Below are 72,089 nucleotides of genomic sequence, written 5' to 3' on the forward strand. Positions count from 1 at the left end.
TATTGAGTTATTCCGTCGGCTTACTTATTTGTGTTTGAAAACCTTAAAGAGTCTTTGTGCCCCAGCCGAATCACTTCCCCAAGTATTGACATTATGTTAGTGCCAAAAATTTATGCTATAGATGTCCGCTGCGGCGACCCGCTAACATTGTCACTATTGCCAGAGATAGTGATCCTTAGGTGGTGAGTGACCGAGTCGTAGCTTTTACTTAGAAACTTTGATTTTGATTCACTTTAGTAGTCAGGCAGCTACACACGAGGTTTAGTGCTTGGTAGAGTTTAGAAGTCGAGAAATGGCTAGATCTATTCTCGACAGGTAAGAGGATTGTGAGTGAGATAGCCAAAAGCATTTCATTCTATGATTTTCTCAGTACTTTCAGAGTGCTATATCGTTTTCAGTTTTGACTTCAATTTGTATTGTTTTGTTTGTTTTCCTTTCATGGTTCAATTATGTACTTAGGAGTAGGGTAAGTAGAAACTATCACCATCAAATTTGGGTTGAAAGATCAGGGGAAAATTTATCAAAAACCATATTTTGGTTGAAATGACCATAAAACTGTGAAATACTAAAAAATTGACGGTTAGAACTTCAAAACTGATCAAAACTAAAAAGAAGTGCAAAAAAGCCATAACCAAACCACACACAGTAAATTTGGAAAGTTCCATGCTGGATTGGTGCAAGAAGTGAATGAAGATATCCTAAAGACCGCGTTTCGTATAACATTTGGCCTTTATGAATATCTAGTCATGCCTTTTGTCTTGACTAATGCACTAGCCACGTTCAATCTTTTAATGGATAAAATCTTTAGACCCTATTCCAAATTCACTGGAGTGTTCTTTGATGATATCATCATCTACTCCAAGTCCTTGGAGGAACACAAGCAACATCTCCTGGTGATTTTTCAAGCATTTAGGGAGAACAAGCTTTTTATCAATCAAAAGAAAAGCAAATTTTTCCTTCAAGAGATTAAATACTTAGGTCATATTATCTCTCAAGATGGTATCCGTATGGATCCATCAAAGTTATAGGTAATAAAAGCATGGCCTAATCCAAGGAAATTACATGAGCTAAGAAGCTTTATTGGTATATGTACATTCACCTTGCAGGATGGTTATCTTCTTCATGGCAATAGGCTATGTGTTACCCACTCCCTTTGTGTGAGAAAGTCATGTATAAATCCGATGCTCCTCCCTATGTGGGGCATAGAGACAGTAAACCTACTCTTTGAGGAGTAGAGACATACTTTTATTGGCCTACCATGAAAGTGGACATACAAGAGTATGTTTCAAAATGTGTGGTATGCCAAGAGACTAAGTATGATAGAGGGAAGTAACCTGGATTATCCCATTTCCAATCCCTAATTCACCATGGGAGAGTATATCCATGGCTTTTATCTTTGGATTACCCAAGTCTATCCATGGGAATATAGGAATATGGATATTAGTCGACAGGTTTGGCAAGCAAGTACACTTTATTCCTGTCAAAAAGACTATTAAGGCACACCAAATGGCAACTCTCTTCACATCCCAGATTTTCAAACACCATGGATTGCCAACATCCATCGTGTCAGATAGAGATCCTAAAATGACCAGTAATTTCTGGAAAAGTCTCTTGGAAAATCTAGGTACAAGATTGAATTTCTCTTCGCCCACAAACGGATAGCCAAAGTGAGATAGCCAATCTTAAGATACTTGATCTACTAAAGACTTATGTTACAGAAGTAGATCAACACTCACAATGGAAAAGTACTTACCTCTTATAGAGTATGCATACAATAATAATGTCCATACTTCTACAGGAAAAGCACTTGCTGAAATCATAGAGGGAATCATAGGCGAGGACGACTATGGTTTCAAGAGAGAGGTAGTGATATAAAATCTAATATCTAACCAACCTAGATGATTTTCTCATAAATTGATCATTTAATGTGGGATAATAAACAGAAACAAGGGTTAGAATACAGACATGTGCTTACGGATCTATCTCAACATGGGGCCAATGGTAAAGGGGTCCAAATGAGAGATGGTATGTCAAAGAGCAAGGCTAGCTAATGGATTTCAAAGACCTTAGAGTTAGATTCACTAAAGACCTCCAATAGTTCATGTGAAAAGCCTTGTACCTTAGGTAAGCTAGGGCTGTGCTTGAGGTGGAAACCTGGCCCAAGTTGAGGTGCTTGTCGTGCTTGCTGACTAAGGTGCTTAAGGTGCTTGAGGTGCTTAATGACTAACGTGCTAAGGTGCTCCACGACTAAGGTGCTTGAGGGGATAAGGTGTTACACAAATTCAATGCATATCCCTACACAAGGGGAGGTGAGCCCTCATTGTAGGGGCTAGAGAGAGAACACGCACACCCTCACACAAGGCAAGCTTGGTACAAAGAAATAAAATAGGACACTTGTCAAGCTTCTCTTCATGTTTCCCTCATCATGTGCCTAAAGCCTATTGGTTGGCCTCCCAAGGGGTCCAATGATAATTTAGTTAATTTAATCAATTGTCTATGCATTTATCAAGTCCTCTCTCTCAAAGGGAAAAGGGGGACACTTGTCCCAAGGCTACCCTTGTTGCTTGATATGCACTAAGCCTGTGATTGGCCAAGCTTGAGGAGGTCCAATCATGTGCAAGATAGTTCTAGAAGAGGGGGTCAACCAAAGCAAGGAGGGGCTAGCTTGGAGGATATACTCTCCCACACATACACACATACTCTCTCTCTCTCTCTCTCTCTCTCTCTCTCTCTCTCTCATTGTGTGAAGTGTAAAGTGCAAGAGCTCCATCTCCTTCTCCAAGCTAGTAGAGAGCCTACACCAACACTATTGGCTATGGAATGCAAAATCCAACCAAGAGTCATGCTTCAATGCTTAAGCTTGCAATCGTCTCCTTTTTCATTACTATATCCTATTATGCATGCTAGCAAGAAGAGTGATGATAAGTGAGGAACTATTTCTTTTTCCTATGAATGATTCTTCTTCCTCTTCCCTATCCTCATCCCCCGCTAGCTCTCTCCACCTTTGAAGGTGTTTGAGGCCTTCGGACTGAGGCTGGGGATGGTTAATGATTTTCACAAAGTCTATGTTATGCTCATGATGCATGAAACTTTCCATCTTCATTGCATCACCTAGGTCACAAGGAACACAAAGATTGTATTGTACCAAGTCTCTCTTGATGGGAGAATATATAATATAAAAGCCTATTGGAGGGGGGCCCGGCTCCACATAAATCCGGTCCTCAAATGTTGTCAAGTTCTTTAAACTCTCTCTCTTGCAAAAGTATTGTTCATGCCAAGCTAATTAAGTATTATGGTTAAGTGGCTATCATCAAAAAAGGATAGTTGATCAAGACATTGTAAAGACCGCATTTTGCACCACATTTGGTCTTTATGAATACATTGTCATGCCTTTTGGCTTGACCAATGCACCAGCCACATTCAACTGCTTGATGGAGAAGCTGTTCAGGCCTCATCGAACCTTCACTGGAGTGTTCTTTGATGATATTATCATCTACTCTAATTCATTAGACGAACACAAGCAACACCTCCAGGTAATATTTCAAGTTTTAAGAGAGAATAAACTTTATGTTAATCGAAAGAAAAGTGAATTTTTCTTGCAAGAGATTCGGTATTTAGGTTACATTATCTCTCAAGATGGTATCCAAATGGATCCATCAAAGTTAGAGGTAATAAAAGGATGGCCTAAACCAAAGAATCTTCATGAATTAAGGAGCTTTATAGTTATGTGTGCATACTATAGACGCTTCATAGAAAAGTTCTCACAAATTGCGGGACCATTACATGACCTAACAAAGAAAAGCATTAGGTATACATGGTCTGCTAAGGAGAAAAATGCTTTCGAAAAGCTTAAAGAAAAGCTTATCTCTCAACCTGTGGTTACACTACCGGATCTCTCAAAACCATTTGAGGTCCAATGTGATGCTTGTGGTGATTGCCTTGGAGCTGTTTTGCTTCAAGAAGGGCATGCCATAGGCTATGAAAGTCGAAGGCTCGACCCTGTTGAGCAAGCTCTAGGCATATACAAAAAGGAACTCCTTGCAGTTCTACATGCCTTAGACTCATGGAAGCACTATTTATTGGGGACTCCTTTCATTCTGCGAATGGATCACCAAAGTCTTAAGTAATTCATTAATAGGTGGGCTCCTAGCCCCTTGCCCTAGACAGATCCCCTGTCCACACTGCCTAGCCCGGCCCTTGGCCATAGTCCTTGCCTAGTTCTTAGGGTACAGGACCCGTGTCCTGACATTACTTCCCTCTTAAGGAAGAGTTTTCGTCCTCGAAAACACAAGTAGTAACATCTTCTTAAGAATACTAGTGTTCTCTTTATTGACGTCCCATAAGTGAGCCAGTTGTCTGTATGACCGATAATTGGTGCAATGAGGAGGTTCAATGAAACCAAGATGAATATCTTGATTTTCAACATTGTTGTCCATTTGCAACCGCTTGAGTCTAAATGGTAACTCCATTTATAACTCACTTGAGTGTTGTAAAGGAGTAACCACAACTAAGAGTCACTTGTTGTGAGGATGAATCGTCATCAAGATCCTTGAATTCACTTGTTGTGAGGATGAATCGTCATCAAGATCCTTGAATTCACCCTCCTTGTAGACCTCACAATTGTCTACAAGGTAAAGAGATTCCTTAGTTAACTCATTTAACGTTGTGCTCCTCTTCATATGTAAGTCCTTCTGGAGATCTGCGTTTCTCAGTCCTTGAATAAATATAAGCATAAGTCTAGAATGGGTTGGTAGTTCTTACACATGGAAGAACTTCACATATCTCTTTAGTGGTAGGGCTGCCTTTCGCATAGATTCCCCTTTCTTTTGTTTGAACTTATGGATTTGTGAGACTGTATTATGAGCTATCCCTCTTTGTGAGAATTCCTCAATAAACTCGTCAAAAACCTCCTCCATAGACTCAAAATCTCTACGCTCCACAGAATCAAACCAAGTGGCTGCATCCTCTTCTAGGGTAAGTCCAAACCCTGCAAATTGAGTAGAAAAATCCAAAACTTTTTCAGCTCTAATTACATGCACGAAGGATGCTACATGATCCCTAGGATCTCTATTTCCCGAGTATTTCTTGTTTACCCATTTTTGCACCTGAGAAGGTCTAATTCTACGATGGTCTACAAATCTCATCATTGGTTCTCCTCGTCCTCCTCGATATGCCTCTTTTGGCCTTTGGTAGTGGGAGGGTTCCTCTCCCAAAGGTGCTCCTAAGCCATAATTTCCAATGGCTCTTGCAAGAGGTGGTTCATCTCTCCGAACTCGTTCTCTTTGTTCTTGTTCTATGGGTTGTCTTCCGGGCTCTGCCGACTCTTGAGTTTTTGGCTTACTCTCGCCTTGGTAATGTGAATGGAGTGGTGGTTCTTGTAAATCTCTTAGCCCTCATCCGGTTGGATAATAACATTTGTTTAGGTCTTGTTTTGATGTTGCATTTTGTTGAATCCATGCCTACAATGATGGTTGGGTTGCCTGCTAGTTCTGATAGTTGAAAGTCTGCTGCTGCCGATTAGAATGTGATGTTGCATCGTACTCTTCTGAAAATGGATTTGTAGACTTGCTAGGGTATAGGTGGACCTTGGTACTTCTTCGGGGGCATATGTTGATATTTCTGAAACTCTTGACTTATCTACCTCCTCTGGTAGAATTCGTTTGTATTCTTGCCGGTACCTGTCAACAAAAATGATATCCTTCCCAATAGCAATTTCATACGAGAACAAGTAAAGAAGCTTGTCATCACTTAATTCATTTGGGTAGGGTTCTTTGCATCGAAAATAAGAGACTACTCCCTCACTCTCATGCTTGTAAATTCCCACATTCTCATTATAGGTAGAGACTCTGGTTGTTTTTTTGTCATACATAAAAAGAGCTCTAGGTCGATCAATTTTAGGAGGCGGTTCTTCAGTTTCTGAGACCATTTTTCCTTTTGCCACATTATCTCCATACCTGTTGTAATCCTCACGGTTCCTAACTATCAGATAGTGGTTCCCCCTTTCATCTCGGGATTTATCTCCATCATCATAGACTTGAATTATCACGATCCATGATTCTTGTGATCAGGGCTAGAAAAATACAGTTTTCCTAACCGAAGAAAATAAGGGCAAGCTTGAAATTCTCCCAGTTTTTAGGTCAAAATTTAAAGCTTTTGCCGGTAATTACACTAAAATTTGTGAAAACTTCCCAGTTTTCTTGAAGGCAAGCTCAAAATCTAACTGAGATTTTAGGATTTTTGTCGGTTAAAATACATTGGATCCCGATCTTTTTCTAACACTGCTTGTGACATTTTTGGCAGAAAATGATACCACTTGGTTCAGAGTGATTCCAAGATCCTGCTGTATACTTTTGGTGGAAAAATTGACACCAAAACTCAACCAAATCAAGGAAATTGGGCAAACAACACAAAGAACCTTGGAAATAGACTAAAATTGTGGATTTTTGACTTTTTGATATCCAATTTAAAAAAGAAGTGAAAATTTGACTTATACATGATCTAGATATACAGTTGACAACATTTCATGATGACTAAATGTTGTGGAACATGGATCACGATCCATGACCCCCTGAAACATTTGACACTTAGATTTGTCCAGTGAAAAGCTATTTCTATTTGAAAACATTTTGGTGAAGACCATCATAGAAAAAAAACAACAAAAGGCTGACCAAAAGACCAAAAAAAGGCAGTAAGTCAAAAAATGCAAGCAGAGACAAATCTTGACTTTTGTCAAGAAAAAACAATTCAAATCCAAAAAGAAGTAGATAGGTAGGCCACATAGACCTCAAGTAACAAACCGACCAAGTTTTGAGTCCAGATATGGAGGAACATAGATCACAATTCATGACACCCTGAGAGCTTTTGGACTTCACAGATTTATAAAAGTGGACAAAACGAACATTTTTCCAAAACAAGGGTAGTAAAAAATACTCAAAGGAGGTTCAAAACTAGCTGCAGACAATCAAGGCCAAAATCAACAAAACAGATTGATCAGGGGACTTTTGAAAAAGCTAAAGGTCACCAAATCATCTAGAGTTTAGCTAGGAACCATCAAGAGGCTTGGGGAAGGGTGTGAAGTTTCAAAGAAAATTTGTCTTGAGGTACATAGATTGTGATCCATGACCTCCTAATGTAGAAACTATCTAGAATGATACCAGACTAGCCCAAGTCATGATGGTGAGCGCAATGGTCTTTTTAAAATTTAGTTTGGAGCTGTATTGTGCAACTTACAAGAAAAGTAAGAATTGTGACGAAAGCGCGACCAAGTTTGAGTTTTGCAGATTTTGACCCACCCAGCGGGGATGTAAAGCTATAGCCACCAAGAATATTGTGTAGGATAAGCAAATGAGATTTGTGTAGACCTGTCTTCATCCAAAGGACTAAATGCACCACAAAAGGTCAAAGATCAAGGTTTTGTCAGCTTTGTTTTCTTGATGTATTTGCAATCAAGCAAATTGTATCAAAACAAAAGTCCTAATAATAGAGACCAAACAAGCCATATTTCCACTGAGGGTAGAATCAATCAAGGGACCATACCCATCTTAGAGCTAATCTTGGAAGAGAGTCTTTAAGGGAAGAAACCAAAATGGGAGTAGGACCATCTGATCCTGCACCAACCTGGAAACTGTTGCACTTACAATATCAGTTTGAGAATGAGCAATGAGCTCAAGTATATAAAGACTATATGGATCGATACTATGTGAAAATTGAAGAGAGACCTATTGCGCTTAAGTTGATAGTGCCAGTAGATTACAGTGGAGGTCGATACTTTGATGAAGAGAAAAACATATTTATAGTTGTGCTAAATTCTTTCATTGTGGAAAAATGAGGGTTGAAAGGCACCAAAGAGAAAGTTGATGCGAAACCTAAAGAAAAACCGCCAACTTTGGACAATCCAAGTGCCAAGTTGAGGCGATAAACATGGCTATACATGTCAGCACTAATAACATACATGTGGGATCAGCCATAAGGCATTTGAGCCATACACACTCAACCGTAGTTGTGAAGACTGCCTTGTACTCAGCCTCACAACTGGAAGTGGACACAATAGGTTGCTCCTTGCTCAACCATGATATGCATGAGCTGCCAAGCATGAAACAAAAACCACTTGTGGCCATTTGTGTGTCAAAACAACCAGCCCAATCTGAGTTCAAAAAAGCATGTAATTCTGGTGGCAATTATTCCCTCTTGGGATAAAACAAGCCAAGATACAAAGTGCCACTCAAGTAGAAAAATTCTTAAACCATGGGCTATGGATTGATTTGCTGACCTGTGAGACTGCAAACTGAATATCTGGCCTCGTGTTGCATACATAAATGAGGCATCCAACAACAGTTTGATAAAGAGTGACATCTGCAGGATCACCAGCATCATGAAGACTCAATTTCAAACCTATTTCCATGGGAGTGGCAATAGGTTTGCAATCCTCAAGTCCAAACTTACATAGCAACGTCTCTATGTAACTTTTTTGACACAAGAAAATACCTCCATCACACTGCTTTTATTGTATACCCAAGTAATGATGCAACAACCCCAAATCTTCCATCTTGAAAGTAGCATTCAAATCAGCCTTAAATTCAACAATATGCCTCTCATTTGGTCGAGTGATCAACAAATTATCCATGTAAAGAACCACAATGAGAAGTACATCACCTCACACTTTACATAAAATGTGCTTTTTGTTGGACTGTTACAAAAGCCTCGTTTCACCAAATGAGTGTCAACCTTCTCATATTAAACATGAGGATATTGCTTCAACACACACAAAGATTTCTTACATATTCACACTTTATCCTCTTGTCCTTTCTTCACAAAACCGCAAGGCTGCGTTACATAAACTTCCTCTTGAATATTTCACCATTCAAGAAAGCAGTAACAATGCTAGATTGATGTACATTCCAACCCAAATGAGTTGCCAATGCATATAAAAAATGGACAGTAGCCATAACACAAGTGGGAGAAAAAGTTTCTTCATAATTTATGCCTTTCTGTTGTGCATAATCCTTTGCAACAAGTTGAGCCTTATAGCGATCAATATCACTATCCGGCTTGCGTTTCAACTTGTAAACCCACTTTGTACCAATGGCCTTTCTGCTAGGAGAAAAATCACATAAAGTCCATGTGTCATTTTCTGTAAGTGCATCATATTTAGATTGCATGGCAGCCATCCAATTTTTTGAATTCTATGCGTCATCAAAAGATAGAGGTTCCTCAACATCATGTAATCTAGACATAGCCAAAGCATAACAATCTGATGCATAAGATGCATGGTGAGAACGTGCATGAGTACAACTAGACGAAGGTGCATCCAATTTATTGTTACGCAAATTATGCACCAACAATTTAGGCATACCTCTAGCATGCTCATTGTCAGACCTTTCCTCATCAAGTACATCATGTACATCTACATCGCTAATAGGATGATCTGTAACATTTTCAGAAATCCCCATAGGCTTTACATTTGCCTCATTGGAGTTTACATTTGAATTTCCACCACTGAAAAGAGGCAACAAAGTGTCATAAATGTCCTATGAGCTGAAATTATTGTCTCTAGTACATGACAACAAGGGTTGAACAGAATCTTCCACAAACACAACATCCTGTGAGACCAAGATACACTTTGTTTGCGGATGAGACAACCTATAACCTTTGCTTTCAGCACTATAAGTGACAAAAATACATTTAACAACCCTATCATCCAATTTGATGCGTTGTGTTTGTGGCACCAAAGCATATGCCAAACAACCAAAAACACGCATGTGCTCAATAGAAGGCTTTCTATCATGCCATAATTCATCTGGAGTAATAGACTGCAAAGCTTTTGTAGGACACCTGTTAAGTACATAAGTGGCACACTTGATGGCCTCAAGCCAAAATGAATGCGGTAAACTTGACTTTTGACCATACATCGTGCCATTTTTGTAGTAATCTATTTTTTTTCTCAGCAACACCATTTTTTTGAGGCATATAAGGCAGTGTACATTGGTGTTTATCCCATGACTAGCCAGAAATGAATTAAAGACATATACTCCCCCCCTCAATCGGAATGGAGGGTGTCCATAGTACATTTTGAGACATTTTTATCCATAGCCTAAAATTATTTGAAGCACATAAATACTTTGGACTTCTCTTCAAGAAAAAATACCCATGCATGCCTGGAGTAATCATCAATGAAAAGTCACGAAGTAAAGGTAATTGCCCAAGGATGGAGTTTGCATGGGTCCACAAACATCACTATGCACAAGCTGCAAGCTGCATGTGGCCCTAACTAAACCATCCTTTGGAAACTTTGAACGTTGCATCTTACCCAAAATATATCCTTCACAAACATGTTTGGCAGGTGCTTGAAGAGGCGGCAAAGAAGCAACCATATCAGATTTTTACAAACGCATTAATTTGGCAAAATTCAAATTTTCAAAACGTGCATGCCAAAGTTTTTCATGTGAAATGGCCTTGAAATCCACAACTTCATTTGCAAAATTTTGACCACACTTTGTCATACAAAGTGATCTTATATAGCCCATGACATAAATTGCCAAAGGCAACGATTTCATCACCAAAACTGAGATCATGTATAGTACATCTTTCATCCACAAAATTGACTACAAGTCCAAGTCTAGGAAGTTCAAATACAAACAAAATATTCTTCTTGATACCATGTACATAAAGTGCATCAACAAGTGTGAAAGAACTATCATTTGCAGCTTTAAGCACAATCTTTCCAACTTAAGTAACCAAATTCCCATGAGGGATAGACTTAAGAGAGGTGAACAAATCATGATGTGAGGTAATGTGCTTTGTAGCATCACTGTCAAAATACCACACATGTGAATCTGCAGCAATTGACATGCATGCATCATGAACAATAGGATTATATGTACACTTTGCACCAGAAGCCCATTTTGCATCAACATTAGCATCAGAGTCTCCTTTCACAGAAGACTCAACAAAAGATGCATTTGTAGTGGAACCAACATTTGCAGTGGAACCACCCTCATTTTTCTTAGCCTCTTTGGCCTACACTTAAGACACTGCTTGATCCAGCTTCTTCTTTTTACCCTTATCACCAGAATTTGTAGATGAATTTCTGCCAACAGAACCATTAGGAACATGTGATTTTCTACTCGCAGAAGAACCATAAAAAGCGGTTGCATTGTTGTTACCACCTTTCCTTTGAGTAGCAACAAAGGCCTATTCAACTGCCCACCGCCTAGTCCTGTTTTTTCTAGAAAGAAACTCTTGCCCATAATGCATCAAACCTGACAAATTTAGGATTTACTTGGGTCATAAGCCTCCAAGCACTAGCAAAAGTCTGTAAGAATTTGGCAAGGCATCAAGAACAGTCTGCACAAGGGAATTGTCTGAAATGACTTCACCTACAAAAATAAGTTGCTCATTGATATCCTTGACACCAGCAAGGAAAGTGTCCGTATCATCTTCCTCGTGCATAATCTTTGACTCCAGCTCTTTACGCAGCAATGCAATTTTAGCCTCATTGCAGCTTGCATAAAGACCAACCAGAATATCCCGAGCCTATTTTGTAGATTTTTCTAAATGAATGCGAGGAGTAATAGTGCCCTTCACAGACAACACAATCAATGCATGAGCTTGTGCATCTTTTACATCCAAACGAGCTTGTTCTGCCATATGACACTAACAACAACAATCCTTGCAGCAAGACCTGCAACATCCTCAACATCCCATGTATCCTCAGAACCAGGATGTACATCAATCCCCTACACAATGTTCCAAACGCCCTTCAACACAAGAACATGTTGCATCATATAAGGCCACATAGGGTAATTTTCCCCATCCAATCTTTCCTAAAAAACAAACATCTTGAACACATCTCTGTTGTTGTCAGACATGGTAAATGTTGCACCTAATGTGAAAACTACTTGAAAAGAGGAGAAGGAAAGCGGGAGCAACCCGTGCTATATAGCACAACCCGTAAAATACCGTAAGGGACATGTTATGCAGAAACGGCACCGATAGATTTTTTGCACAAAATGACAAAATAGCATGTGCAGTACTACCTATAGTGGAAATGGCGGTCGAAATGAGCCCAAATCAAAATTCTGACCTGACCAAGCTCTTGAAGCCCTCCCAAAAAATTTGTCGACAACGTTCACCAAAGCTCACAAAAATTGAAGAAAGTGAGAAGGCATATGCTGGAGTTGCTGGCAACTAAGCCCGAGAGGATGCATCATGCAACTTGCGCTGATACCAATTGTTGGAATTAGGGTTGCAAGAAAACACACACAGCTTGGGGAAGACAAAGGAAGCTCAAGGCACACAATAGAGAGTGTATTACTTAGTTTGCAATGGGAAGATATATAGTCCTTGAATGATGGACGTATGTATAATACACGGGGGGAAAAACCTCCTAGTGAGGGAACAAATGCATCGACGGTCCTAAGTGTGTTCACACACACCACTACCACATATATATGGTAACAACATATCATGTGGAGGACTCAATCAGTCAACCTCATTTTTTTGCACCTAAACCAATGGGATCCTTGGATTCCTGGGTTCCTATGTTAACACATTGAGATAGTGCCATTGCAGACACTATCTTCAGTACAAAAATTCTAGATATTAGAGCAACAACTTGGGACATAAGACCTAATGAAAGGAAAACCAAACAAATCCCCTCCAGAGCATCGGTCAATGGATATGAAATGAGAGATGCTATGGGTGTAGAACCTAGAGTCATGAGGATGGTCGCAAAAAATCAAAGGATGTGACCTTCTTAAGTGGCCAAATGCATACCAAAGAAGTACAATGGATTAGGAGATCCTTACGTGCATGTTTCCATCTTTTAGCAAGTCTTAAGAGAAGAACAAGTAGCAAATTTTCATACACAGTACAAGGAATTTGGGTTAACTCAGAAGGGACTGCGTTAACTTGGTTTCAATCACTCAACAATGGGAATTTCATTAACATTGATAAACTCTTACAAGATTTTACTGAGGAATTATCCAAAAGAGGAATCAAGCACAATATGGTTCTCATATCTATGCATTCACGAAAAAGAAAAATGAAAAAGTGAAGGAAGATTCCCTTCGCTTGAAGCAGTACATCGAAAGATTTCTAGTGCGGGAGCTACCATAGGATGATCACTTATCGGTTCTCTTTATTGCGGACTTGAAAAACGGAACTCTCAAAAAGGACTTGCAACTGAAAGCTTGCACCACATTGAACAAGCCACCAAGGAAGCTTTGTACTTGGTTGATAATTGCAAGACTTATTTGGCTAGGTAATGGAAGATATGGAGACAAATCCTAATAGTTCATCTACTACCCCCAATGGAAAAGCAGAGTGATCCTACTGTAATCATGTCAAATGTGGAACAATTAGTTGAAGAATTGTTCTACAAGATGAATCAGACCTACATGACAAATCCTAATCTAAGACCGCAGCAACCACAAGTAACTAATGCTCCACAAATGATGAAATGGTGTGCCATAGAACAAAAATACACAAACCATGATACAAGCAAGTGTTTCAATAACCATAACTATAGGAGAGAAAGGGTGTATGTACCTCTAGCAATGCAACAATTACCACCACCTCCAAGGTACCAAATGGGACATAACAACGCGATATAGGGAGGGGACAAACTACAACCCGTATTGGGGCAACAACCACCATTACCACAGGACAACCGGGCCATTTTTTTGTTATGCTCAACCTATAGAGACATTTGTAACGCAACCCGTTATGCCACCAATTGTTTACTATAAAAGCCAGTCAAAAGTCAAATGGCAGAGACAGAGAGAGTAGCTTACGCTCCACAAGAAAGTCCATATTGGGCTAGTGTCGACGAAGCTTTTAATCCTTTGTATGTTGATCAGACAACTAAAAACCAGTTCACAATGGATGAAAACACACTCATGTTCAGAGAAAACCAAGAACTACAAGCCTAGGGATTATTCGCCTAGAGCAGGCCAATTGATGAGAGCACAAGCCGCATCCAAACTCAAGGGCCTGTGCTATGAATGCAGAGGTGACCATTGGGTGAGGGGATGTCCTTTTAAAGGTCAACGTACTAAAATGTTTGGATTTTTTGAGGGGTGTGGAAGAGACCACTTTATTCAAAATTGTGCAAAAAACCCTGATAATCTTGGGAAAGCAACTATAATTGTCATTAAGATATTACCATGCACAAGCGGATCAAAGATGGAGCCAACGGTTCCTGTCAAAGTGGTACCTAGAGCTCAAGCTCAAGAAGCTGTGAAAAATCAATGATCACAAAGGACCTAGAAATTCCAAACCAAACCGAATTTGATAACAAATCAGTTAGAACTCAAAGAAAATCTTGGAAAGCCAAACATAAAAAAATGAAAGCAAAGAGGTTGCAGGAGAAAACTATTTTGGAAGTTGAAATGAACCAAGCCAAGAAACGGCTAAAACAAGTGTAAGAAAGTAAGAAAAATGCAAAGGGAGTGGAAGGATCAAACACTCACTCACCTAGTTTGGTCTTGGTAGAGAAAGTGAACGAGCACCTAGATGCAATACTGCAAGCGTATACAACGAGGCTCCATAACAACCAAACTTAGGAGCAAAGTCTGTTGCCCTATCCACATCCAGAAGATGAATCCAAGAGAATGAGGTATACAAGATACTTCTAGAAACCGCTCAAGCCATACTGCAATCAAAAACACCAAAAATTTCTAAACCAATAACACAGGAACTGAGAAAAGAAAACACCAGAAAAGATAAGAAAACCAACACTTGTAAAGACAACAAAATTTAGGGATTTTGTAATTGAGGTGGAAAAGATCACTTATATGAAAATTGCACTCAGAATCTGGACAATAAAATGAAACCTTTGCAAACAGACAAAGAAGAGCCACTACCTACTGTAACTATCACAAATACAATAGACGAGGGTAAATCACTAGTGATGCAATCAATTTCAAAGGTAGACAAACCATGGCCACAATCGTTATGAGAAACGATCCAGGAAAAAAAAGATGGGAGTTCCACTTTGATATTAGCACTAATTTCTGAGATAAATGTGGATTATGAATTCTATTAAGGAGATATTCAGTCATTGTATGGAGATGCAAAAACTGAGGTTTTGGTAGAGAGCAAACCAGCATCCATAAGAACGTTATCGTCCTTTGTAGGGGAATATGAGACTAAATATGTGGTTAAGGTTGTGCCATCCAAATGGAATTTGATTCCCCAAATGATGGATGCAAAGAGCTTGCACAACCTGTTATCTTCTCCTATCATGTGCACTATCACCCTCAGAAAACTGTTGAAAATCAAACCATATATGTGGGGGAAAATGAGCAGAAACTTGGAGAAGTTAGGAGTAAAAGTCTAGCCGATGGATGAAGCTATGGAAGCATACAAGAAAGAAAACCACCTTGGGAACCCAAAACCGGAACCTATACCTCTAAACAAGGTAGGTGATTATTGTGAAGGTGAATTTCTACGAATCTGGAAAAGATACAAGTGATTGTTGCTCTTCCACGACCAACAAAAGCTACAGAGGTACAAGCATTCATGGGCCATTGTGAATATTATCGCGTGTTCATTTACTTGTATGCAATTATTGCTAAACCTCTCAAGGTACTTATCACTAAGTTTGAGTGGAACGAAGAGTGCGAGAAAGCATTTTAGCAATTGAACCAGAGACTATTCTGCTCCAGTATTGAAAGCTCTTGACTGGAACAACATCTTTCATGTCCATATAGATGAATCAGCTTATGCTATTGGCTGTATCTTGGCTCAATCTGAGAAAAACAACATGGATTTTTTGATCTGTTACTCCAGTCGATAGCTAAACAACACGGAACACAATTACATCACCACGAAGAGAGAGAGGCTTGGGGATCATCTACTCCATAAAAAAAGTTTAGACATTACCTACTTGCAACACATTTGTGTTCTTTGTGGACCAGCAGGCATTGCTATACCTAGTAAACAAACCTTGCAATATTGGTCCCATTGTTAGATTGTTCCTAATATTGCTTGAGTTTGACTTCACAGTGGTGGTCAAAAAGGAAACCACACATGAGAGAGCAGACCATTTATCGCGAATGTTACATATCAAAGCTTCAATAAAGGTTGACAATAATTTGTCATACTTTTACCTTTTCAACATATAGATGGTACTATGGTGGAGCAAACAGATCATATCATTGCTAACCATAGATTCATTGTAGATAGAGAGACATCCAATGATCATTGAGAAATCTCACGATCTAGTGCTGATTGCAGGACGCCTATATAAATGAGGAAGAGATTGCATACTCAAATTATGCATCAAGCCATGCAAAAAAGAGTTGTATCTGCAACAAGCTCATGTGAAAATCATGGACATACATAATTCTAAAACAAAAACATATCAAAGAGTGATGCTACTTGGGGTGTATTGGCCAAACATGCAAAAACGTTTACATGACTATGTTTGCTCATAAAAACCAATTGAGCCTCCTATATTGTTTAGAATAGCAATGGCACCAAAATGGACAAAGTACATGCTAGAATAATTAGAACAAGGAGTTATACCAAAAAACTTAAGCAGAGCCAATGTATGCTTAATACAACACAAATCCAAAAACTATGCTATAATTAGAAACCAACTTTATCAAAGAGGGATGGATGAAAACTTACAAATTTGTGCTATAGAAAGTGAATACCTACCCATACTTGAGCAAGCTCACGTTGGTCCAACAGGAGGAAACGTTTTGGCAGACAAAGCCGTGAAAACTATACTCTTAGTAGGGATTTTGTGGCCTACTCTATTTAGGGATACAAAACATTATGTGAAACACTGTGATGCTTGCCAATGTACTAAAGTACCGGCGCCGTGAGATGACATGCCGCTAAGATCAATGATGTGAGCATGCGCTTTTGTGAAGTGGGGTTTAGACTTTGTCGGGAATATCTCTTCACCATCCTATAGAACGCATGCTCAATATATTATAGTGCCAACAGACTCTCTAACAAAGTGGGTTAAGGCTAAGGCTACCCAAAAAATGATGCTTGGACCTCATCACAATTCTTATATGAGAACATTTTTACGCGTTATGGCACCTCGATCACTCACTATTTCTTATGTGATGCTCGGACCACATCACAAGTATTACATCAAAATAGTGAGTGATCATTCATTCTAAATCAACACCATATCACCCTCAAGCCAATGGACATGCTGAGAGCATCAACAAAGTTTTGTGCACAATTTTCTAACAAAAATTTTCGAGTGAATCTAGAACGGATTGGGAACTAAAACTACATTCAAACATTTGGGCACATTGGGTAGCATTTAAAACACCACAAAATACAACTCCTTTCAACTTAGTTTTTGGAATAAATGCTATACTACCAGTAGAGTCTTAATTCCTATACTACATGTAGCTCACAACCTAGACTGGAATGGACATGATTTGTCTGATAGATTGAACCAATTGATGCAATTATATGAAACCAAACTTGAAGTAGCTATAGCTATGTATGCGCACAAGTGACAGTTGAAACAATTCCAGGACCAACATGTGAAAAACAAGGAATTTTAGAAGGGTGACTATGTATTAGTCTATACCATGAAAAAACATTCCAAGAAACTTAAAATCAAGGTAACAGTCTCTTTGTGATCAATGGTATATCGCCAAGTGGATCTATCCAACTCGCAACATTAGAGAGAGGTGTAATGTCTAATTGGATAAATGGCTGCAAAATGAAAAATTATAACCAACCTCTCACAACGGACATGGTAGAAAGGACACATTTAGCAAAGGAGCACAAAAAAAAAAGCTCAAGAAGTCAAAGACCAAGCACAGAAGGAAGAAAAATTACGTATTTTGAAGATGAAGAATAAACGGGCCCACCATCTCCTATCTATGTAGTTCAAGCTGAACAAACTTGGATTGGTGGAATGGATGTTAGAGTCAATGTACGGCTAGCGGATCGCACAACCAAAAGAGAATTGGTGGATACCAGAGCACGTGTAAATTCTATGCAATGTTTGACATACCTCAAACTATCAGATTCAATGATTAAGACAACCAAGATTGAACTCAAAGATGTAAACAAAGAAATCGTGGTTAGTTTGGGACAAGCCAATGTCTCAATTAACATTGATGGAAACCACTACCCACATAAGTTTCATATCATGGTTGATACAGATCTCAACAAAAAAATCATCTTGAGAGTTTCATGGATGCGCACTTACAGGGTTGTTCCAGATTGGAAGGATGACACACTTCATTATTATCTATGTGATCAATCTTATGTTACACCACTTGCGCAAACTAACCACATATGGATACACAAAAGGATTTAAGTGACTCTAAGACAACAACGAAAATGCTTGATTCAACAGCCCCACTACATGTCAGTAAACTCCAAAGCAATATACACAAAATTTGGATCAAGAAATTAGTGATGGCATCAAAACCAAGACAAATCTGGATTCCAAAAACAATGTTACCTAAACAAACCTTCAATTCAACACACAACACATACCACACTGACAAAACCGATAAAGCTTCAAATTACCAACAAAAGCGCTTCAAGGAATCAAAAGTTTACAAATGGCTTCCAAAAGACAACACCCATAAAATGAACAAGCCAAATAATCTCACATGGGTATGGAGACCAAAAACAACCAAGAAACAAATCATGTCGTAGACTCCAAACCACAAACTCAAGTGGATTTAGAAAGAAAAAACTAATAAAATAGTAGTGAGCATGCCCATTCAAACACAACCAAACCAACCAACTATTTTAGAACAGGCGGCTTTTCTTCAATTACTTTTGTTTCGGACGACGGACAAAAAAGGCAACCTCAACAGAAAAAGCCACTGAAGAACCCACATCTTGCACAACATGGTGTTACCCAATGCATCTATTCTTTAACCATAATAGGGCCAAGTTACACGACCATGTATAGACACGATGTTTTTGACCATGCACATTGCACAAACCTTCCTTCGGGACGACTCAGGATGGGAAGGGGGGAATAACAACAACACTTACAGTAGCTGATGCAGCACATTGCAAGATCATATACTGCAAAATATTGAGAGATCATACAATGTATAAAGTTTGTCTGATGTTTTAAATTTTCATTTTTTTGACAGTTTTTGGCAAATTTCTACTCTTATCTGGCAAGTATTGAGCCATATCAGCAAATTTTGTCGAACCAGATATTTAGAGCAAGAGTATGTACATATGAGTGTGAGAAATGATTTTGACAAAAATTTTGGCCAAATAATAATACTTTTGTATTTAAAAATTTTATTTTAACATAAAATGATCAAATTTAATAATCGGAGCCAAAAAATTTAGAATCAAGTTCTAAAAACAAACACCGAATACTCAAAGCAAGAGCTTCAAGCATGACAAATATAAAGTGATTTGGAACAAGTCCAATTTTGGGTCCACTTTAAACATACCAAATTTGCAAATTTGAGAACAAGTGATGACCATATATCCAAACGATGAGGTCAGAGTCACAGATGATATGTCATGGCAAGTGTGGCCAATGGAGGTAAGTATACAAGATGCACATTGGGGAAAATAGACTGCATTTTTAGTTAGCACTTTGAGAGAATGATAGAGAGAGAGCATCTGTGACCTAGAGTACGTGCTACATTCCTCCCTGCTACACCCACCTCGAGACTCCACACACCACCATATTTCACATGTATGATCCTTATCAGTGCAGGAACAACTTAGTATAGTCAAAACTATACAAAATCTACCACAACAACTGTTTCAATCAAATCAAAAGCAAGAATCACCCAAACTGGCAAAGGGTCTTTGGGGGGGCTAACACTATGAAAATATCCAAGTGTTTACCGAGCTGTTTTATCACGCTTTGTAGAGAGAAGGTGTAAATTCAATGAGAGAAACAAGAGAGAGGAGGGCACGGGGGTTTTTTTTGTGTTTAAAGTATTATTGCGACTTTATCTGATGTTATTACCGCTATTATTACCGTTGTTATTACCGCGCTCATTACCCTCGTTATATCTGCTGCCCAAATTTAGCACCAAAACTTTCAAATTCTGGATGAACTCCCCCCCCCCACCCCCCCGCGTCCCCCCCTTTCAAATTTTGGTGTTTCCCTCCTCTCAATAAAAATTAAAGAGTATTGTATATAATTTTCAAATATAAAAAAGAAGAGAAATAAAGAGAGAGAGAGAGAGAGAGAGAGAGAGAGAGAGAGAGAAAGAGAACGAGGGGGGAGAAGGAGGCGGGGGATATAAGGCCCGGTTCAGATGCTACAGTGGAAATACTTCCCACAGGGGCGTCTAAGTTGCGTGGCAAAAGCCTATTTGTTGCAGTAGATATCACCTTTCTCCGGGCCCACCATTTTTCTTCCGGCACTCCCCCCCCCCCCCCCCCTTCGGAAGAGCTACTGGCCTCTCTCCACCTCTCTCTGTTTTTTTTCTCTTCTTCCTCCAACATCGTTTAGACAAGGCGACGGAAGACCTGCATAAAGCCTTTCTTTGTCCAGCCTTGTCTGAACCCAGCCTAAGATTACCCTTGTTTACAACTAAAATAACCATTGTCAATTGATTAACATAATTGAGCATATTCTAAAATCTAAAGAGAGGAAGAGGAGGGAGAGAGAGGTGAATGTATTACACGATCAAAAAACTTCATAACTGCAAAATGTTTATGAATCATCTTCCAAAAGATCTCTACATGAAGCATCATCCAATTCTAAGCCCATGGCTCCTAAATCAATAAAGAGAGAAACGGAATTGTCGTTTGTGGATGCATTGCCAGCTTCATCATCTTCGAGTTCATCATCCTCCATCTCATCATCTCTCATCATCATGACAATCATCCTCGCTAAGACTTGCTGCCGCCGGACTTGATTCATCGATCTCTCTCTCTCCTCTGTTTCCACCTCATCCAAAGTCGGATGTGGAAGAGGGCCGAAGATAGTCTCCACTTCATTAGTGGAAAAAATGGTTCTCCCCCAAGGTGTTATGGGAATTACGAACCAAAGTTTTGGTTGGTGGATTGTTGGGATATAGATGACCTATAAAATAGAAGCTCAAAGTGAGTAACATTGGTATAACTAACGTTACAAAAAGTAAATAAGAATAAAAAAGGTACATGTCACTCACCTGCTCACAATTGCGCGGTAAAACTAAATTGTGATACCTCCCTGTGTGATGCACACTAGAGTTCACCATGTAGAGGCCATTCTCATGTCGTCTAGACACATTTTCAAACCACTTGCACTCGAAGATGAAGCTATGAAAGGTTCTAAAATTGACCTTTAGTATCCTTTCAATAGTTCCACAGTACCTGGATTCATCAACATCTGTGTCAAAGTTACCCATGATGGCACAATCCATGGTGGTTCTACGCTCGTCAATGTGGCGCATACGAAAGCGACGACCCTTTGACTACATAGAGTTAAAGGAAAGGCACTACAAAATAGAAAAATATATTAATTTATCAAATATATATTAAAAATAATTTCAAGAAATAGTGAGACAATATGGTTTAGGTATATGAGTACTCTACTTTTGGTATACAGCCTCGTGCATACTCCCATTCTTTGTTGGTGATGTCTTCTCCGCGCGCTTTTGCCTCGGTCATTCTCTTATGAATCCACTCTGCACGAATGAGATCTGGGAAACATGCAAGGTGTCTAGGAACTGGGGGTGCCCTCCTTCCTCCATATGCTTGTTTTCATGCTTCCCTCTCTTGCAAACGCCTGGACTTTTCCACTATCCACAAGTCCACCCACTTTGGTCATAATCTTTGCATTGAGAATGCAAAAGTTATCGACCACTCGGGATAGATTCATATCCATGTTAAGTAGTTTCCCCTTTCACTTGTCAAGTGTGAAGTCATCCTTGAATCTTCCTCGTTTGACCACATGCGAGGCATTGAAGGATTCTCTTGTGCCAAATACTCTGATATGTAAACAAATGCCGCTTGAACAATCCACACTTCGGCCATACATGCCTCTGGTTGAGACCGTAGCCGCACAAAATCTTTGAGAGTCTTTAAAAACCTCTCTAAGAAGAACATCCATCGTGCGTGCACTACAAAGCTATCTCCTCCACTGTTTGGCGGCTAAGTCAACAGTGGCCAAAGGGACCACTCAAAGATGCTATTTACTATTTTTAGTAAATGCTAACGATGCCAGATGATGCGGATGCGAAGTAAAGATGAAGATGAAGCAAATACAAGCAACAAATGCAGAGAAGAGTTGGAATTGATGACTATCTATGGAGTTACGGTCAAAATTGACGATCACTTAAGTTTTAGGATTTTCTGTGAAATGACCGCAAATGCGGGTTGTAATTATGTTTTGGGCTCATCAAGAGTTCCAAGTTATAAACATTGAGCTATATTTAGATCCTAGGCAGTGCAGATAGCAGATTAAGTGAGTTTGGCCATTTGGGTGCCCGACCACTTCTAAAAAGCCTAGTGAGTATATAACTCAAAACACACAATGTGAAAGGATATTCTTACTCACTAATTGAGATAAGCTTTGTGAAGAAGGTGATGGCTATGGAGTTCTTGAGCTCTCTACGCGCGTACATGGACGATTCGGTTTCATGCCATAGCTAAACTCTAACCTCTTCTCTCTCATTTGCTCATGGTGTAATCAATGACTTGATTAATCAAAGATTAGTGGCTGATTTGTCGATTAATATCTCTCTTTTTTCATGTTTCCCTCTTGTTTAAGCATGCTACTAAGTGTGTGTAGGCTTGTGTAGAGTGTTGGTTCCCGGTGTGGTCATTCTATGCTATTCTATGCTCATTGTGTGCTTGATTAGAGTTGGATTAGTGATTGATTAGAGAGTAGTGCGTGATTAATCTTGTGTGTGAGAGATTAGGCCGAATGGTAGAGTAAGTAGTGTGCTCACTCCTCGTAGCAACATCATACCCGCTTCGTAGCTTTCTTTGTGTGTAGGTTTCACCTTCTAATCCTCCATTTGGCACGCACAAGCCACTTGTGTGTTTCCATGCCCTAGCCGGATCCTACTCCTATGATTGACATTATGTTGATGTCCTCCCTATGCTAGGATGATGTCCCAACATTGGCGCCGCTACCGGGGATCGATTGCCTAAGCTAGAGGTGCCATTGGTGTGATTAGGAGACACTAATTTCCCTAATTTTCCTTTAATTTTTTTAGTTTTTAGATTAGGTGTGTTGATTAATTGAGTGGTTTTTAGTGTGATTAGTGCTTGAGTTAGCATTGATTATGCTTAGAACATCACAAAAAAATCCACACACATCATTAGTTTCTTGATTTTGATCACTAATTTTGACCATCAAATTCACTAATTTTCATTAATTTTCCCTAACTTTGATGCTAATTTCCCGTTGATTGATAAGTGTTTTTTGTGCTACACACAAGTAGAAAGTGAGTTGGGTGTATGGAAAACATGCCTATGTGATCCACACACTCATGTCCTACTCCATTTGTGCGCAAATTGTAGCCGAAATCACCCATTAATCACTAATTTTCACTAATTATTTGGGCATTTTGCAAAGTGATGATTTGAATTGGTTATTTGGTGCATGTCCATGATGATTATGTGTTTACATTCATGCTAAATGATGCTACACATTGATTTTTGTGTTGGTTGTGTGTAGGTGATTTTACGGGATCGACACACACACACACACACACACACACACACACACACACACACACACACACACACACACACACACACACACACACTAGTGTGTTGGGCACTAATCAAGTGCTTAATCGCTGAGTTTTTGGCTAAGTAAGGTGCTGATTTTGATGCTAATTTTCTGATTTTATGTGCAAGTTTGGTTCATGAACCATGTGCATTCATAAAATGCAAAACTAGGTGCGGTTTATGCCTGCTTGTGTGTAGGCGGAAGTGCCTAATTTGGGGCAATTTGGGGTTGTTTTGGTGTTCTATTTGCTTATGAGAAGCATGTGAGTGCTTATGGTCATCAATGAGTTATGGTTATGGTTTTTAATTCCGTTGTGACGCCGAAATGCTGTCAAAATTCGATCAAATTTGGTTATGGATGCTTATATGCATGATTTGATGCAAAAAGCGTGTTAATGATTGATTAATTTTTAGATTTGGATGATCCATTTGATGTCGATTGATGCAAATGTGCTATTTTGAGTGTGATTAATCATTGTACAAGAGATGGTAAATTTTGTATTAATTTAAGCGCAGTTGCAAGACGATTTGTGTGCAAAACGGCTTAATTTGTGCTTAAAGAATGATATTTTGTGCGATTGTGATAAGCAAGTGATTAATTTCTACGCTTCGATTGCTTGATTGCAAACATTTAGGTCGGTGGACTGATCTGGAATCTTTTGGTAATTTTTGGCAATCTTTTGCTAAGTTTTACTTAAAATTGCTAATTATACCCAAAAAATTAATAAATCGCCTAATTTGGGTAGCTTGTGGAGTGCCGGGGCAATTTTTTTTTGTTTTTTGAGTATTTTTGTTTTAAATTTCAACTTTGTTTTTTGCTTTTTTAGGTTTTTGTTTGATAGTTTTGTTTTTCTTTTTAAATTTGTGTGTTTATTTGATTTTTGTTTGTAATTATTTTGACGATTTGTAATTATAGGTATTTTTGTGTGATTTTTTTAAATTTTGTGTTTTTATTTTTTATTTTGTGATTTTTTTTGTGTTTGTATGGTGATTTTTGTATTTAATTTTAGTTTATTTTGTTAATTTTTGTATATATTTTACTATATTGGAGTGTGGTTTTCTCAATTTTTGTTTATATATATATATATATATTTTGGTATTTTGTGTATTTATTATATTTATTTGTGTTTTTTATTATTTTGTGTGTTTTTTTGATACCACCTTCCCCGCCGATCGTTGTGCCTCCCCGATCGCTTTGCTTCCTTCCCCGCCGATCGTTGTCCCTTCCCCCTCATCCGCGCTGCTGGTTCCGCCGATCGCGCTGCACACTCTCACGCTGGCTCTGGCACGCATTTAAATATACACACACACAAACACACAACACACACACACTCACACTCTACTGCTACGCGCCGAAACACAAACACCAAACACACACACTCTCTCTCCCGCTGGCGTCGCCTTCAAACGCGCGCACACACACACCAAGGCTTGGGACCCGCGCCTTGATGGCTATTCACAGTTGGTAGCACATGACACACCTGAGTTTTAGCAGCCAAGTGTAGGCGAGTGGGTTCGGCGTTGCCAAGTGCCGCCCTATGGTGACTTACCTGTCCGCCTTGTCGCGAGATACCCGCCATCTCTAGGGCTGCATCATGACACGCGCCCACGGAGTCCACACACACACACACACACACACACACCCGTTCACCCTACTGGCGTGCGCTACTCGACAACACACCCACACACGCTCGCACCCTCTGCCCAGCTACCCACATGCCTCAACACTCAGAGCGGGACCTGCTCAGCCTTGTCGCCTTGACCTCGCCTGACCCACTTGAGGCCACCTAAGCCCACGTCGCCCGCCTTCCCCGTTGCTCCCCTCACACGCTGCCAAACTCACTTTTTCACCTAATGTCGGCTCAGATTCGGTGAGGTCCACCACCTTATTCACACCCACTACATACGACAGCTAGACCTACACCTACACCTAGTGATGACATGGTAAGAACATCTGGGCAAAAGCAGCTGCAGTGAGTGGTAGTGGACATAAGGAAGTCGAAGATTGAGCACTGCCAGGCAGAAATTACCATGCACGTCATCAAAAGAGCAAACCTTGAAGCCAATTGCATCTTAAAAGTGCAAATAGTTGAAGGATTGATCGAATGATCACATAGGCAATTGAAGATAAATAATTGAGTGTTCCAGGGAAAAGAATGACAGTGTGGCCTTAAAGGCCTGAAAACAAAGGTGACTGCAATTTGCACTCACAATTGGGTTTAGATTCTTTAAAAATTCTGAGAACTGGGCATTGTCCTAAACACACAATTAAACGAGAATTGACGAACAATTTAGCACGATGCAAAATAGTGTAAATCAGTGCCGAACGCATACATCTTTAGTAGACTGCACTATTTGCAAGTCGTCATATCTGAATTTGGTTGAGCACCATAATTCATGGTAAAAACTGGACTTAAAACTGTATTAAGTTGCTGACATATACACTTTGGAAGTCGGATGACCTATGGTCACCTGCGTGGTGGTTTAATTTAAATTAAACGCCATAAAAGTGTGCGATCAACAGGCAAACTGAGATAGTTTTAGTTCAGGTGAAAAGTGCTTTGCTAATCCACAGTTTTGGAGATTAAGAGCACATTTCATCGCTCAATCAACTGAAATCAAGGTATCACCAAGGCTTGTAGTCGTTGCAGTACAGTGGTAAGTAACTTGCCAACTGGTGCTACAGCTATACAGGTAAATCAGACCATCGCAGCTGACAATCAGAGCAGAGATCACAGCTAAGCCTAGCAGAGAACTTTGAATTAGGAAAACCATTGGTCACCCGTGGGAGAGGCTAGAAAAAGGATACAAGTGCTCAACAGGTCAGTGATGACAGGGATAAAAGCAAAATGGAGCAGCAGATGCAACAGCCACAGTCAATGGCAATATTGGCAAATCAAAGCAGTTATGATGCAGCTTCAAGCTCATTAATAACAGTCAAATCAGTTGGCGTCAGGTTAGAGTTAATAGGTCATTTCAAGGACTTTCCATGCTACATGGATGATGCAAATAATCGCTATCTAAAGTCTAAGAAAAATGCTCTGAAAAGCCCAACCATACAAGTTGTGGAAGTAGAAGAAGCTACCAGCATGGCTAATTCGCAAAAGAACCTAATGAAAGATTGTTTAGGATTGGTGTACATGAAGCTCAAACCAGGTATTGAGTTGGACATAATAAAATTGCACAGGCAAGATCTTCCAGAGGTTAGCAGTTTTCAAGTCACTGTGCACTTGATAAAGTCAAATTACAAGGACAAAAACTGTAGCAGTCTCTATAGAGATATGGAGGGTAGATGGTATAAAGCAGAAACACCTCAACAAGCGCAACGGAAGAGCCATATCAATGCTTCATAGCTCATGAAGATGGTTCAAAGTTGGGTTACAAATACATGTCGACAAGTGGTAATACTTACCGCTTGATAATGAGCTTACCTTTAGCTTCCAATGCAGATATAGTGGTAGCTCAGAATAGATAAATCACTCAAGAGACGGGGCCTACTATAATCAATCTGCAAAAAAATGAAGACACAGTCAGCAGGAAGGAATTCCTTGAAAACATGTGTAAACGACAGTTGCCTTCAACCACTTTAGAAGTCAACAAGCAACCTGAACCAATAGCCCTTCATTGGATCCATGAAACGTTAGGGAAAGATCCAATTTATTTAGATTCTGATGGTGGACAAAGATGGGTTCAAGTCACGGGGGTAAGGACATTTAGCGAGTCAGTTCCTAGGACACTATGGGCAACCTGCATCGGAGACAAGAGCTATGATATAGATGGAAGATGCTATGAATTAGATCTTATTGCAGATAAATTCTCGGAAAGAGCTGTAGCTTTCATCTTGTCACCTTCAACTCCACAAGGCCAAATTGAGCGACGGACACATGATGAAATGATATCTAACCAAGTAAATATTGGTCACACTGCCACTATTGCACAAATTCAATCACTAGAAGATAGGGAAGTGCACTTTAAAAGCTCTAGGCTTCCACTGACACATGATCAAATTTTGAATTTGTATGAGCACAATTCAACTCCTTTCATTACACAGATGAGTGCCACAACACAACTTCACAGGTACAGAACACTACACATGCACCACAAAATGCACCAACACAAACACACGTACAATCAATGGAAGAATCAGCTATTGAGTTAGCACGACTTCACAAAGACCTGGCTCAATCAGCTGAGCTAGATGACAAAGCTAGAATATGAGACTAAATATGTGGTTAAGGTTGTGCCATCCAAAGGGAGTTTGATTCCACAAATGATGGATGCAAAGAGCTTGCACAACCTGTTATCTTCTCCTATCATGTGCACTATCACCCTCAGAAAACTGTTGAAAATCAAACCATATATGTGGGGGAAAATGAGCAGAAACTTGGAGAAGCTAGGAGTAAAAGTCTAGCCGGTGGATGAAGCTATGGAAGCATACAAGAAAGAGAACCACCTTGGGAACCCAAAACCGGAACCTATATCACTAAACAAGGTAGGTGATTATTGTGAAGGTGAAGACGGAAACACCAGCTTACCTCTAGAATACAAGGGAGTAACCACCGTTGCAATACTTGATAGTGGGGCGTGAAAAGCCATTGCTACAAAATAAATCTGGGAAAAATCAGAAAGACCAGCTCGCACATGAAATTGCAATTAGCCGACGGGTATGTGGAAAGACCCTTGGGAATGTTAGAATAAGTAATCATATCCTCCTATAGGATAGAATACGAACACACCTTTGCAGTGGTTGATTTTGAAAAAGACAACAACTTTGAAATTATCTTGGGACGACCATTTATGCGTCAACTCAAAATGATTCAAGGTTAGGGTTACAACCATCTCTACTTATGGTGCAAGGGAGTTGTCACCAAAGTGAATACCAAGGATCATAGTTATAGTGACATCAACCAAGCCCCGATTGAAGAGTTTATTGTAACTATGAACGACGAAACATAAGTACCTGCTTGGCTAGTGAAGGATGCTCACATTTGAATGTGTGGAGCATCAGAATGCGAGAGTCTAGAGAAGGAGGAGTGCATCTTATAATGGACCATAGAAGATGAGTGATATATAAAGGAACCCTTCCCGGAGGAATTATTTGAACCCTTTGGATGGGATCAAATACTGGCGACTCTTGATGTCTTGCGTACACAAAATAACAAACACCACCTTGTACAACAAGGACAACTATGATATAAGACCCTTCCTAATGATTTTGGATGTCCAAGAAATTGAAGACACTTTGAAGACTACAGAAACAGAATGGGTAAGCGATTGTAAATGGATAGTGGAAGAGGTTTCCATACGAGAAAATTTCACATGATGAGGTAGATGAATACCATGACTCAAGGAGCAAGGAATTATAAAATGATGCAGAAGAAAAATTCTCAAGTAATTTGAAACATGAAATTGCCAAAAAGAGGGATGAACCAATTCTCTACGAGTTTCCTAACCAAAAATAGCAAAGACAACAGAGAATATATCAAAGAAAAACTAAACAAGAAACAAAAGAACAAAATTGAGAAAAACATGCCAAAGTTGGTAAATAGAATGCAATATTTTATGCTCATGGGAGTGGATGATTGTGTCCGGGACAAAATAACAAGGAAGCCAATGAAATCGACAAGATCTTGGGCAAGGTAAAAAAAACAGAGCAAGAAACAACTAAAAATGAAAACCAAAAAATCACCAAGGATGTCCAAAACGGAGCGCAAGAGTGAATACCAAAAATTATAACGGACATTAAAAGAGGTTTGGACCATGGAAATGGAGAGTAAGGGAGAATTTGACTCATACAAGTTGATGCACCCTCTCATTACAAAAAGTACATCATTTAAGATCAACACATTGTGGTGGAACAATCTATGCAAGAGCTGAGGGAGCCACGAATGTCGTATGATGGACTTGAAAATGCAAAAAAGGTAGATTTGGTAGAACAATCTATGCAAGATTTGGTAGCACGACTTCACAAAGACCTGGCTCAATCAGCTGAGGTAGATGACAAAGCTAGAATATGCACATCTGGCATAAGAAAGATACCTCTTACAGATAGGGAACACTCTCGTATGGGTGGAGTCTAGTCTCCACCTAACTTACTGCCATCAGAACAACACTATCAACTGCAAACAGCAAAGGAGAATCACAATACTCTCTTACAATTCAACGGAAAACAAAAGCCACATACAGGCTCGAGTCGACAACATAGTTCTAAGACTATACAGTTGCCACAGATAAAGGATCACATGTTGATAAAAGACATAGAATTAAAGTTGGTCATTGAAGCAGGAGCTGAAATGACCATCTACCAGGATTATAATGGAAGCTATTACAAGCTTCTTGAAGATGCCACATTTGAAAAAGATAAAGGTAAACAGTAAAATCCAACGTCAGTGTTGGTTTTTAAGTATCTACATGTCATGCTGATGACATACTTGATCAAAGATACTATGGGCAACGAATACCAACAATATTATGGATAGATACCTTGACCAGGTATAGAACAAATAGGAATAGATGGCCATTGCTACAGATGTGGCATTGATCTTCTAATACCCAATTGCCCAGTAAAACTGCACTTAGATATGATGAAGCAGCAAAAACAAGACAACATCAGATTGCAAGCAACTGAATCATTAAAGCAGACGTCTCCAAATAGAAAGTCGCCAAAAAGAAAGCATATCTTGTCAAAAGATACAAGAGACAAACTAATGACTAAAATATTGGAGGTCAAAGGCGTCAATGATATTTCAATTGAAAATCAAGCTGCCAAAAAAGATGAGCTACAACAGATGGTCTCAAATAGCTTGCAAATTTTCAAGCCTGAAGTCGAAAGATCCGACAAGGATGCAGCGGACGATTCAATGTCAGAGGAAGTGGATGAAGAAATCATATGTGATCAACAACCAGAGCAGGTACGGGTAGTCAAGGACTTGCCATTGAAGAATGCAACAAGCAAGAATGTGGAATCAAAGATTCTACATAATAATGCTAATAGCACAGATAGTTCATCACTAAGGGATGTACCTCAAAATTCAACAAAGCTAGAGATCAAGTCTCCAAGCCAAGAAACAGACATCTCAATGTGTTCAAAGGCCGACTTGAATCAAAAGGCAGAGGCGGTCATAAAGTCTTGTCTCACATTAGGAGAGTGGCAGCCATTGCATCAAATGCCCTTCTCAAGAGTAGTGGAAGCTTGTAAAGTGAATTTAATTTTACTTTTTTAGCTACATTAACTGTGAGGAGCACCCATCATTACTCTTCTCTCACATAGCATAATCTTACCCATGCATAAATCTGTGCAAGCATATCGAATGTCCCACAATTGGACATTTGCATTAGGCACTCTTTATTGTTCCACCCATGCACTCACCTTGCAGGTACACGCGGCAACAAAACAACTCCAGACTCAAGGCAGATCATCAACGTTTTCAGGGGACAGAAAGCTTACACAATTCACTTTCACATTATTTATATAAGCCCACTCAATTCAGTCACTAAACACCCATCACTGTATAATCCCATAATAAGAACACATACCTTTGGGCACTTTTTCCCATGAAGTTTTTTCCCATTGGTAATCCAGGGTTTCCAGACCCTAATGTAATATACATAGCCATTTATTTTACTTTTTCCCATAATAACTCAAGCCAATTGCTTCCACTTGAACCCACATGCCTATTCTCATATTACACCAACAAGTCAACCAAGCAGCTTACAGCTTTTCAAAACAACATTCACCACCAATTTCAAATATCTCCAGTGCCAGCCAACCAGGTAGCGCATGGGGACGTGCACTGAAATCGGAAGGGGGGAGTGTTTGGCGGCTAAGTCAACAATGGCCAAATGGACCAGTCAAAGATGCTATTTACTATTCTTAGTAAATGCTAACGAAGCCAAATGATGTGGATGCAAAGTAAAGATGAAGATGAAGCAAATACAAGCAACAAATGCAGAGAAGAGTTGGAATTGATGACTATCTATGGAGTTACGGTCACAATTGACGGTCACTTAAGTTTTAGGATTTTCTGTGAATGACCGCAAATGTGGGTTGTAACTATGTTTTGGGGATCATCAAGAGTTCCAAGTTGTAAACATTGAGCTATATTTAGATCCTAGGCAGTGCAGATAGCAGATTAAGTGAGTTTGGCCATTTGGATGCCCGGCCACTTCTAAAAATCCTAGTGAGTATATAACTCAAAACACACAATGTGAAAGGGGATTCTTACTCACTTGAGATAAGCTTTGTGAAGAAGGTGATGGCTATGGAGTTCTTGAGCTCTCCACGCGCGTACATGGACGATTCGGTTTCATGCCATAGCTAAACTCTAACCTCTTCTCTCTCATTTGCTCATGGTGTAATCAATGACTTGATTAATCAAAGATTAGTGGCTGATTTTTCGATTAATATCTCTCTTTTTTCATGTTTCCCTCTTGTTTAAGCATGCTACTAAGCGTGTGTAGGCTTGTGTAGAGTGTTGGTGCCCGGTGTGGTCATTCTATGATATTCTATGCTCATTGTGTGCTTGATTAGAGTTGGATTAGTGATTGATTAGAGAGTAGTGCGTGATTAAGCTTGTGTGTGAGAGATTAGGCCGAATGGTAGAGTAAGTAGTATGCTCACTCCTCGTAGGAACATCATACCCACTCCGTAGCTTTCTTTGTGTGTAGGTTTCACCTTCTAATCCTCCATTTGGCACACACAAGCCACTTGTGTGTTTCCATGCCCTAGCCGGATCCTACTCCTCGGATTGACATTATGTTGATGTCCTTCCTATGCTAGGATGACGTCCCAACATCCACCACGTGAACCAAGAGGTGAATTTGACTAAGAAGGACCGATCAAGGAAATGCATCTATAATGGCACACACAGTTTCTATTGCAAGTGTTTGAGCAGCAGGTATAACATCTATTTTGATTTCCTTGGAGCTCACAAATCTGCAAAAAATCACACAAGGATACACTAAGTGCTAGTTGAAATTATTGTGTACATAAAAAAGGTATAGTCGAGTGGAGTCTTGTGGTGTACCTTACTAGCTCTCCTAATTTGAAAATAGCATCCCTGACTCTCTTGTCCCGACATATACACATACTCACCGGTAGAATGAACTACAATGTAAATCAGGAAAAGGGAAAGTGAGTGATAGTCATACACACAAACTATAGATAGAATAGGGAGTATGAAGATTACCTCAAGCATCTTGTGCCAATCATGGGACTTCAACCCATACAATTGAATGCTTCCACCCTTCTTCGCTTTTGTGAAAGCTCCCTTTAGCGAGCTGACGTATCCTGTTGGTGTGCAAGTAGAGGCAATGGTACCCTTCACCTTGTCTAGTTCTTCGTTTGCTAGCATCCATGGTGCTTTAGGAAGCAAATATTTCCATTTGGGACACGCCGTGGAGTGGCAGAGGCGGGGAGACGTTTTAAAAGCCTCAAATCCTCCCTCGCACCCAAAGAGTCCTTCTTGCCAATAATGTGGTCCCGTAGTGTTTGGGCAACATTCTTAAATATGTGCATGGGATCCAAGAGGTGTTGGATTTTCAAGTCCTTCCAATATGGAAGCCTTAAAAATATGGAATACTGTGACATACCTTTTGGTGGAGGACACGGAGCCGTATTATTCTTGTGGTGTTCCTCCCAAATGGCAATCTGCCATTGTGAGCTTTAGAGGAGCCTTCCCATTTGTTGGAGCCTTGTGCTTGATATGACCTTGGGGTAAGAAATGATGGTTGTTTGGATAAATTACCTTGTGCAAGGAATCTAGCCTCTCCGTCACCAACGATGGTCCACAAGTAGGACATGCATTGTGGCCCAATGTGGACAACCCTGCATACATATCATACAATTAGAGAGATGAGTGAACTAAAGTGAGCTAAGGGAGCTAAAGGGACAGAGGGAGTGAGGGAAATAGAGATAGAGGAGAGGGGGTTACCAGAAATCTCTCCAAGCTTAGGATAGTCGTGCATAGTCCACATAAGGATTCCCCTCACTTGAGCCTCTCTCCCCCCCTTTGCAAGTGAGACATCTACAGCAGGAATGCCTCTCCATAACTCCTCCAACTCCTCGATGAGGGGCTCGATCTAAATGTCAATATTTGACAATTTGTACTTCCCTGGCACAAACAAGGAAAGAAGTATATTGCCCTTCTTGGTTGTCTCCCATGGTGGAATATTGTAGTTGACGATCACCACAGGCCAAGTGCTCCATGAAGTAGACTTAGTGCCAAAGGGGTTGACACCATCACTTGCTAACCCAAGCCTCAAGTGTCGAGGCTCCAACCCAAACTCTGGCCATTGAGTTTTGATGTGCCTCCATGCAGGTGAATTGGCAGGGACACGCATCATTCCATCATTTGAGTGATGGTTTGCGTGCCACACGAGAATGTCCACGGTAGACCTGCTTTTAAACATGTGTTGGATGCGAGGAATTAACGAAAAATGTCTTAATACCTTGCAGGGTAGGTGTGCCCCGCTCACACCTATCTTGATCGTGCCTCCCCGCACACGGGACATGAGGTAGCATGTGCATGCTCATTGCAATATAGCATGCAATCATTGACGCATGCATGGATGCACTCATACTCCATTCCAAGTGCAGTGACATACGATCTAGCTCATCGAAAATTTGGAGGCATGTGGTGATCAGTTGGCAACATTTTGTCCATCAAACTACAACAAACATGCATATCAGTATAATTCCTAGAAGACGACACCATAAAGAGAGAGGGAGAGAGTATATAAAAGCCACATTCCATACTTACAGAAGTAGTGCATCGACACTTGCATTACTCCAACCGAATTCTTCTTGCAAGTTGAGTACTTCCAATGATGCTCGGAGCACCGAGTACTGTGCACTATCATAAAGAGGTGTTCGGGCACTCGTCATCAATCTATCCTCTGTTTCGGCAGCCCGTTTAGTGCAGGGCTGACAATCCTCTTCGCACACGTCACGCTCATGAGCTAGTAACTCATCAAACATGCCGAACATGTACTCATCCTCTACGTCAAAGTGTGATGAAGACGCCGTAGGAGATGCCGACGTAGAGCCAACGGCAGGATCACCATGTGGTGCACCCAAATCGCCCTGTCGCTCTTGCCTCTGCCGTTCGGCCTTGCGCGCCGGTGCACCACCACCGAACACAGACCAATGGGGCACCTCCTCAAGCGACGGGTGAGTCGTGCTATCATCTCTCCGAGCGCTTTTCTAAGGATGCCAAAGCCCTTTGTTCTCCACGTGCTCCAAAGCAATGCGCCTGAAGCAAGGAATTGCCCTTTTTCACTTGGCACGGACAAGGTTGTTTTTCCTTGAGCCAATAATCTCGCTCTGGGCCTCCAGGAGGACCACGATTATCCTAGTCGATGTCCTGCACACGCGAAAGGTTGTTTATTTAGTCATGTGTCCTAAAAAATAAATAATTAGGAAAACACTTAATTCCATTAGAAAAATTACATATAATTAAAGTCAAAGGGAATAAATGACAATGAGTGTTGAAATTATTTTTTAACTAAAAGAGATTTTAAAAATTCAATTAATAAACATTTAAAAGTACTACAAAATAAAGTATCCATGAAAAATTAAAAATCTTCATCAAAAAACTCAAAAGGCTAAAAAATGAAATAATGTTTAGCTAAGGGTAGGGCGGGTTGTTTGTACCCCCCCCCCCCCCCCCCCCCCCCCCCTCCCCCCTACAACTTTGGATTTGCATGTATCCATTTGAAATGACTGGCCGCGGTAATATGGGCGGTAATCAGTGCGGTAATATCCGCGGTAATAACTGGCGCCTAAAAAAGGAAAGAAGATAGAGTATGCCGTGTTTTTGCAGCATACCCTGTGTTCTTGCTCTCCGCCATCGCTCCCAAGATTCCCCCCCTCCCCTCCCCCACTCCCCATCTCTCTCTCCTTCAATAAGCCTCCCCCCTCCCCCCCCTCCCCCACCTCTCCCTTCCCCCTCTCTCCTTCTCCAAGCTTCTCAAGTTTCATCAAAGAGGGTTTCGTCCAAGTTTCAGCAAGGGGGTATTCCGCCATCTTCTTTGGACGCTCAACCTATTCAAAGAGCTCAAACCGCGCTACAAAGAAGAGGTAAACACAAAAGCACATCCTCCCTCTTCCCCTTTTGTTTTCTACTACACACACACATACACACACACACACATAAAAAAAAAATTAGAGAAAATAGAGAATCCATTATAACATACCTCGTTCATTAGGAAACGGTTGTTTCGCACGACTTGTTTGAAATGGTTGTTTTGCTAAGCACGTTTGAAAATGGTTGCTTTGCTATGCACGTTTGGAAATGATTGATTTGTCACGCACGTTTTGGAAATGATTGTTTGGATAGTGTTAGATGAAATAGAGAGAGAGAAAGAGATAAATGAAGAAAGAAAGAGAGAGAGAGAGAGAGAAAGAGAGAGGTTTAAAGAGAGGGAAAGAAATAGATAAAGAGAGTGAGAGAGGGAGAGAAATGTTAGATAAATAGAGAGGGAAAGAGGGGAGAAAGTGAGAGATCGAGGTAAAGAAAGAGAGAGAGAGAGAGAGAGAGAGAGAGAGAGAGAGAGAGGGAAAGAGGGAGAGAAAGAGAGAGATAGAGGGAATAGAGATAGGGAAAGAGAGAGAGTAGATAGAGAGGAATAGAGATAGAGAGAAAGAGAGGGAGAGAGAGAGAGAGAGAGGGAGAGAGGGAGAGAAAGAGAGAGATAGAGAGAAAGAGGTAGAGAAAGAGAGGGAGAGAAAGAAAGAGATGGAGAGAGGGAGAGAAAGAGAGAGATAGAGGGAAATAGAGGGAGAAAGAGAGGTAGAGAAAGAAAGAGAGGGAAAAAGGGACAGGAAGAGAGAGAAAGCGAAGGGCAGCCCATCCCCAAGCTTGGAGGGTGTAGGTAGAAGACAATGGGTTCCACTTGTAAAACATGTTGATCTATGTTTTTCAATAACGGGATGAAGCGGCTGCCTCAGTTTGTGAGGCCATTCTAGGACATGGTGGATGTCCCTAGGGTTGCTCTTGTGGACGTACACAATGCCCGAAAAAGTGGTGCCCAAGTCCAAAGCCACCATGACCTTAGCCGATACCTCCATGCCTCGACAGAAGATGTCGTCCATGTTTGGCTTCTCATCTCTGAGAGTGCTTGCTTTACATGGAGGCGTAGACATGACTCTACCATGGAGAGAGAGAGATAGAGTGAGAGAAATAGAATTACTTATTGCATTACATTAGAATTGTAATGTTACGATCAATTGATCACTTAGATGTTGAATTTAGGTGCAGCCAACACAAAACGATGGCTACATTTACAACCTTAACATATATGTGTGTGTACATATATATCTATTTATGCATGTATATAGGCACTAAGTAGGGGAGCATAGCATCCAAAGGTTAGACGCTTCCTCTTGGGTATAGACCTTTTTTAATCGTGGTGTTGTGGTCATTGATCCACTCATGCATGGATTACCGCAATTTACCTTTGGTTTTACCACCGTTGAGCTTGCGATGATATCTAAAGAGGTGCGGTTGACCTTTGGCACTACTAGCCTCTACTTAGGTCTACTAGTATGTGTATGTATCTACGTGTTTGTGTGCTAATATATATATCCTCTGGGAGATAATTGTAATGTTACGATCAATTGATCACTTAGACGTTGAATTTAGGTACAGCCAACACAAAACGATGGCTACATTTACAACCTTAACATGTATATGTGTGAACATATATATCTGTTTATGCATGTATGTAGGCACTAAGTATAGGAGCATAGCATCCGAAGGTTAAACGCTTCCTCTTGGGTATAGTCCTTTTTTACTCGTGGCTTTGCGGTCATTGATCCACTCATGCATGGATTACCACAACGTACCTTTGGTTTTACCACGATTGAGACTGCGATGATATCTAAAGAGGAGCAATTGACCTTTGGCACTACTAGCCTCTACTTAGGTCTACTAGTATGTATATGTATCTACGTGTTTGTGTGGTAATATACTTGTGTACGTATATTTAGATGAGTGAGTAGGGTGGAAAGCTTAATCTTATATTGCTCTTTGTAATGTAGATGTCAGACGACAGACCAACTGGTGAGGAGCAGCCAGCTGGCTCTTCTTTTGGTTGGTTCACATCTTAGGTGGGCTCCCACCCGGGGTGGACATCGCCTCCATTGGAACCAAGTCTTGAGTTAGTGAGAACAAGCAAAGAAATAAATAATATTTCTATGTAATTAACCATAAACCATGAGTGTCATAGATTTTTTAAAAAAAATTTGCAGGCATGGCCATCCTACACCTACCCTTCTCAGATTCCTGCATCGGTCGTAGATCCAGACTTACAGCGGGCTATCTCTTTACAAGAGGAGTACCTCCGTTCAACGAAGGATTTGTTTGGCCGCTACACTCCACAGCAGCTTGTGACCTACGGCATTTCTTCGCAGACTACACCATGGGGGAGTCAGGGAGGGACTCCTTACCTACAGAGCCTCACACCGACGGTACGTCCCTCTACTCTCCCTTCCTATCGTCCTACTCCTATTCCATCGCAAGGTCCTACTCCCCTTGCATCGTAGGGTGCTACTCCCCTTGCATCGCAGGGTCCTACTCCCATGGCATTACAGGGTCCTATGCCACTCCATTCCACTCCGGCTTCGCCAGAACATCATCCATGGACTTCCTCTGGAAGCGCGCATCAACGCTCGTCTCAGGGAAACGAGCGTCATGAGAGACAAAGCGGCGGTGGATCTTGTGGTTTTGCATGTTTTGGTAGTGGTGGGGGAACAGAGCCCCCACTTTCAGAGCATGCCGCCCCTGACGCAGAGGACAAGGATATTGATGCACCCGTGCCAGACACGCATGGGTTCTACTACAGGGTTAAATATGGCGGGGAGGTTGATTTCGGTGCAGCACAAGGTAGGGCATTTTGATGCCATTTACAAATTCTTATACATTCAACGTATAAGAATTGCTTTATAAAGTTCAGAGACCAACTGCCCGATCATGCACGATACATTGAGGATGCTCTGTTAGCTAGATTTCCAAACGCCCCCAATCAACGTTTTTCACAACAATGGTTGGAGGGCTACATAAAGACATTTCTAAAAAACAACTAGTCCAATGTGCAGTGCACAACAGCCAACCAGGTCAGAGATCTAGATAGGAGTTACCGCGGTGGCAACATGGCAGACGCGGAGTGGGAGTGGGAAACTCAAGAGAAGAGCGATCAAGTTGCAACGGGCTCATCATATAGACAACAACGCGAGGTCCGCGCAAGCCAAACTCCCACACACTATGGCTCAGGAGGCAAGGGAGCTTGGAAGGATAAATATGTAAGATTATTTGAATTATAACGTCCATCGTTGATTATAAAGATTGTAGTTAATAATTTGGTATTGTTATTGCTAACTTAGGAAAATGTCACTCTCTCTCGACCAACCAGAGAGATGGTCAAGTATCGAGAGAAACATACAGAATTTGATACTTGGAGATGGTTGTTTGAAAACAACCACACCTCTCGCGAGCAACTCGACGCAGCGGTTGGACCACTAGAAGCGGTAAGTTTAAACAAGTAATTTTGTATCAATTGTTTTGAGCTGTGGATAATTTTTTAATTTGGTTTGGGTGTATGTAGAGTCAAAGTGATCCAACATACGTGCCTCTGGACGACGACAAGGATTAGATAGAAAAATGTTTTGTCAAAACTTTCTTAAAGTTCCAATGTGGCACAATGTATATACAACTATTTATTTTTTATTGTAACTTTTTCAAATAGTTGATCTTCTACATTTTTAATTGTCAAGGTAAATTAAATTCAATTTCAGTTCTTTGGTATTTTTTATACTCTTCCAAAAAACAATTGATGTCTTATTGTTTTATGCAAGTCAAAAATAAAGGTTCTCATTTGGGCCACCCAAATTTGGGTGGTCCAAATGAGCACCTTTATTTTTTAATTGGCGTCCAGCAGTAATATATGTGGTAATAACAGCGGCAATGGTCACGGTATTAGCAACGGGTATATTGCCGCGACTATTACCGCGCTTATTGTTGCTGATAAACCACTACCGTGTTCATAGCTTTGGTTATTGCTGCCCACACAAATTTTTCTCTCCTTTTTCCTTTGTTTTTCCGTGACAATGTTAGCGGTTATAGACAACTCCTCTTATAGTGTAACCAAGGCCAAATCCAAAAAGAATTATATCAGGCTAACCCTCTCGATGGGAAAAATAAAACCATGTTAATGCAACTTGGATATTGGGTGAACCATGGATCATGATCCATGACCCCCATCATCCATTTGCAAAGAAAAAATGGGTAAGAGTATGCTAAAAAATCACCAACAAACTCATGCAATCACAAATCAAAACATTGCAAAAAATGGATCGTGATCCATGTCCCCATATCACCTGAAAAAAGAAAATTGTTAGCACAACTGGATCTAGGTGCATTGGAGGAGATGTCACTCAAGTTTGGAATAGAATGAACAATGCAATCAGTAAATACCAAGAGAAACAAAAATATCAGTCTGCATATGGTCAATTCCACCTATAGATGGGAAAAATGATTCAAACCCCAAAAAAAGTTCATCAACAGCTCAAGAAATGCATCTGAAAGTAACTATACAAGTTTTGTCCAGAAAGGTGGTTGAACATGGTTTGCGATTCATCACCCCCAAATGGAGTTTGGCCATAATTCTGGTTGAAAAATGTTGCAATGGTTCTAAGTATGAAATGTGTCATTTTTTTATTGTTTTATCATCTGAACGGACTTTATAAGTGAGTGAAGTCAACTCAGAGAGAGTGCAAAAGATAGGAGCTTGAATAAATCAAAACACTAAAGGGAACTTGGTAACTTGTTTGACCAAACATGAACCATTTGGCTGCACCTTGGTGAGTCCATCTTCTTTATTGCTTTAAAAAAAGTGCTTAACAATGGACTCCAACTTGTTGGAAATCCTAGAGTGTCCAAAGCAGCTCCAAATTAGACACAACTCATTAAGTAGATGGCGTTGGGGTACATCTTCAACTCGAGTTATCCACCCAATAACCCTTATGGAAAAGTTGAACAAATTAGACCATCACTTGAGAACTTGGGGAAACAAGAGAAAAAATTTTCCAAGTTTGAAAGAACTTCATCAATGTGTTAGGATAGACTATAGGAACAAGTGCCCAACATTTCACCCCATAATGTTGTTGAACATGGATTGCAATCCATGACCCCTTGATCATTGACCAAGCACAAACTACATCACCTAATCCAAAACATCAAGGATAATATGACCCCCAAGTCTCTAGACATTTGAACTTAAAAACCCTTGCTAAAGAAGCTGAGTAAATAGTTGAGAGAGAAGATGTCGAGCAGACAACAGCATTGCCAAAGCAAACAATCAATAAAGTGTTGCCAACAACGCCTACAACCCAAAATACGGAGGAAGCTCAAGGTCAAGAGATTAAACAAACTCCAATTGCACCTGAAGGACAACATGATAAGGGTACAATAGCGGAAGCAAAAAACACGACAGAAGTTGGCACCTTGGACCAACCTCAAGGGACACAAGAAAAGTCCAGGTCACCCCGCTCACATGCAATAGTAGATCAATTGATAAAGTATTTTGACATTGATGCAAATTTGAAACAAATCAAGCTATTATTTCAATGTCCAAGAGCAATGTACAACCTACGCGACCTGGAGGTAGAGGATACCAAAAGAGAGGCAACTAAAGCAATTAAAAACAATTAGAAACTGTGACAAATATTGATGAATTACAAACAGTGCAATCACAAATTTAGTTGAAACTACAACGAGCACAAGAAAATGTTGCATATTACTACAGGGAAGCTCAAGCTTTTGATGAGGTAAATACAAATTTACAAGTAGAGCAACAAAACTTAGAGGAAGATCTAGTCAAAGAAAAGAAAAACGATGCCAAACTTGGAGGATCGTATGCGGTTGTGAGGAAAACACTTACACAGCTCCTAGCCATGCAAGAGACACTAGCACTAGCAAGTACTTCAACAACACCACCCTTGTTGACACAAGAGCTAAAGGATCTAAAGGCCACCCAAGCTCAAGAGCAATATGACAGACACATCATGACAACAAGGCATAAGGCCATTCAAAAAGCAAAAGACGATGAAATTTCATAGCTCCAAGAACAGCTCGCAAAGGCCAAGAAGGAGTTGGATGCTCAAAGCACCGCACATAAGGTGGCACTACAACAATGCGATATGGCTATTAATGCCCTGAAAACCCATCTAGCTATAATCAAAGTTTCTTAGGCGACAGGCCAGGAACATATTAGAATCAATCTTCCACCTCTCAACATGCCTAGCACTAGTATAGAGGGGGCCTTACTAGACTTTGAAGATACAGAGGGCAAAAGAAGCTCACGAAACTGCCAGAGAAGAAATTCAAAGGTGGATCTCCGAAGTGCATGATCCTTCACAAAAGCTCACTTTTGATGATTACACCTGATGAAGTGGTAAAGAACCATGGGCATGATATGATTGCATTACCACTAATGAGACAAGAGGCTCTCTTGTGGAAAAGGAAAATGCTGCCCAGCATCGAACCCAACCACAAAGGAATTACAAGAATGTCCTTGTAACTGCTATACAAGTTCAAACCTCCTTGTAACCAACCAGTGTGGAGAAAGAAATGGTTTGAAAAGATCCTAATAGACAAAATGCATTACAAAAATGCACCACAACATCTAAGAATCAACCCAACCTATTGTTCTAACAACAGAAGGCAATCCTGGGATAGCTTCTATCCATGGCAAAGCAAAAGACCCGTAGTGCTCAACTACCCAATAAGAATAAAACTAGCTAATAAATTCCCCCCCTATGATAGAAATATATGGTACGCACCCTCAACGGAGTCATCAATCAGATGAACGATGTTCTAGGTCTCACATGCTAGATGCTTGTAAAGATTTCCAAAATTCTAGTCACATGCATCATAGTGTTTGAAGATATTGAAGTATCCGACCACCCCTAGCGAGTATTTGTAGAAGGAACTAGAGGTTTGTGCTGGAATCTCGAAACCAAAATTCCAAGCTAAAACATCATCATGGGGTTGTACGCCCGCATCATGTTTTTTCCCTCTCTTTACATGCAAACTTTCAAAGATGCATTCATGACCAGGTTCTTCAAAACCAACTCATCCATATTCAACCCCATGACTAAGAATCTCCAAGCTTTGCACATTGCCTACTAGAGCACTCTTTTCAAACAAATTGAATTCAAATTCATAAAGTTGAAGGTATATTATGGACACTTCCCAACCAAGTATTCCTTGCTCCTATCCAAATGGAGATCTGGTTCTTCCAAGCTAGTCTACCTACTAAATCTCTTGAGGAATGATTCCTAAAAGGTACTAAAACGGATATAGTTCTTAGAAAGGGTAACTGATCAAAAGCACCTTTTACCATGAGTTCTTAGATACATCAAAGTGATCATCAACCACGGAATTGTATGGTCAAACCAAAGGTTCTATGAACTTCTCTAGAGCTACAAAAAAGTATTATTGTGACTCTATTTGGAATGTTTATCGACCTTATATGAAGTGTGCATATACTAGATAGCAAGTCTCCTTATTATGAGTGCAAGTGGAGCATGCATGTCATGAGTGTAGAAAGGAGAAGACACACCATCAGGTGTAGTGTAGGATGACAAAAATGATCATCCACTCCATTAATTCTATTAAACCAATAGTGAATTATGTTTGTGATGGGTTAGTGGGTGTCCAACCTAGTTGAGATTGAAACCCCAACAAACTCCCACTTGAAGGGTAGCGTGGCCCAAGTGGCTAATGTATGTACAAAATTGTACAACTCTGAAGTATCCCTATGGATTCACCCTACACCCATCATCTCGATGCAATGTGCAAACTTCTTAGAGTTTAGGATCTTGGTAAGACCATCTATGGGGTTATCATCTGTATGGACCTTGATTAGCTTGATGCATTTGCAAGCTGGCATATATCATATCACCTGATACTTGACCTCTATTTGTTTTGAATTTGAGTGAGACACGGGGTTCTTAGCTAACATGATAGCACTTTTACTATCACAATGTAGCACTAAAGTCTAATGAATGCTAAGATTTTCCACTAGATGGGTTAACCATAGAGGTTCCTTGCTAGCACTAGAAAGTGCAACATACTCTGCTTTTGTGGTGTAAGATGAAGTGCAATCTTGGAGACATGACCTCCATGAAAGGACTGTTTCAACAAATAAGAGTACATGGATAAATGTGGATTTTTGACTATCCACACAACCTACATAATATGCATTTGTATAACCCACTATGGATGCATCACTATTTCCAAAGCATAAGTACTTTCTTGTTATACCATCCTTAAGTTATCTCACAATGTGCTTCACCACTTCCTAGTCCTTTTTGCCAAAATTTATATAAATTTGCTAAACACTCCCAATGCAAATGGAATGTCTAGTATGGTGTCTATCATGGCATACATAAGACTATCCACTACTAAAGAGTATGGCACTTTGCCTTTTTTGCTTTTGCAGCATCAGATTTGAGAGCATCATCCTTGCTAAGTTTGTCATATGCTTTGGGATACTGAATGAAGCCTTTCCCTCCTGCATATTAAAATATTGCAAGATTTTGTGGATAAAATCTCTTGGGATAACTCCGATATTCCACGGCTTTTGTCTCTATTGATATGCATACCAAGAAAGTAATTTTTATCTCACAAATTCTTCAGAGAAAACTGCATGCTAAGTGATTTCTTCTTCAAGATGCCATCTCGTTCTTGAAATTCTAGGCAATGAGCATATCATTGACATAAATATCAAGATGATTAGTGAACCATCCTTTAGATTTTCAGTATACTGAGTGGAGGTCTTAAGGCCATACAATTCCTTTTGTAGTCTATACACCAGTTTTTCCCTACTAAGCTTGTCACATTTAGCTTCAAAACCCTCTGGTTGCTTCATGTAAGCATCCTATTCCAGATCCCCATGAAGAAATTTCATTTCACGTCCATTTGGACAAGTTCCATGTCCTCAGTGGGCTACTAGTCCAAGCATAGGATGTAATGTAATCATCTTGACTATTGCAAAGAAAATCTCATTGAAATCCACGCCTGTCTTTTGCTCAAATCCCTTAGCAACCAATCTAGCCTTATACTTAGGCTTGGAATTTCTAGCTGTGAATTTCTTATACATCCATTTTTAAGGCAAGGATTGTTTTTCTCTGGCAATTTTGCTAGTTTTCCAAGTCTCATTTTCCATAATCAAATTTTATTCTAATTGCATAGCCTGCTCCCACTTCACATTGTCTTCCATTTGAATAGCCTCTTAGTCGTAGGTTTTTGACTAATAGATAGTCTAACCCTGGCTAAAAATGCTCACGGATATAAGAGACTCTTGTAGATCTCCTCTCTACCTAACTACTAGAATCCGCTCTCTCTGGAGCACTACTAGTGGTAGGAATGTCACTAGTAGAATGAGTTGTCATTATAATCTTAGTTCCATCTCTTTGATAGGTTTTCTGTGTATCTTTGATTCATTGAAGATAATGTGCAAGCTCCTAATTATGCACCAATATTTTGGATGTCAAAGATTACTAGTATCCCATTTCTCCATCAATACCATAACCAATGAAGATGCAGTTGTGTGATTTAGGATCTAGCTTTCTGCGTAGATTTTTACAGGCTCTGTTGAGGACATTGTATGTTCTTGTAGGTCTATTGTTGTTAGATTTGTATTGCATATGGCTAAGGAGTCTCACTAGGATGTTAGAGATGCACATTGATTGAATTATCTATGAATCATACTATTACTCCTCACATTTTATCAACAAAATCAGCAAAACAAGCCAGAGATAATGTGGTTGATCTTTATGCAAGTCGCAATGAGGCTAAAATTGCATTGTTGTGTAAAGGGTTGGAGTGAAGATTATGCAAGAGGAAAATGACATGGACACTTTCTTTTCTGGTATCAAGGATATTAATGAGAAACACATTTCTGTAGGTGAAGTCATTTTTGACAATTCACTCTTGTACAGATTATTCTTGATGTATCACCAAGACTTTTGCTATTACTTGGAGAATTATGACACAAGGAAAACCTAAAGCTATCATGTTTGATACATTATGTACATTGATGTTGCAAGGGTCACTTTCAAAAAAGGACATGGCTAAACAGCTTTCACTTGAATAGGATTCTGTTGCTGCTCAAAGAAAAGGTGGTAATAGCAATGTAGCCACTTCTCATGGTTCTTGAGTGAGTAGAAAATCACCTATTTCTAATGTTTTAGCGGGAAGCACCCCGTCAGTGAATTCTAGTGAAAAGATAAGAAGAACTTGTGTGTCCATTATTGCGAGTCTAATGATCACTTGAGAAAGGAATGTCCTAAGTTGAAGGCAAGAGTGGCCAAGAAGAAAAAGGTTGGATTTACTACAATGGAAGCTATCATAGAATATTTTGGTATGAAGATTGTAACGTTGATGTAGATGTAGAGTGGGCATTAAGTGTAGAGTGTACTTATGATCCTTCTGTCCATGATGCATGTATATTAGTTGATACAGATTCACATGTGTGGTAATTTGATAGTGGAGCTACAAAGCACATTACTTCACATCGTGACTTTTTTACCTCTCTCGAGTTTGTCCCTCATGGGAATACGGTTACTTCTGCCATCAATGCCTCTTATCCAATCAAGAGAGTTGGAAAGATTATGCTAGCTACATTGAAAATCTTTCTCACTTGTTGATGCACTTTATGTATTAGGGATTTTAGAAAAACTTTTTCCGTATCTTCAGTTGCAAGACTTGGCTTTGTTATCAAATTTGTGGATGACAAATATTTAATTCATGATCTTAACTTTGGTGATGAAATAGTTTTATCTAGCATTTTTTTCCATGGGTTTTATAAGCTCACTTTGTATGACAAGTGTGGATAGAATTTGCAAATGCGATTGTGGATTCAAAGACTATTTCAGATGCAAAGCTTTGGCATGCATGTTTTGGGCATCTGAATTTTTTTAGTTTGTTGTATTTGTAGAAATCTAATATGATTACTTCTTTGCTGCCTCTTGAAGCATCTTCTAAGCATGTTTGTGAAGGCTATATATTGAGTAAGATGTAGCATTCAAAGTTTTCAGAAGAATGGCTCAGTAAAGGCTACATGCAAGTTGCAACCTGTGCATAGTGATGTTTGCAGACCTATGAAAACTCCGTCCTTAGCAATTACATATACTTTGTGACTTTCATTAATGATTACTCCATGCATGCACAAGTGTGTCTGCTTAAAGCTAAGTCCAAAGTGTTCATGTGCTTCAAGCAATTTCTGGCTATGGTTGAAAATGTCTCTTAATGTACTTTGAGAACCCTCCGTTTAGATCAAAGAGGGAGTATATGTCTCATGAGTTTAATGCATTTCTGGCTAATCATGGGATAAAACACCAATGCATAGTGTCATACACACCTCAACAAAATGGTGCTGCTGATAGAAAAAACAAGTTTCTTACAGAGGTGGCGCAATGTATGGTCAAGAGTCAATCTTTGCCACGTTCATTTTGGCTTGAGGCTACCATGTGTGCTACTTATGTACTTAATAGGTGTCCTAGCAACGCCTTGTAGTCTATAACTCCTCATGAAGCATGGCATGAGAAAAAAGACTCCTTATGATGACATGCCGATTTTTGGTTGTTTGGCTTATGCTTTGATACCACAACATAGATTTAAAAAATTGGACGATAAGATTGTTAAATGCATTTTTGTTGGTTACAATAGTGAACGCAACGGTTACAGGTTATACCATCCACAAAAAAAAGAGAAAAATTTCTTGGTTTCACAAGATGTTTTGTTTATAGTACGGTCGGCCGCCTTCGGTAGCCTCTCTCTCTCCCCCTCTCCCCCTCTTTATTGCATGCAAAGGGGCTTGTTTTTGTTTTGGACCTTAGCCTTTTGGTCATAAATTGCGACAAGTGTAAAGGGCTCCTCCTTACGCCATATTATGTTAGTAGATGGAAGAATTTATTCAACCTTTGTTATCATGAACCGAAGACGTTAACGTAAGCTCACAAGATATTTATGACACTGATGCCTCTTTTTGACGGTGGAAAATTAAATGTAAATTCCAATGAGGAAAATGTACAGTCCATAGGGGTTTTTGAAAATATTTTGGATCAGTCTATTACCAATGCAAATGTGCATGATATACTTGATGTTGAAAGGGCTGAGAATGAGGAGGCTAGAGGCATATCAAAATGGCTGGTGCATACTTTGTGTGATAGTAAATTGGATTCACGTACGTCTAGTTGTATTTGTTCAAGTTCTTGCCATACATCTTATGTCATCAGATTGTTATACTTTGGTTGTTTCTAATTTATGTGATGAGGAGGAAACCTCTTTCTTTGGTGAAGCACAGTATTCAAAAAATTGGATGGCTACCATGCAATCAAAATGTGAAGCACTTATAGAAATGACATATGGATTTTATGTGATTTGTCTCTTAGCAAAAATGCCATTGGTATGAAGTGGGTTTACAAGTTGAAATGTAAGCCGGATGGTGAGATTGATCGCTAGAAGTATGGACTTGTTGCAAAAGGTTATGCTCAACAAAAAGGCATTGATTACGAAGAGACTTTTGCTCCCAGTTGTTGTATGACTGCTCTTCATATTCTATATCAATTGGCACCTCATTTTGGATGGAATGTACATCAATCAGACATTGTTACTACGTTCTTGAATGGTGATATATTTTAGGAAGTTTATGTAACACAACCTTGAAAATTTTTCAAGAAAGAACAAGAAGTTAAAGTGTGAAATCTTTGTATAGGTTGAAGCAGTCTCCTCATGCTTGGTATGAGAAAGCTGACACTCATTTGATTAACAAGGCTCTTCTAATAGACCAACTGAATGCACTTTGTATGTCAAGCATGAGGGTGATGTATTTCTCATTATCATTCTACATGTAGATAATTTGATGATTACTGGACTGAATGAGACAAACATTGTTGAACTCAAGGCTAACTTGAATGCTACTTTCAAGATGAAAGACTCGGCGCTTTTGCATCATTACTTGGGTATACAATTTAAGTAGTGCGATGGAGGTGTTGCCTTGTGTCAAGCAAGCTACATAGAGACATTACTTTTAAGTTTGAACTTGAGGACTGCAAACCTATTGCTACTCCAATGAAAATAGTTTTGAAAATTGAGTCTTCATGATGCTGGAGATCTTGTTAATGACACTCTTTATCAGTGGATATCTTATTGATGTATGCACTACGAGGCCAATTATTCAATTTGCAATCTCATACGCTAGCACATTTATGCATAGCCCAGGGTCTAAACATTGGTAGGTTGTCAAGAGGATTTCTCAAGAGAAGATCATTGCCACCATATTTACATTCTTTCTTGGTGGGTTGGTTGTGATGACACTCTAATGTTCAGAAGTGGTTTTTGTTTCACGGTTGGCAGCTCATGCATATCATGGTTGAGCAAGAAGCAACTTATTGTGGCCACTTCCAGTTTTGTTGAGAAGGTCAGTACAGGGTAGCCTTCAGAGCTATGGTTGAATGTGTATGGCTCAAATGCCTTATGGATGCTTTGGATGTTGGAAAGAAAATTGCCAACATCATCTACACTGACAATCAGAGCCCATTGGTAATTATAAGGAACCTAGTTTTTCATGGTCTCACAAAGCACATTGAGGTGCATTATCACTATGTCAGAGAGAGACTCTCAGAAGGAAAGATCAACTTGTCTTATGTACTTACCCAAGACAACCTTGCGGATTTGTTTACAAAGGCATTGCCTTATGCGAAGTTTGAAGCTTTCCACAAAGCTTTGGATTTACTGCCCTTTATGGATTGATCATGTCCTAAGGGCATGACACTTCCATATATCATTTATGTGCCAGCTCTCTTTCACCGCATCACTCCTCAGGGGGATTTATTACCATACATTTGATATTGATATGTGTGAACACAATTAGAGCCATCGGGGTATTTTTTGCCTCACTAGGATATTTTTTTCTTCATGCATTGTATACGCGTCCCTCATTATAGGGCTAGCTTATCTTTCTATTGTGCACTATGCAGTATACTCTCTATTTTGTGCCTTGAGCTTCTTCATCTTCTCCAAGATGTGTGTTCATCCCTGCAACCCTAATTCCAACTACTTCTTGCCATTCCACATCTTCTCTAGAATCTTGTAATTCAATGGTGTTTGGGGCAATCTTTTGATAATGTAGACCGTTGTACGAATAGCCTCTCCCCAAAAATCTATAGGTAAGTTTTCCATAGATAGCATTGCTATGACTCTTTTCTATGTGGTTATGTTCATACACTCTACTATTTCATTTTGAGTAGGTGTATATAGCACAGTGTATTGCTACCTAATACATTGTTTGCTAAAAAAGTCCTTGAACTCTGTGAAGACATATTCTCCTCCATTGTTAGTGCACAAAGCCGTAAGATTCTTACATGACTGGTTCTCAACCAACACAAGGATATTTTGGAAACTAGCTAAGCCTTCATCTTTCCTCTTCAAGAGGTAGACCCACACCTCTTAGTAGAGTCATCTATGAATGCTAGGAGATATAGTTCCCCCCTAAAGACTTATGCGACATAGGCCCACATAGGTCTCTATGTACCAAGTGTTGCGACAAGTCAAGAGGGAACACATTAGCGAGTGGACATTGAGCTCCTCAATCTTCACACTGCTCCTTGGAGAATTAGACTTTGACAATGGATTTTTATTTATCACATAAAAAAAATATGGTAATATTTTTATATTTTACCTACTCCAAGCAAGGTCATTAATCTCATATACATCAACATGTAAACAAAAGTGATCACCTATAACACACAATTTTCATCCAAAATTTATGTTTTACAAAACACTTGTCAATCATATTACGTAAAATAGAAAACTATTACACTTGTTGAAGCGTTCTCTGCCATTATTGTCCAAGTATAGATTCAAAAATATTTGACTTGGCACGACGTATAGAAATTCTTCTCTTTAGCAGTTGTGAAGTAGGTAAGCTCTTCTCTTCCTCGTGATGCTTCAAAGGTAATCTACATGTCTCTCGTGACGTTCCTTCTTCCACGACCTCTTTTCCTTTTGTAGATCTAGATGTCGACCTCTTGGGCTCTCGTGGCTTCTCACCTTGTGGGAGAGTAGTTGTAGTAAAGCTATTAAGGTTTTCAATAAGCTACTTGGTACTTTTAACTAAGATCGGTTGTAACCCTATGTACCTCGAGGCTTGGCATGAGCTTGATGCTGATTTGTATTTTTGTTGATGACTATATAATACAACCACTCACAATTGTGAGTTTTGCAAAATACAATAAAATAAAAAAATATTAGGGTTTTCAATGAGAAAACCCACGAGTCCAAGTTGAAACATTTAAAGACCTTACACACACACACACACACAACAGCCCAGCCCCCCCCCCCTCCCTACCCCACGTTTCTTTTCCTTTTAGTTCTTGCACAGCATCGTGCTTGATTCTCTCATTTGAATTTTAAAAAAACAAGTGAAAGGATCATGACAGCTTTCAAAAACAATAAGAAAGTGATAAAATTGTTTAAACTAATATCAGTGTTTGGGAAAGGATTGCATCAGCTTAGTCTTGAGCCGATTGAAAATCGAGACTAGCTAGCTGCAAACCATGGTGAACGAAAGAAAAATGGATAAAATATGTCAAAAAGTCATTCAAACATTTTGCAAATCTCAAAAATTATGCTAGTATTTTCTGTTTTTTTCTTTGTGAGGAGGAAACTCGATTAGCAGCCGCTTAATAAAAAAGACTTTCTTGAATGTTAACACTAATTGAAATCAAGCTATAAAATGCAAGAAATGTAAAGCAATGTGAAGTTGTGAAATGTGTGTGTGTGTAGAATTTATTAGAATTATGCAAGGGGAAGCTTCACTTTAGCATTTTAAAACAATAGAATGCAAAAAAAAAAAAAATTGTGTGTGTGTGTAAAATTTACTAAAATTATGTAAGGTGAAACTTCACTTTAGCATTCTAAAACAATAGAATGCAAGAAAAGAAAAGATAGGATGTGAAATGAAAGATAAGTCTTGAAAGATAAGTCTTCATCGTGCACTGAAAACTATAAAAGTCTCCCTAATGAAGCCCACCACTTAGGGTTTCTTTTAGAAAGCCAAAAATTGGGTATGTCCTACCTCCTACTTGCTCTACCCACGTTTTATTAATGCAAATATTTCGAGATTCTCTGCTTCCTCCTCAACCCCCTCCCTTTATTTTCCTGCGTGAAACAAACTAGTGCCTTGCAGAGGCTTTGTCTGTGGCGCCCCCCCCCCCCCCCCCCCCCCCCCCCCCCCCCCCCCCCGGTGCCCCTTTGTTTGCCATTCTTCATTTGCACAGTTTGAACCATCAATAAGTCCGAACTCAAAGAAGTGCGACAAATGCTTGTCTTGTCCTTCTGCACCTGCATGCGCGCGCACACACACACACACACACACACACACACACACACACACACACACACACACGCGTGCAGAGAGAGAACCTAAAATGTGTCTTTGTAGCCCTATCCCCTTTCTTATTGCTCGTTGTTGGTGTTCTCGCGTCCATCCATGGATTCTTTCTTCCCTGCAACACACACCATTCCTCAAAATGAAGTTTCAGATGAGACCTTCGCCGAGAAAAACTACCACCACGACCACTATGAGTTTTGAGGTTCACGGCCTACCATATCTCCCATTTGAAAGGTTGAAAGATATGTGCTTTCAAGCACATAGAAATCTTTGAACTCACTGCTTTTGATCAACCATTCTGCATACACACCATCATACAATCACCCCATGCTATGGTAAATCTTCTGCTACAAGCACCTTCTCTCGGCCCTCAATGGCTCCAAATGCAAAGCTTTAAAGTCAGGGCTGTAGAGAGCATCAAGAGCTACAAAGATATTGAAAAGTTGTGCCCTTCAAGAACTTTAAAATTGCCTTGATCAGCCATGTTGAAAGCCATCCTTGACCTGCTAAATATCCATCTAACATACACATTATGGTACTTGTTGTACCTTGCATCCAGTAAAGCTTCAAACATTGTACCATCTACCAGCTTGTCTTCATGCACATCGTTCAGGCCTATCCATGAGCTCACCAAGTTTGGCTGCACCTCGAGGGTTGCACCATCATTGCCCACCTCCTAGTTGAACATTTATGCTCAAAAATAGCATTATTTAGATAAAATAAGGCTTCATAAGAGAAAGTGATAGATGTATAGAGAGAAATAATCATCAATTGCACAATCTTGTGGAGTCTTACCATACACCGAGCGACATTTTCTGAGCGAACCAAAATCTGAGCGAGTATTTATCCTCAACATCAAGGATGAAGTAGAGGGGTACATGCCACCTCGGGACCATGCCTATAGTTTTCTTTTATATTCTCTCTCTCTCTCTCTCTCTCTCTCTCTCTCTCTCTCTCTCTCTCTTGCCATAGCATATGCAAAACCACCTTCAAAGCCTAAGAGAGTAGTGAACTATGTGTGTCAATTCTTGTCTTCACATTCTTATTTGTCGATAGATGTGACTCGTGAGTCTTTGACTCCAAGAGTTGTAGGGTGTTGGCATGCCACATACCATAGACGAGTGTTTTTTGACATGTTTTATTCAACGAAATCTTTGTAACGGTTTGCAGGTACCTTTGAAGACTAGGAAAAAAGGATGATATGGCAAGTGGAGGGGGGAGAGAGAGAGAGGGGGGGGGGGGGGGGGGGGGGGGGGGGGGGGGGGGGGGGGGGATGATAGCGTCAGTGTGCAAGCACGAAGACACAGGGATATTTTGTTGCTCGATGCATGAGGACGATCCAGGAGAGACAGGTACATGGGGCACCAATGGGCCCACGTATAGACATTGCAAGACAAAGAGGGCGAGTGCAATCTCTCTCTCTCTCTCTCTCTCTCTCTCTCTCTCTCTCTCTCTCTCTCTCTCTCTCTCTCTCTCTCTCTCTCTCTCTCTCTCTCTCTCTCATTTTTTTGCAAGGGAGGCGCACCAGGGAAAGCGCGGGGGGTGGGTGAGGGGCTACAAGGCTTGCATGAATCATTGGAGGCGTGCAAGAATACAATGGAGGCAGGATGCTAGTGTGGCAGTTGAGTTTTCCATATAATGATTCTCAAGAACAAAGCTGCAATCACCTCCCTGTTTTGTAGGCTAATGTCTATTTGCAACTGGAGTAGTTAGACCTCGGAGTGTAGGGGGGATGCTCAAAGGATATTGCAGTGCTAAAATGATGACGAATCATGCCATGGCGGGGGGTGCATGAAGCAAGTTTAGAGGAGAACTTCTGCTTTTCTCTTAGAATTTGAGATTTGAAAAGAATGTGGAACCTAATTAATTGGTTTTTGACAAATGAGGAGCTAATAGGTGTGATAGGTGTGTTCAATTTTTCAAGTGGGGTTTAATAGATAGAATCTAGGGAGATGCTCCCATTCCTTTTGGGAGAGAAATCCAAGACCTGGCACGTGGAGGAGAGAGACAAAGAGATTCTGTTGCTAGCTAAATGAGGGTGCTCAGGGAGGAGGATATATTTTTGGCTTCTTGTTCATTGTGAAGCCTTGCGCCAGAGTGTGGTCCACTAGGACCTCAAGGAGCTATAAGATCTCACTTCAAGGCGATGAGCACACTCGTCTGAGATAGAATCCTTGGAGGTGGAAGGATGGCGTGCTTGGTTTCGAGCTAGTTGTGCATCTTGGATGTGCAGAGAGATAGAGAGCCCCTATTTTCCTACTGCATGTTCTTAATTAGAAAGGAAATATTAAGATGGATATCAATGACTTTTTTTTTGCAAAAAATCACAAATGTAACTGACAAAATAGTTTTTAAATTTCTAACTTGAGTATCCATGTTTCTCTTCATACCTCTAGTGCTTTGAATTCCTCGCTTAACCTAAATTGATTTTCGAACTAAACAGATGTTCTATTTTGATCAACAAGAATTACAAGTTCTTAATATGAGGGTAAAAAATGCAGAACCTATAGAGGCTTAAAGCCATGCTATCGAGGCCACATCACGCCATAAAGTCTTAGTACACTTCAATCAACTTGTTTAAATTTTACACACATCTAGACTACCATAATTTCTAGTTTCCATCATATGCTATGGCTAAAAATAACCAGTCCTACCTTCCTACGTAGATACCAAGATAAATTTGACATTAAATGTGGTTGTATTGTATCTGGCTAACCAATTTTCTCAAGAAGTAATTCTGATGGAACGTCAAAGTGCTTCTAAATTTCAAAACTCCACTATAAGGGCATGGTCAAACGGGGCATAGTAATCTGTAATTCTGACAGGTAACTATGCTCGTGTCATGGTCATGCGAAGTTTAGTAACTTGTCCGGTCGAACTATGCCCATGCTTTTGCAACTATGTCGATTTTGGCATAGTTGCACAACTATGTCAGGGAGGACTTTAAATGAACTTGGTTGCTTGGTAGCTTTTGGAAACTTTTGCAGCAAGAAGCAGCTTTTGTAGAGACATGGACGAATTTACTTTCCTTATGCGCTCATCTAGGTCCAATTTACCTGCAAGTTTTGCAAATGTTGTACCTTGCTAGCATGATGTTGCGACCGTTTCACCTCAATTTACCGGTGATCTACACAACTTCATCTTTGCGTGACCACGATGCGAGGCATAGTTGCGTGCAAATGCCAGTGAAGAAGCATAGTTGGCTTAGTAGCGTATAACTAATAGTTATGCATCGCGTGACCACTACCTAACCACTAGCTCTCATACTCCGCCCCTCAGCTCCGCCCGGCGCCACCCCTCAACTTGCTCCTATCTACTGCCTAACACCCCTACTCATCCCCAATTTTCAAATACCCTCAGTCCCTCCTTGTACACCCCAGGCTCCGCCATCGACCTTTTAATAGCAATTATCATCTTCACCCAAAGGCATGACGAAGCTTAGAGATCTCGTCCAACGGTGGACAATAACAAACCGTATGAGTCCACACACGTTGGTCGCGGTCCTCTCTCTCTCTCTCTCATCAATTGGACTACGCCCCATGAAAGTGTATGTGCTCAGCCCATCTTGCCATGTAACCTTGAGGGTCAGCTACAAGGGTATAGAGATGTATGGAAAAGTGAAGATCAATAAATCTCACCCAGACACAGCTATGGCGCGCAAGAGGCAAGCATGAGAGAGAGAGGGAGAGGGAGAGAGAGAGGTCCATGCGTGAGGATTTCTGAAAAGACAAACACAAATTTGTCTTGTGTGAGAAGTGAGGTCATATTTTCAGAAAAAACAAATGAATTCTTTCCATGATCACAACGTGATTGGCAAGGAGTTCCAAAAAGTGGATTACATTCTCATGTATACCCTCAAACAACAATCTAAAAAACTCAAAAAGCGAGGAATGGGGCCTTTTGTAATACATGATATATCGCAAAGTGGCGCCATCAAGCTTGCAACATTAGCAGGAGAGGAGATGCCTAATTGGATGAGTGGCTGCAGATTAAAGAAATATCTTTTTTTGTCAACACCATAAGAACTCGCAACACTACATGCAGCAGCTCAGCGTCGACGTCAAGCACAGGACATTTGGGAACAAGCACAACAGGAAGCCAAACTCGGAATACTAAAGTGCAAAGAGCAAGCAAAATTCCTGAGGAAAGCACAACAAAACGTTACTATTGAGACTGCTCCGATAGCATCCATACAAATGGCACTTGCACCGACGGCACCACCGAGAGAGCCTTAGTGGACATAGGGGCCAGAGCTAATGGTGGTTAACTACTCCACTTTCCAAAAAATCACGTGGGAACCTCTAATGCCAAACACTATGGTGTTCAAATTAGCAAACAAAGGCACTATGGATAGTCTGGGCCATATAAATTTACCAATCACCATTACTAGAACAATTTATCCGCATCAATTTCATGTGGTCAAAGATCAACACCTTAACAAAGCAGTTATTCTAGAAGTTCCGTGGATGCGCGCTTATCAAGCCACGCCAAGCTGGTAGGACAATACCTCTAATGCCAAACACTATGGTGTTCAAAGTAGCAAACAAAGGCACTATGGACAGTCTGGGCCATATAAATTTACCAATCACCATTGCTGGAACAATTTATCCGCATCAATTTCATGTGGTCAAAGATGAACATCTTAACAAAGCAGTTATTCTAGGAGTTTCGTGGATGCGCACTTATCAAGCCACACCAAGCTGGCAGGACAATACCTTACTCCTCGAACACGAGGACCAATCTTTCGCCACGCCATTTGTACAAATGGACCATCTATGGGGACCTCTACCATCTCCACATGAACCAGCTCAGTGATATTCCACAAGCATGGTCAAGAAAATATGGGTTAGAAAATCAATCATGAAAACCAAGCCTAGGCAATTGTAGATACCAAATTGACAAACCAATACATGCCAGCCTACATTGCCTACACAAAAATCAAACCTCCACAAATTGCCCACCGCTGTTGTCATACGACCTAAGCCAATGGACCAGTATCTTCGACAACCAAACATTGTCAAGTGGATATGGCAACCAAAAAAAACTCGCCAGCACGATGCCTCTTCTAGCGAATCCAGACCCAAGCAATTTCAGTGACGACCAAAACAAAGACAAAAAGCAAACCAACCATCAGCATCAAAACTTTTGCAGGTCACAGTCAAACACAGAGCACGGCTTCTCCAATTACTATTGTTCGGTCCATGCAGCTTCAAGGCAACCTCGCCACCAACAGCCACTGAACATATTGTTCAGCACCTCTCTATTGCACAACATTTTGTTTCCCCATGCATATTCTCCATCAACATCATAAAGCCATACTATATGGCTATGCATAGACACGCGCTTTGTTCTCAAGCACTCTGACACATGTTCGTCCGGGACGACTCACTCTAGGAAGGGGGAAAATGCGGCAAGATTATCATTTGTATATATTACAAGTTTTTCAGAGCATGACAAACTCTTAATTGGCATAACCATGAGCCATACCATCACCATCTAAAACCAAAATAAGAGTATGTATATAAGGGAGGTGACACTAATTTTGGCTAATTTTTGGCCGACTAATAATCATTGTAAATAATTCTCTTTTACAAAAAAGCAAAAAGACTAATAATCAACAAAAAAAGTTGAGCCAGGAAAGTCGGAATTGACTTTTGAAAGCAAACGCCAAAACTTCAAAGCAAGAACTTCAAACATGGCAAATATGGAAAGATTTGAAACAAGATGAATTTTGAGCCAACTTCTGAAGGATCAAAACTGCAGATCGAATGCCATTTGTAAACCGAGTGTCAAAACGACAAACGGTTCGAACCATAGGTGACATGAACAACAAGATATGATCAATGGAGGTAAGTAATAAATGGGGAATTCCGAGTAGACTAGGAACATATAGTCAAATGGGGCAACATGAAAATAATCCTAGATGCACTGGTGAAATTTGGTCTATACCCCAAAAAATACTCTATACCCCAAAAAATACCACTCCTATAGACACCATCAGTGCTATAAACTATGCAGCAAATCCTCTTAAGGTGAAATCTTATTGACAATTGGATCTTGAAACAATCATATCTCCTCATTGAGAGAAGAGAAAGATTCCCCCAACCAAAAAGAAGGTAGTCATACTAAATTTTCTTTGGTTACTCTAAAATAAGAGATTACTTGTCATGAGGCTCTCTTAGCAAATTTTCTTTGGTTACTCTAAAATAAGAGATTACTTGTCATGAGGCTCTCCCATATCATGTGCCACGATGCTTGATGTCATCATAAATTTTCACATATTTGATTGCCTTGGATAAGTCTTTTGGTTGAAGAGGCTCAACATACTCAAGATAATCACACATGAGGTCTCTCTTGAAGCCCCTCAACATGTGGAATGCATCAATCCCTTTCAACTTAAGTACTAATTCTCTATAGTTTGAGATGTACTGAGTGAGGGACATGTTCTCCATCGAGCACTTGTCCCATAACTCCTAGTTTCTCTCTTCTTCATTGCCTGGCAAAAATTCTTTTCATAACATTGTTTGGAACTTTGCTCAAGTGGAAAGACGAGTAGTCAAAATCATCCACCACTTGTGCGCCTTACCGGTCAACAAGAAGCTAGCCTCTACGGTCAACAAGAAGCTAGCTTCTACGGGCTACACACGACTAGACTATTTTTGTAGTGCATGAATACACAACCACTTTGCTAAGAACATATTCAGTGCATCCTTGTTCCATTCTCCTTCCTCACCTCCAAATCTAGGCAATTTAAAATCTTTAAGTAGGGATGAGGCTATCTCTACAAACGACCTCGTAGGCACATCGACATGGACTCCCGTGACTGCGGGTGAAGCTATGCTCACTTACATCGTGGGAGCTCTCCTACTACAAGGAAGAGGACAGCCTAACAAAGTGGCTATCAACACATCTAAGTGTGCGGAGATGCTCGTAACATCGTGAATACATCAACATGGACCTTCTCTAAGTGGTCAATTTTGCGTTAAAATATTTAAACATCCAGCTAGAGAGCTCTATCTCTGTAAGGACACTGGAAACATCCGCTAAGTCATAGTCATCATCCTCTTCATCCAAGAGGTCCTCATCATCCCACTCGGTGATGTATGTACCCATAAGGTCTAGTTCATCGGCCAGAGGAGGGTCATCAAGGTTGGCAGTCTCTCTACGGGCACGTCGAGTCCAAAGATGGGGTCTACAAACGTGGAGGGCATTTGCGAGTCATGGGATGTGATCGATGAGTGTGCTCCAAAATGGAAGAGAGCTTTACGTCTACAACATGACAATTTGGTCGGGGTTAAGATCGTAAATGAATGAGAGTAAACCCAAAAATCCTAGAGAACTAGAGGGTGGCAAGGACACACTATGATGAGCATACAATTTATTTATTTTTGTAGCAAATTAAGTAAATAATGGACATTTGCAACAACACTAACAAATGAGCAATAGAGAAAAATAGTCCCTCATAATCGTGGACCAATGTCAAAATCAATGGTGCGTCATAGTATGTTCACTGTGTGAGTGTGTTGTAATGAGAAGCTCCTTGGAAAAAAACTCCTTGCCTACACGTGTGAAGAGCTTCTTAGTTTAGCTTAGCATTTTGAAGCATTGGAATAATTAATGCTCTTTGTGAATACAAAGAAAACACACACACACACACACACATACACACACACACACATCTATGAGCATTGGCAACTTCGGCCATTGGTAGCGATGGTGGGGCGAGACGGGATGGCACTAAGCGATGGTGGCAAGAAGGGCGTTTGATGGCGCCAGGGTAGTGACTGCCACCACTGGCTATGGCTGGTAGCAGCATGGGTGCTGGCTAATGGTAGCTCGGCTAGCCCATGTGAGGGCAGAAGGAGCGACAGTAGCGAGAGAGGCTCCGATGGACAATGAGGGAGGGCACCGATAGGCAGCCAGAGAGGGAGAGAAAAAACAAGCCAGGAGAGGGAGAGGGTGTTGGCAAAAGTTGTGTGTGTGTGTGTGCATGCAAGAGTGTGGTGGGCGTATGTGAGTGCTAGAGAGAGCTTGCTTACTCCCCAGCAATGGCAAAGCTCTACGTTATCTTTTTGCACTTTTGCTGAGACCTTATCCACACACTTACCCTCATCAAAGCTTAATGATAAGCTAAGGTTGTCGGGTCTAATTCACTCGGCTTTCCTTGAGATCGAGAGCCTGCGCTGATACCAATGTTAGAATGTCGTAATGTCACTATAGACATACTTGCCTAGGAGGGTTAGGTTGTCATCTCTCCATCCAACCATCAACGAATGAGGCTTCCCCCTCATTCATGGACCTTATATACGTGTGTGACCTGCCGTCCACATTGGTCAGACCACCCGAACACTATGACTGGGTGATCTCACCGAAAACTCTATGCTCCTGTGGCTCTCTCTCTCTCTCTGTCTATCTTGTGCCTATAGTAATCCTAGATGCACTGGTGAAATTTGGTCAAATTTGGAGTAGTTTTGACAAAGTTATGCTCATTTTTCATTCTATGGTCGGGTTTATACTTTCTGACAGTTCTGATCATTGACTAAAATCTATTTTCAATGCTAGAATTAACAACAAGATGCCTCAAAGGAAAGCACAAAGGGAGTGGAACGCGGCACCCTATGAGATAACCGATATCTCCTCGAATGAGAAAGCTCACCTCACTGAACAGATACTTGAAGCCATTTTGGCTAACATCTTCATCGGAAGGTTTCAAGCAGTAGATGCAGAAATAGTCAAGGCCACAATCTTTCCACTGGAAATGTGGACTTTGCACCAAAAGCCAAAAGTGCAAGTAGAGGGCAGGTGCCTACAGCTAGACAACTTCTTACGACTGCCTCTTGGGGTACGGACTTCATACGAGCTCATAAGTTCAATTCAGTACAATTGGGAAGCAACTCTGATGGACAAGGATGGGGTAGTCATCAAGGTAAAGATCGTAGCAGAAATTATTAATGAATCCCTCTCTACTTGCAGCAAGGGACACACAATCTCTCCACTTGAAGCAAGGGACACACAATCTCTTACAAAAGACGAAGGAAATAAATAATGATAAAGTCTTTTTGAAGCAACGAGGCCACAAGATGATGTATCAAGACCTGATAAAATAAAAAACTAAACTACCATTGCGCCTTATAGCGCAACATTTCAAGGTGCAAAAGTCGCCTAGATATACCGAGCCTTTGTTGCACATGGCCGTGGTAATGTCAACGGGCTTGGCTAAAGGTAGGGTGGTCAGTTGCGACTTTGGCAACTATATTCTTGACACTATTGTGAAAGAAAACCTGAAAGGGAGTCAGAGAAGTAAAGTTTACATGAACGGGGGACCAATGCTCACACGTATAGCCTATCAGACATTGGGGATGATCGAGGATCTACCACCTGCAGAAGCGCAGATAGATCTGATCCACAGATCTAAAGAGTTGTAAGACTAGTGGCAGGACCTTCTACAAGGCCAAAACCAGAAGCCTTGTTTTGGCCAAAACAAGTGTAGGCCACATATCTAAAGAGTTGTAAGACTAGTGGCAGGACCTTCTACAAGGCCAAAACCAGAAGCCAAACAAACCAGAGACTTTGGAAAAAGAGAAAGGAAAAATTGTAGGCTTGTCAGAACAAGGAGCGGAGGAAAAGTAGACGGAACAAAAAACGAATAAAGAAACGGAGTCCGCACAAACAAAGCCCACCACAACCTTTGCTGCTCTAGAAGATTCGAAACAAAGAGAAAAGCAAGCTGAGGTGGATGAACAACATATCAGGGCCAAAAAGGCTAGCATAGGCCAAGATCGCCACCCTCACAAGCGGCCATGGAGGAAGGAGCTGCAATAATAAAATCCTTTGACATTGATGCTCACTTAGAGCAGATCAAGCTACAGTTTCAATGTCAAAGGGCTCGTTACAATCTTGGAGAGCTGGAGTTAGAAGATACCAAGAAAGAAGCATCTAAAATGGTAGCAGAGTCCTTGCAGCTAAAGCAAGAAATAGAAGCACTAGAGAAGGCACAACTCCATGCACAATCGGAGTTGCAAAGAGAACAGGAGAATGAAACCTACTATTACAAGGAAGTGCAACAATTTAACAAGGCGAACTCCGCATTGCAGGTCGAGAAACAACGTCTCGAGGAGGAGCTAACCAGAGAAAGAGAACAAAATGAGAATCTACAAGGCTCGTATGTGGTGGTTAGCAGATCTCTGACTCAGCTCATGGCCATACAAGAGACTCCCTTCTCCTCAACAACGACTGCAAGATCTACCTCCTTGAGTCAAGAAATCAAAGAGTTGAAAGAAAAGAAGCAGGGATTTCAAAATGATGTGATCACACTATAATTTTAGGTTAATAACAATAGAAATGCAAAATAACAAATATTTTGTTAATTGACATTCATCTTTTTTGACCTCCAGGGAGACCTGGAGACCGTCTCGTAGCCTGTCGGGCTAATTAGTTGGCCTGCCGGGCTAGTAAGTCTTCCCGGCGGTCACGCCGGGTAAATCTATTTGCCCGTCGGGCCCGCCGTAGCTCAGTATGTTATCTCTTCTTTCAAGTATTATTCAAACCAGACATTAGTGTTATAATCAATATCACACACAAGCGTAGTAGTGAAGCCTGAAGGGAATAAACCTCAATCTACTCAAACATGAGCAAGCAAATACAACGGTGAATCAAATATGTGATCATTCCATCCCAAAAGTAGAGATATCGACCCACCTCCTTTCATGAATCAGTCCAGTCCAAAAAAGAACTAATGACCCATGATTGGAGCTCTAATCAAAATAGCAAGCAAATACAGTGGTGAATCAAACATGTGATCAGTCCATCCCAAAAGTAGAGATATCGACCCAAAGATTCACCTTTCTACCTCCTTTCATGAATCAGTTCAGTCCAAAAAGGAACTAATGACCCATGATTGGAGCTCTAATCGGAATAGCAAGCAAATACAACGGTGAATCAAACATGTAATTAGTTTATCCCAAAAGTAGAGATATCGACCCAAAGATTCACCTTTCTATCTCTTTTCAAGAATCAGTTCAGTCCAAAAAAGAACTAATGACCCATGATAGAAGTTCTAATCAATATAGCAATCAATTTAGCAAATATAACGGTGAACCAAACATGAGATCAGTCCATCCCAAATGTAGAGATACCGACCCAAAGATTCACCTTTCTACCTCCTTTCAAGAATCAGTTCAGTCCAAAAAAGAACTAATGATCCATGATCAGAGTTACATTAAGTTTTAATTTTTTTTAAAGACTATTCATTTTCTTACCTTTAGTTTTTCTTCTAAATTTTAAATGATGACCAAATTTAGAGGAAGAGGTGATGTGATGTGATGTGATGTGAAGGGTTATATAGAGCCGCCAAATATGGAGGGGGTACACGACGGGCCCGACAGGATTCTTGCTTGTCCCGCCGGGCCCGCCGGGTTTCGTATTAAACCCGCCGAGCCTGCCGGGATTGTTGGTTGTCCCGCCGGTTCTACGTTTTCTACCGGTTTTCGTAGGTCATGACATTAGATATGTTATTAACATGAAAAAAATAGTGATAATAACAACAATAATTAACATTTAACAAAATGCGTCATCGCGTAATTAAAATCCTTGGAAAGAAGCCCTGAATCAAGAGAAATATGACAGACAGATCATTACAGCAGGTCATAGGGCCCTACAACAGGCCAAGTATGAGGAACTCGAAGATTTTGAAAGGCAATTGTCTGAGGCAAGAGGGGATCTAGCAACTCTGAGAGAAGATCAGACAAAATATCAACAATAGGCCCTAGCGGAATTTGAGCAAGAAGGAAGATTCAAACAATCTACATTTGAAGCTCATCAAACAGAGATGCCCACTACCAGCACGGGAAAAGGAACGCAAGATCTGCAGATCCAGACATGACATCCACTTTGGAGTCGACAAGGGATGAAATTCAATGCTGGATCTCAGAAGTAAAGGACCCTTCACAGAAAGCTCATATGCAATATGAATTGAAGGTGCTGGAATTGGCTGCCCTCTTCATGATCACTCCAAATGAGGTAGTAAAGAATCATGGGCATGAGATGATCGCACTACTGTTGATGCGGAAAGAAGTTCAATTATGGCAGCAAAAGATGCTCCCCAAACTTGTACCAAACAGTAGAGGGGACTAGAGGGAGGTTCCTGTTTACGGCCCTTCAGATTCAGGCCATCCTAGATAATCAACCCCTCTGGCAGAAAAAGTGGTTCGATCAGCGGCCAACTGATGAAAAATATTACAAGAACGCTCCCCAGCATCTCAGGATCGACCCCACTTACTATCCCATCAACAGACGGCGATCCTGGGATAGTTTTTATATTTGGCAAAGCAAAAGACCGGCGTTGCTAAACTACCCGATAATCACAAAACCTATCAATAACAACCCACCATCCGAGCAGTACATGGTTCAAACTCTAAAAGGAGTAATCAAAATGATGAAGGACATCCGAGATCTTGCTTGTCAGATGCTTGTAAAGATTGCCAAAATGCCCATCACATGCATTACAACTTTCAGTGATATCGAAGCAGCAGAGCATCCCTGGAAAGTTTTTGTCGAAGGTACGCGGGGCATTTGTTGGAATATGGAGACAAAAACCCCAAGTAGGAATTTCATCATGGGATTATATGCAAGAGTCATGTTTCTGCCCTCTCATTACATGCAGACCTTTGAAGAGGCTTTCATGACAGGCTTCTTCGAAGTGGAATCTTCCATATTCAATCTAATAAAAAAAGATCTGCTAGCTCGCCACATCACCTACCAAAGTATCCTCAGTAATAGTCCCTTCAGAGAGATGGACACCAAAGTCGAGATTGAAGCAAGAGCTCATAAATTTAGAAATATCACTGCAACGCTTGAAAGAAGGCAGTAGACTCGCGCAGAGACAGCTTGCATGAGGACGTGCAATGAATAGGAAGGGGGGAATGTTTGGTGGATACAGACATATACAGGCATATACAGGCGTATGCACAACAAATCTTGTAAACACTCTATTTTTAAAGAAAGCCATGTAATTCAGCCTAGGATGAGTTGTAACCGTGATGTAATTAGACAATACCCTCTCTACTTCTCTAAATTTACACCCTTGTGAGAGACCGAATGGCTGTGGGAAAGCCCCCTTAACTTTTAAAGTCAAAACCCTTAGTTTTGAAAGGAGAATTATCATTAGCTTAAAGAGTCAAAAAACGTACACTGTGGAGGCCTCTTACTGCTACAATTTGTAATCTTCTTTTCTCGTGAACTGGTAATCAGAATTCATTTCCAAATAGCACATTGCGTTCCTTGTCTCTTGCTCTACAATATAAGTGTGATCATTTTCAATTCTACTGTGGTTCACAACGCATTGTTTGTGAGCTAAATGCATTGATTTGGAGGTTAAAATGGTTTTTTTGATGTTTTGACCATGGATAAGTGTTTCTATGCTTAAGGAGGACCTTTCCGAGTACTTTTGTTTCAGTTCTCTGCACAGTTTTTCTGATGGATTGTGATTTATGTACCTTCCCAGATGGTGACAAAACTTGGTAGTATTGAGCCCTTAAGTGTTGTGATACCTCTCCTTAAGTTTCGTTGCATTCCGGATTTGTTTGGATGTCGAAAAGGCGTGATGACCTAAGTGGTGAGATTGGACGCATACTGATTGTCTGACTAGGAAGTGGTTGATTTTTTTTTGTCATAGAACGAGTAGCCCTTTGAGTTCACTTTGATGAGATTGACACTCTCATTAAGTCTCCATGCCCCATCCCGAGTCGCTTCCTTGCATATGGACATTATGTTAGTACAAAAGAGCTATGCTGCAGACGTCCGTCGCGACAACCCGCTAATAATATTGTAAGGTGTTATTCCAATGGATGTCTTTTAGGACACTCTATATACCCATAAAGCAAAATGTAACTTTTGTTCTCACAATTTTCAATACCGTGCAAAGTGTTTTATTAGTAGCTTCAGCGTGTCCATTGGCATGGAGGTGATATGGAGCAAACTTGTTATGAAACAATGTGGCATATTCCACCGGTGGATGAGTCTTGCATGTAGCACATTTTATGACATGTCTATGTACATCAGCATGCATATGTGGCCAATACACTCCAAATTGCTTTAGGCATTGGTGTGTCTTCTTTTGGGAACAGTGGAAGACTTTGTCCTGTATGTGAGGTCCCCACCCCGTCGTATCAACAACGGATCTGATGGTAAACCTGGTGGCCACTAGATCTACAGCGGAAGCAAACAAAATGGTTCACGGTTCAACTAGCGGACGATCTCTCATCACAAAGTGAGTCGAGTTCGAGCCTACTAGCAACGAGATCTAGCTCCACCTCGCAGGGGAAGCGTACTTAACTATCTAGCGATCCTAAGACCCACCTTCCAAGAGGAGAGAAACCCCGAGTGCCTTTTTCCCCATGTTTCAGAGGCACGTACTCTCGAGGATTCGCCGCTCTAGGGCAATGAGTAATACTAATATCCAAGTAAGCACAATGGGGACAGAGAGTTCCCGACCAATCGGGACCACCCATCTCGTAGGCATTGGCAACCCGAGCCAAGCCCCCACTTTCCACCCCCACACTCACACTTCCTTGTGTGACCTAATTACTACCACAAAGGTTGTTCAACATAGATATTCCTTGTTTAATTCCGAATCACATGGTTCGTTAAAACAGCCCTTCAACCAGTATTGCAAACAACACCAAGACAGAATTCTAGTAAAAATTCTACTCAAACTTATTCATAAAAGTTCCAATGTTCTGGAGGTACAACATCCCCCCTCCAGCGAGAGTTTACTCCTCCCGTTGTCGCCTAGCTACCCATACAACTAGGTATGTCCACCGCATAGAAAGCACGACATGGACATTCCCATCGCTTAACCAGCAGACGTGGGTATCCACCGCTTAACCAGCAGTCGTGGATTCAAGAGCCCTTAACCAAGAACTCTGCCCCCTGTGATCAGTAGGGGGGTCAGGACTGATTCAACATTGGAAATAAAATGAACATGTCGAGCTAAATTTTCCCTAGCAGACATTCTTTCCTCTTGCAAACAGCATACCCATCAATCATTTCTTTCCTACTTTATACTTAAATGTACTATGCATTCAATGCCGAGGTTTCTGTCGGATTTCTTCAACATGTTCGGGGATATGAACATTCCTAACTAATCGTATGCAATGTTAATTAAACAACTTGAATAGAAATTGGGACCTACCTCTTCCATTTCCTCGTCAATAGCCCGTGAGATGGTCGGTATTTGCTCGTCCATGGGAGCCTTTCCTTTTCCGTTGACATTGCTTGTTCCCGCCTCGCGGTCGTGGGCTCCACCGAAGCGAGTTCTCTTAATCGGGGCCATTTCTCACTACTTTAAATGATTATCTTGGAGAAAGAGCTAAGGTTTACAAGCATCATAACAGTCCAATGGGTAGATTAGTGACATTAATTAATCCCTCCTATATGATAGATCTAGATTTTTCATAAAGCAATCATTAAGGATGGCACATAATCCTATGGGAACCGGCTCTAAGATAATTACTCGGCTTACATGATTAAGAATAATAGGATTTCACTAATGGAATTATAAGAGGATTGGATTAAGTATGATTAAACTATTTCCTAGCATTTAGATGATGCAGATTTACCCTATGCATATGTGTGAGGAAAAACCAATTCTTAGAGACTTTATTGACGGATTAATTTCTCCTTAATTACGTCTTAATGCATAAGAGAAATGAATTCAATTAAGCTACAATGCTAATGAGTGATTACAATAGTGATTCTCTTCAATCTGCACAAATACTAGCTTACCGATTAATTAATGTGCTATCTAGAGAGAGAAGATTCTGATAATTATGCTCTAATCATTAATTGAGAGTGAAGAATGGCTGATAATTCAGCTATGGAATGATGATTACATAATAGAGTACGAATAAGGAGAATTTAGAGAGTATTCATAGAGATTTCCGACTAGAAATAGGCATAATGTACGAGAAATTTTTGATGTAGAGAAAGGAATTTACAGATAGCATTAATTAAACTCTCGTTACCGTGATTAAGAGATGGTAATCTTCTCAATTTTCTGATCTAATCGAGCTTCTTGAAATGAAAATTCGACAGCACCTCCCTCCTTGCTTCTTCTTCAATAGGTGTGTGATCTGGCAGCACCTTCCCAATGTGTAGGTGTGTGAGTATGCAATGTGTGTGTGTGAGCATGTGTGTGTGTGTGTGTGTGTGTGTGTGTGTGTGTGTGTGTGTGCAAGCCTTTAAATAGGCTCCTACAGGCTGAAAATCGATTTGTGCTGCTAATTGCATCTGGATGAGCACTCAGTCCTTGCATGGCAAGTCCAGTTGCCTACCCACCAAGTGTCAAGTTGGCTCAGTAAACTGACTCTCACAGTGAGTTGCAGGCTTGGCAGCTTCCCCAAGACTCCCACAAAGCAAGAGGGCGCCCCCTAGCTGCTAAAGCAGGTCTGGAGTGGGCTGGGACCTGTTCCCACACAGCCTCGGGTCCCCGGTGCCTCCCGGACAATTTTGTGAAAAATTGGTTTTAGGCTAAAACGGGCCGTACGAGTCGGAATTTGATGCCGATAATTGATATAGAAAGCTCTAACTAAGGCGTACTGGCCCGAGTACCTGCCATATTTAGCAGCCCCCCGGGGTCCGAAAATGCATTTTTTTCAAATTCGGGGTACTGGTGCAGATTTTTGAGACGGTCAAAACTAGACGGGTCGGGTGACCAAAAACTTGCTATATTTGGAAAATTTTCACAAAAATTATTTTAATTCACATTTCAAAGCTTTATGACATTTTAAACATCATGGCACTGACAGAATTCGGAAAACTGCTAAAAATAGTAACTTTTTTCCATTATGATCATTTCATGGTACAAGGGTGCTCTTTTTGGTTGGGGTCAGAGACCTTACAACCTCCCCAACGTGAAAAATTTGAGATGTCCTCATCTCAAGAATAACTACTTAGGTACATATATCCCTTGTCGAAAGTAAAGTCATCCTTTGATAATAGAATTGTCTTTAGTTTTTTGCGTCTTATTCTGTTGAACTTTGATGAGGTCCTGGTGCTTGAATTATTGCTCACTAGTAGTTGCAGCATACAGAGATGCTCTCTTGTCAGCTTCATCACCCACAATTGGTTGTCTCACTGCGTCATTAGCGAAAGCTCCGCTTCCTTGTCCTATGTATCCTCTTCCTCGGCCTCCTCTTCCGTTTGGTTGACCTCACCCATTGACGTTCAGAGGTACATTATTAGCACCAGATGTTTGGAAAATCCTTTTTGGACATCGACTTTTGTAATTTCCATACTCCTGGCACTCAAAGAATCTTATATTGGGAAACTCGGTAGCTGTCGTGGTAGCTACTATCGGACGATGGTTGTATGCAGGGTTGATTGGTCTGTTACTCCAGTTGTCTGTCCTGGCCCTTTGACAAATAGTATTCACTATCTTGGGTAGTCCTCTGAATCTCTTTAGCTAACGGTTTGGCCCTTAGCAAGGCATCTTGCAAGGTTACTGGCCTGAGAGCTTCTAGTCGGTTGTTCAGGGGGTCGATGAGTCCTTGGCAGAACCGTGCTACCTGTTGTTCCAATGTCATCTTAGGAGCATATCTCCGAAGAGTGACAAACTTTGAATAATATTCTTCGACAGATGAAGTCAGCTGCCAAAGTGAAAAGAATTCATTCATCTTCAAGGTTTTATACGCAGGTGGTAAATAACGCTCCATCACAGCAGCCTTGATGTCTTCCCATGACTGGGAAGATCCTTTAATGTCCAGGTCTCTGCAATATTGCTTCCACCATATCTTGGCATCACCAGACAAGCGGAACATTCAAGCATGGTTTGGTTCTCGGGTTGAGTTCTCACAGCTTCGAAATAGTCGTCCATTGCTTCCATCCATACTTCCGCATCTCTCTCCACATTAACCCCTTCGCCTTTAAAGGTTGGAGGCTGAGCTTGTTTAAGGAGGAGCTTCTTCTCTTGCGTTGCCGAGTAGAGAGCAGCAAGCGGTGCCTATCCAATGGTATAAAACTCATTACTATAGCACTCTTCTCAAATGAACCTAAGCTTTTCCATACTCAAGAAGAAATTTAACTTTTGGGCTTAACCATCCTACTTATTCTGTACATCTATCACAAAGGATTTTAACCATTCCACCATTTAAATTCCATTGAATACATCCAAAATTGTTCGATAAATAATGGTAAAAACTTTACTCGAGAGCTTTGATCCATACTTATAACTTTATGTGCATCAACAGGCTACCTGTCCGCAGCACTAGTCGCACCAACGACTTCTCAAAAAAAACATCATGTGGATCCCACTGAATCCCGACAAGCTCAACGAGTAAAACTCTTTAACATCACTCAGGAGACAATCCACTAGACAAATCCAATGTCATTATTTTGGGAAACATCATGCTCAAGCTTTGAGTACGAGCTATCCTACAATCTTTTAGTTTTTAAAATTTCAAACAACATCATTTTCCAGTTCGTAAACCTATAGCTCTGATACCAGGTGTGAGGTCCCCACCCCGTCGTATCAACAACGGATTTGATGGTAAACCTGGTGGCCACTAGATCTACAGCGGAAGCAAACAAAATGGTTCACGGTTCAACTAGCGGACGATCTCTCATCACAAAGTGAGTCGAGTTCGAGCCTACTAGCAACGAGATCTAGCTCCACCTCGCAGGGGAAGCGTACTTAACTATCTAGCGATCCTAAGACCCACCTTCCAAGAGGAGAGAAACCCCGAGTGCCTTTTTCCCCATGTTTCAGAGGCACGTACTCTCGAGGATTCTCCGCTCTAGGGCAATGAGTAATACTAATATCCAAGTAAGCACAATGGGGACAGAGAGTTCCCGACCAATCGGGACCACCCATCTCGTAGGCATTGGCAACCCGAGCCAAGCCCCCACTTTCCACCCCCACACTCACACTTCCTTGTGTGACCTAATTACTACCACAAAGGTTGTTCAACATAGATATTCCTTGTTTAATTCCGAATCACATGGTTCGTTAAAACAGCCCTTCAACCAGTATTGCAAACAACACCAAGACAGAATTCTAGTAAAAATTCTACTCAAAATTATTCATAAAAGTTCCAATGTTCTGGAGGTACAACATCCCCCCTCCAGCGAGAGTTTACTCCTCCCATTGTCGCCTAGCTGCCCATACAACTAGGTATGTCCACCGCATAGAAAGCACGACATGGACATTCCCACCGCTTAACCAGCAGACGTGGGTATCCACCGCTTAACCAGCAGTCGTGGATTCAAGAGCCCTTAACCAAGAACTCTGCCCCCTGTGATCAGTAGGGGGGTCAGGACTGATTCAACATTGGAAATAAAATGAACATGTCGAGCTAAATTTTCCCTAGCAGACATTCTTTCCTCTTGCAAACAGCGTACCCATCAATCATTTCTTTCCTACTTTATACTTAAATGTACTATGCATTCAATGCCGAGGTTTCTGTCGGATTTCTCCAACATGTTCGGGGATATGAACATTCCTAACTAATCATATGCAATGTTAATTAAACAACTTGAATAGAAATTGGGACCTACCTCTTCCATTTCCTCGTCAATAGCCCGTGAGATGGCCGGTATTTGCTCGTCCATGGGAGCCTTTCCTTTTCCGTTGACATTGCTTGTTCCCGCCTCGCGGTCGTGGGCTCCACCGAAGCGAGTTCTCTTAATCGGGGCCATTTCTCACTACTTTAAATGATTATCTTGGAGAAAGAGCTAAGGTTTACAAGCATCATAACAGTCCAATGGGTAGATTAGTGACATTAATTAATCCCTCCTATATGATAGATCTAGATTTTTCATAAAGCAATCATTAAGGATGGCACATAATCCTATGGGAACCGGCTCTAAGATAATTACTCGGCTTACATGATTAAGAATAATAGGATTTCACTAATGGAATTATAAGAGGATTGGATTAAGTATGATTAAACTATTTCCTAGCATTTAGATGATGC

Source organism: Adiantum capillus-veneris, chromosome 3 (assembly GCF_014529385.1).
Source record: "Adiantum capillus-veneris isolate H3 chromosome 3, ASM1452938v2, whole genome shotgun sequence".
Classification (NCBI taxonomy): domain Eukaryota; kingdom Viridiplantae; phylum Streptophyta; class Polypodiopsida; order Polypodiales; family Pteridaceae; genus Adiantum; species Adiantum capillus-veneris.